We start from the raw sequence: 72,089 nt of genomic DNA, 5'->3' as shown, positions 1-72,089 counted from the left end.
TAATCGTTCGGAAGTAATGGATGTTGTTATTATTTAATGCAATTATTGGTTTCTGCTATTTATCTTTCCGGTCATTAGGTAAAGAGTATGTAATTGAAAAAAAAAACAATATATGTATAAAAAAAAATTATATGAAAGCGAAATGAAATTGTCTATTAGTTATGCTATGTTGACCACAAATAATTATATTTTTTTTTTGGGGGGGTAAAAATGCATTTTATAGATATATAGTTAGATATATTGCAATTATAGGTGTTGAACTATGAAGAGTAAAAATAGTGTGTAAAAGTTATTACAAGTGACCAAAAGTTTAACAAATACACACTTGTTATTTATAAACACTTGACTGAAAAAGGGTTAATGTTATTATTGGGTGTATGACATAAAAATGCGGGAGGTGGTTTGTTCGATCATATAAAACAAAAACAAATTTTTAAATTTTGTTTTTGCTTTCCACATAAATATCACTTTGGTGACGTGATTTACAAAATTAGTGCCTAAGAATTCTTTTTATGATAGATTATCAATTTTCGCTTAGAGACTTATTTTTGTATGACCTAAGGTAGTAAATGATTATGGACTGCATTACATCTTTGAAAGTACTATCGAGTTCAACAGATGGCTCGACGCATTTTTGTGAGACCGCAACCCTTTTCTACCACCATCCCAAATGTACCAGGGTATCGCTGCTAAAGTGAGAGATAGAACACTTACGGGATTATTTTCGGATGTGATGGTCTTATACGATCTGGGAAATACCATCAATACGATCTGGGAAATACTGCGATGAGTTTGTAAGTTAAAGTATATTCCTTGTGATTGCCCCCTATTGGATTCATATAAATAGAATGATATTTCTTGGTAGGACCACATTGACTCCAAGGTATTTTTTTAACCTCTCACCATATATGATTCTCAGTTTCATTCCTGAACTCAAAATTGTTGATATAATCAAAAACATTGGCCTCTTTTATATCTATTTTGGAAATCCATTATTAATAGTTATATTTATTCATTAATTGAATCTATATATATAAAAACAAGTAAGAAAGTATGGTCGGTCAAGCCCGACCATGTAATACCCTACACTAAGTAAAAGAGCAAAAACATTTTTCTTTTAAAATTTCAATAATTTATATTTTTGAGTGATTTTCGGAAGTGGACCTTATATGGGGGCTATGACCAATTATGGACCGATGAAATTAGGTCGTGAGATTTGTGTCTATATGAAAGTTTATTATGTTGAATTTTGTGAGTATACCAATATTTTTAAGCGATTTATGCACGTTAAAGTGATTTTCGGAAGCGGGTCTATATGGGAGCTATGACTAATTATGGACCGATCGTAACAAAATTTGGTGACATGAATTTTGTATATATAAAACTTATTTGAAGCGCAATTTGTGGAGATACATTTATAAATTAAACATTTATGACCGATAAAGTCCAATTTAGGAAGGACATTTGTATGGGGGCTGAAATAATGGTCCGATTTCAGCCAGTTTCAATAGGCTTGGTCTTTGTAAAAGTAATATGTACCAAATTGCGACCTGTACTCTGCGCCCAAGGTTTACATGGACAACCAGCCAGCCAGCCGACCAGACGGACGGACATCGTTTAATCGACTCAGCAAGTGATTCGAAGTCGATGGGTGTTAGACTAATATTTTTGGGCGTTATAAACATCTGCACAAACGCATAATACCCTCCCCACTATGGTGGTGTAGGGTATAATGAATTGGTCCATGTATGTAATGGCATCACGTGAGAACGGCTGAAGCGATTTGGTTGATTTTTTTTATTCGATTCAAAATTTTCTAGAGATGGTTTGTAAAATTCAAGAATTCCGGGTAAAAATCGGATTTTTTTATTTTGAGTCCAGTCAACTGTTATAAAAAAGCCTCCTAAAGTATGCAGTACAAATTTAGATATTTTATTTGCAAATAAATAAGAACAGGCAGGTGTATGTGGGTTGGAGAAACTTGAAGAACTAACATTAGTAAATGTTACCGGGCGAAGCCGGGGCGGTCAACTAGTTAAAAATAAATACTATTTCCACCTTTTTGCCAATTTTCCATTAGTAGAAAAACTAAGTATGCAATTAAGATAACGTTAATCATGACACTTCTGACAGTAATGACATATACACAACGGTATCTATTTAGCTTGCATATAATCTCAAACAGTTTTTTCGTTTAGCAGTAGTTCTTCTAAATTCGAACTTGAACACCACGAACGAAAATAATTAGTTTTTCCAGACAAATTGCGAGTCGTGTTTTTAATTTATTTTTATTACGATATATGTATGTATATTATTTACTAACTTTTATACTTTAAAGAAAATTAGTTAACACGCAATTAGTTTGATAATATTTTTAGTGCCCATTTACATAGCTCATTTAAATATAATTTTGAAATAAATCTGACATTTCTAATTGCCTGTTCTGATTGAGATGAAATTTCAACCATTTTCCAGATGCCATGTCACTACCTTTGGTCACATATTTACAGCATTTGATAAATGGGCGTATTATTGGCCGGAAAAAACTTTTGTGTACTATTGCGAACATTTAATAAAAAATATCCAAATCGGTCCAGGCGTTCTGCGATTTTAGATACATCGAAAAAAAGTGGACGTGGTAAATTTTTCTTACGAATTTTACTACGAACATTTAAAAACAAATTAGCCAAATAGCCATTTTCCGATTTTAGATAAATCGAAAATAGTGGACGTAAAGGTGGGGCTAGTCAATTTTTCCTTCAGTAAAAACTTAAATTGGATAACTACGAACATTTAATCAACAAATTAGCCAAATCGGTGTAGCCGTTTTCCGATTTTAGATAAATCGAAAAAAGTGGGCGTAAAAGTGGGTGTGATCAATTTTTCATTCCGTAAAAACCTAAATTGGACTATGACCAACATTTTAAAAAAAAAAATTGTCTAAGTCGGTCAGGCCGTTCTCAACTGATGCAATTACCAACGAACGACAATTGATTTTTATTTATATAGATGAAATGTATGTATCTCTACAGATATATGAATTAATTTAAAATCATTCATATTCTTACGAAATTGTATTACCATTTTGAATTTAACGGTCTGTAATGGCTGCTTGCAACATTCATCATGTTTATAAGCATGTCCATCAGAAGTTTCTATAGAAACTTCTACTTACCAACAATATTGATAACACGCTGTTTATACTCGTAAGTATAATATGAAGAAGCTTTAAAAGCTCCATGTGATTATTATGGAAATAGAACATACGAGTTCTTTCCGTTAGATTATTCATGAGGCTTCTAGAAGATGCCGCTATGTATATAAGAAGTAACAGCAAGTTATGAGTGAGTTAGTGTATCAAACATGCTGTTATAGTTAACATCAATCAGTGTGTTTTTAAAGTGTGTGTATTAAATGAGAGTGACTATTTAAACTGTTGTGTAGATTTTAATAAATCAAAAGTTGTTAAAAATTTCTAAACTACTGGTCGCTTTTATTGTCAATTAAAAGAATCCGGTTTATTTGAAGGAAATAAACCCCAGTTTTTTAAAAAGGTAAAAACGCCAATATCTGAAATTTATTGGAAAAAATGTATCTTAAAAGTCCCAATTTCGAAATTTGTATAGCTTTTTGGGCCACTCGAGGTTTTCTTTTCTATCTTTGAATAATTTTTTAAATATTTAAGACAATAATTTTGCATTGATTTCCATAAAATAATTTTTTTTAACAAAACATTTTTTTATTGTAATTTTGAATTTCAGCTTTTTTAGTATTCAAACGAGGTTATACTTATAAAGGTTAAAAATTTGACTTTTCAACCTTTTCGCTTTTTATACCCTTCACCATGAATGGCTAGGGTCTATATAAGTTTGTCATTCCCTTTGTAATTTCTACATTTTTCATTTACGACCCCACAAAGTATATATATTCTGGATCGTTATAGATAGCGGAGTCGATATAGCCATGTCCGCCTGTCCGTCAGTGTGTTGAAATCAATTTTCCGAAGCCCCCAAATAACTTACATACACATACATAAATCAATATCTCCGAAATTCTTCCGGCTCAGTTGCTATCGAGTCCACAAATGGCTGAGATATAAGGAAAAAACAAGGACATCCTCGATTTTAGACTTATTTTGACCCATATCTGAATTACTAAATCATTAATATAGACAATATAAATATCTAATGATAGATATTTCAAAGACCTCTGCAACGACGTATATAAGATCATAGTAAGTTGGACCTACAATGGATCAAAATCGGAAAAAATATTTTTTAACACGATTTTTTTTTTACGAAATTCTTTTTCACTAAATATTAAGAAAACTAAATTTTTTTTTTAAATTAAAAAAAATTTAAATTTTCTTTTCCTAAAAATATATAAAATTTTTATTTTAACCTTTGCTTTACCAATACCATAAAAACATTTTAAACTTTTTATAAGGTTTTTTAGATTTTTTAAAATTGTAAATATGCATAGAAGGGCAGGGTGGGTATTGGTAAACCATGTACATAAAATAATCTTTGGTAAAGCGAAGATTAAAATATAATTTGGTGAAGGGTATATAAGATTCGACACAGCCGAATATAGTTCTCTTACTTGTTTTATTTTATGAATAGTAGATTTTTCGATTTTTTTTTAAGTTGACTTTTTGAGCTCTTAACTTTTAAGCTGTAAATAAATCGAAACTTTTGACAATTAATCTCTTCGTAATTGAAATTGATAAAACTAGAGCGATAATAAATCAGAAATTTTTGAAGAATGCTCAATAGATAAGTCTTTTGGTGAATATAGCCAAGGTGAGTCTGCCCCATTGTGAGCTGTATTTAAAAATAATAATCACATTGTTTTGAATTAAGTCTTACTTAAAATAATTGTAAATAAATAAAAATATTTTTTAATTTTATTCTGTTTATCTATTATGTAACTTTTGTTTTGTATCATGTATCATCAATGCAGTAATTATTTGCCAATTATTGGTTTTACATTGAATATAATTAAATAATACCGCTTAAAAGCAACTAACATACATATAAATATATATCGTCGATGCGAAAATAAAAAGATCTAAGTATGTATATGGTTTTTATACAAAATTTCAAAAGAGAAAAAAAAATTATTTTTTATATGAAAGAAATGTAAAAATATATTACTAAATAGCTTTGAAAGCAATACAAATATTTGAAAAAAGTTTGAAAATTATTTGATTAATAGATGATCAATTAATAAGGTTTTCAGTTAAGACCTAAGACTTTTGGTGGGCGCAACGATGATATGTGATATGCTTGTATACTAATTTAAATTGCAATTTAAATTAACTGTCTACTTAAATTTCAAGTTCTGAAATAAATAAGTTTTATTCTGTATGGCTTCAAAAGTAATTATACATTTATCTATATTTTTGTAATCTTCATTCATTAACTCGCCCACAAAAGTCACGCACTCGTGCGAATTTTAAAACATAAAAGTGAATGCAAAAAGACACCCTGACTTGCTAAAAATACAAAAGTAATAATGTTTAAACAGTAGAAAAAAAAGTAAAATTTACAAGTATTTCGCACACTTCAATATTTAACCTACTAAAAAGCCTAAAGACTGGCGACTGTCTCTTTACAAATACATAACAAAAAGTCAGTCTGCCTGGCAGTCAGCAGTTAGTAGTTTAGTACCAGAGCTTCAAATTAATTAATTCAACTTAAGCTTAATTCACGAAAATCTTAAGTCGGAATAAAAAAAATATTAACAATTCATTCCATAAATCCAATCCCAACATCTAATTCAAACACTTTTATTTAAATAGAATTTATTCATCGTTGAATTAATTCATAACAGAATTCACTCGATCTTTGTTAATTCAAATCTTATACAAATTGAATTAAAATATTTGTTCTTTATTCAGTTTTGTTTTGAAGGGTAAAAAATTGACTTAAGCTATTTTGTAATAGATTTGAATTGAAGATTAATTTAAACATTCAACACATTTCTAAAGCTATTTTGTTTGTAATGGATTTGAATTCAAGAAAAGTGAATGATTCAATAAGGAATTAATTCCATAAAGATTGAATTCTCAAAGGAATGAATTCAATATGTTTGAAGTACAAAAGGAATTAAGCCTATGAAATAATTTATAATGAATTCATTAAAGGATTGGAAGAGAACAATTTATTTTGATTTCGTATATTGAATTAAGAACTAATTCTTTCGAACCTCTATTTAGTACTTAGCAATCGTACTCTTAGTATTTGGCATAGAAAGTGTAAAAGTGTCATAATTTCTAAAGGTGTTTACGCCATAAGTAAAAAAACAAAAAAATTGAAAAGAAGGAAAGGTCGGTCATTGGTGTCATTGTGATTAACTAGCAAAACAAAGTCGTTGTCGTTATTGTACTTGGCCTAAAATAAAATGCTAATTTTTTCTGTTCGCTTCTTTTCACTACTATTTTATTTATTTCTTTCTTTCATTCTTTCTTTCATTTACTCAGCCAGTCAGCAGTCCGTCAGTTAGTCATTCATTCATTCAATTTGTTTGTGTTCTCGCTTCAGTGCTTTATGATTTATTAGGTTTCAGGCTGTAACTACAGAATTGTAAAGGAATGAGTTTAATTATGCTTTAATATCTTTGGGCACAAATTTCTGAAATATTGTAGAAAATCAAACTGAAATATGGAGCAAAGAAAGTAATTATTTTTATAAAACTGTATTTAATATATAACTGTTTATAAGTCAAAAGAGTGGACGTTTTACATGTATTTTGTTTTTGTTACAATAACAAAACAAATGTTAAATTTTCACTGAATGTACTCGTTCGCTATAGAAAAACAGCACATTAATTATTAATTGGTAGCTTACATTCAAATAGTAATTAACTTTATGAAAATTTGAGCAAAATCATATAATCTAAACGTTAAAAAACAAAAAAAATCATGTCTGAATTCCAAATTTTACATTTTCAAAAAATTTCAAAAAATTATTGTAAGAAAAATGTTTTCGAAACGAAATGGGGACCGATTTCAAATTTGCGAACTTCGAGGAAATTCAAATTTTGGCCAAATTTCTAGAACAATTTTCAACCTTAATATTTGGGTCAAATCTGTTCAATACAATGTTAGAAAAATTGTTAAACATTTAAACACTGTGACTATTATTGGGTGTATGAGTTAAAAATTCGGGATTTTATTAAAATTTGTACAAAGTATTGGTCATCGTTAGCTATGACATTCTCTTATTTCTGACGACATAAGGTGGATGAGGCAAAACCACTTCTTTCTAAATTGTTTTTAACAGGTATTTCAACATGTGGCCTAGCGTTTTCATGATGGAATATTACGGTTTCATGTCTGGCCGCATATTCTTTGCGTTTTTTGGCCGATGCTCACTTCAAACGAATCAGTTATGTTCGGTACAGGTTCCATGTGATGGTCTGCCCAGATTTCAGCAGCTCATAATAGATACTATCTTTCAAAGTCTCTCGGCTTCAATTCACAAGTAATGATTTGGATCAAAAATGATTTTCTTTTATAGCCTTCAAACATTATTTCGGACATGCAAAACCGTCTTTCAAGGTCTCTCGGTCTCGGTAATTCATATGATACCCAATATCCCAGTTTTTTGGAAGAATAGAGCTTCCCACAAACGTTTTGAAATTGCATCTTGATTAACTAATGATCGATTGTTTGATAAACTGTGTTAAACCAGCGCTCACCGTTGACCGAAATGACTTAATCGATTAAGTTGCAAACTTTCGGTCACAACAGACACATTCTAGTCGGTATGCACCGTACTACGACGGGGGCCATGAGTGTTATGCTCTACCTAGCCAGTCTTATGAACTAGTTGCACAAACTTACGTACCTCCATTTCGGCAAAACTTCATTTCAACAAACGCAAATTTTGGCAATATTTACTAACGTTGTTGAAGCGTAAAACGACTCGCTTTTGTCCGCGGAGATATGACTGATAGTCAATATTTCGAATAGAAAAAATCTATCAGTGTCAGAATAGCGTATGATTTAAAAATACCACACTAGAATACCGAAAGGGAATACAGAAATTGTTATTAACAAACAAATTGTATTTTTTTTAATATTTTTATAATTTTTAGTGTAAAGGGTTTGTAGCCTTGGACAATTTTGACGCCTGATAGAAAAGGGTTAATAATGTCATAGAAAAGAAACAATCTGAAATTAAATATTTGAAAATAGACTACGAAATGTTTAAAAAATCCCAGCGAATGTTAAAATGACGCTTCACTGTACTGAACATTATATTGATTACACTACTCGTCAGCCCCAACGCTCATCTTAAAGTATACCAATCTACTCAGGATGTTCGTCCGTCAATGTAACAGTAGTATGTAAAAGTACATGTCGTAAATTCAAAGATAATTAGATAATTTTGCACACAATACTGCCCCAAGAAGGAAGCCTATTGAATATGGTTAGAATCGGTCCATAATTTTTACTAGCCACCATACAACTGCTCTCATAAATATCTTAGTTACATAGATATCCAAACAAAATTGAGCACAAACAAGTTTTATATAACCTGAACTCGCACTTCCAAATTTAGTACCGATTTATATTTACAAAACTAAGAAATTTTCTTAAAAATATAATATTTTATATTAAGGTCCTTTTCGAGTTAAAGTCATAAAATTTCCAAAAACAGTTCATTCTTTTATAACTCTGTTAATGAGTAAAAGTTACGAATAAACAAAAAAACATGCACATTTTACCAATAATGAATGTTGTTTACTTCTACTAAGTATTACAACAATCATTACAAAGTCGGCCGAATACAATTGTACGAGTATCTCATGTACTACTATATACTAGATATATAAATTAGAGTGACAATCAGTTGTATGGAAAAAATTTTTTGTTAAAATTTTAAAGAGTGCCGGGTGGAATATTGTGACACTAGGCCTAAATGTTAAGTGCTGAAAATTTGAGCCAAATCGGGCATCGATTTCTGGACGCGCATCGAGGTCAAAGTTCAGATATATGCAAAATTTTACTGTTAATATGGAATAAATAGGTGAAACTCGTTAACTTTCTGCATTGTTTTCTAGAAATGTGTAGATTTATTTATATTAATGAATATTACATTAAAAAAAAATTTTTGTAAATTAACCCTGTATCTCCTTTGGTTCAAAATGACCCAAAAACTATATTATCGCCAAAATTAGAGAAAAATGCAAATTTTTCAGTTTTTGAAAAAATTTTGCTACTAAATAAATACTTTTGCAATTGAATGCAAAAGAATCGAAATATGTACGTAATTATCGTTGTAATGAGATATAAATCACAAAATTTGATTAAAAAATTTTAAAGTTATTACAAATTCGCCAGACCATTAACGTGTTTCAGGCCACTTGAACAAAAAATTTAGGAAAAAAATTAAGATATTTCGAGGAAAATTAAAATAAAAGCTCATTTTTACTTAAAATATGTCCATATTTACTTGTATATGAGTTTTTGTCTTCGTAGGGTACCGTTAACCTATTCGGAGGGATGGCCAAAAAAAAATAATTTTTTTTAACGGCTGTTTCAAAACTCCATTTTCAAATTTTTAAAAATTTTGTTAAACAAATTTCAGATTTTTTCGATCATCACATTGGGGTTTATTGAGATCAAAATAGGGAATAAAAATATGAAAAAATTATGTCAATACCTCTTACAGTTTTTCCGTACCTGCGTTTTTCAAGAAAAACTAATTTTTTGTCCATATTTAGGCGAATGAGTCCAATTTCCTTACTGTTATAAATTTTAAGTAAAACCTATTCATAATATTATAGTCCTAGTAATTCTAAATATGTTCTGAAAGTTTTACTAAAATCGGAAAACGATAACCTTTGAATCGTGAAGGTCAAAGGTCAAATTTTTCAATATTTGGAATTTCTAATGAAAATATAGCGAAATGTTATATATTTTTGGGCCGATTTTCATGAAACTTGAGGAAAATATAATATAAAGTCCAGAATTTAAAATCACAGCACAAAAATGGAAATTAACCCTTAGCAGCACTTGGGGTCCAAATTACCCTCAACTTTTAAAATCACGAAAAACACAACAAATTTGACCCCAAGTACTCTTAAAGGTTAAAATCCATTTTTGTACTGTTGTTGTAAATGCTAGACACCATATTTTCCTCAAGTTTCATGAAAATCGGCCCATTTTATATTTTCATTAGAAATTTCAAATATTGAAAAATTTAACCTTTGACCTTCACGATTCAAAGGTTATCGTTTTCCGATTTTAGTAAAACTTTCAGAACATATTTAGAATTACAAGGACTATAATATTATGAATTGGTTTTACTTAAAATTTATAACAGTAAGGAAATTGGACTCATTCGCCTAAATATGGACAAAAAATTAGTTTTTCTTGAAAAACGCAAAATTTAAATCGCAGGTACGGAAAAACTGTAAGAGGTATTGACATAATTTTTTCATATTTTTATTCCCTATTTTGATCTCAATAAACCCCAATGTGATGATCGAAAAAATCTGAAATTTGTTTAACAAAATTTTTAAAAATTTGAAAATGGAGTTTTGAAACAGCCGTTAAAAAAACTATTTTTTTTGGCTATCCCTCCAAATAGGTTAACGGTACCCTACGAAGACAAAAACTCATATACAAGTAAATGTGGACATATTTTAAGTAAAAATGAGCTTTTGTTTTAATTTTTCTCGAAATATCTTAATTTTTTTCCTAAATTTTTTGTTCAAGTGGCCTGAAACACGTTAATGGTCTGGCGAATTTGTAATAACTTTAAAATTTTTTAATAAAATTTTGTGATTTATATCTCATTACAACGATAATTACGTACATATTTCGATTCTTTTGCATTCAATTGCAAAAGTATTTATTTAGTAGCAAAATTTTTTCAAAAACTGAAAAATTTGCATTTTTCTCTAATTTTGGCGATAATACAGTTTTTGGGTCATTTTGAACCAAAGGAGATACAGGGTTAATTTACAAAAATTTTTTTTTAATGTAATATTCATTAATATAAATAAATCTACACATTTCTAGAAAACAATGCAGAAAGTTAACGAGTTTCACCTATTTATTCCATATTAACAGTAAAATTTTGCATATATCTGAACTTTGACCTCGATGCGCGTCCAGAAATCGTTGCCCGATTTGGCTCAAATTTTCAGCACTTAACATTTAGGCCTAGTGTCACAATATTCCACCCGGCACTCTTTGAAATCTAAAAAAAAAAATCGGCTGTCACTCTAATATACATATCTTTCTGACCACTTTTGGTTTGAATATATTTTTTTATTTTTTTGAAAAAGTATTTACTGGTTTTGTTTTTATTTTCATCCATGTTCATTGACCATTTTACGTTTTAGCCAACAACAATTTATGCATATTTAATGTACATTACCCTCGTACAACACAACAACATTATTAACGGTATAATGTTGCAAACTGAGGAAATTTTATTTACGAGTATTTATTTTTATTATTTATGGTCAAGTTTATCTCTCTGTTCCTCTGTGTCATGAATAAATGAGTGGTGCTTTTTATCTGCATTGTTTACACTTGAATGTTCTTTTAAGGTTTGAACTTAATTTTGTCATTACAAGTGTTAGACGTGTAAATACTACTTGTATGTTAGAATAAATTAGAAATGTTCCTCAAATATTTTACTCAAGTATTGAAAATTAACAAACTCGGTCCAGTTATTGGCGTAAATGTGAGGCAACTTGATATTTGATATTTTAATAAATTTGTTTCTCTATCCAAAAAAAAAAATCAGAAGACCATCTATTTCGAGGATCGAGGATCTATTTATAAAGATTGTCTCATAACAGTTCATTGTCTCATAACAATTTCGAACCAAAATTTTATACAAATCAGATTAGCTTAGAAAATCAAACTATTTGATGAATTGGACCAATAACTTGCCCTGAGAAACAGTCCCACACTATAATTAGTGCCACTTGACCATCTTATTTTTGTACATTTGGATTCATCTGAAAAGAGAACATTATTCCATTTAAAACTGTATACGAGTAGTACGGTTAAGAAATAAGAGGTTTTTCCGAGGGGCTAATCGAGAGCTAATTTCTAATTTTTGATTATTGATTTACTTCCGACGAGTCAGTTTTAGGAATTTCTTAAACTCTCTTGCCTTGGAGTAGTATTACGAGGACTTCCTCCAAAGTGTTGAGTTTTTTAAAGTACCTGTCTTGTGAAATATTTTTATAATTTTTGAAACTGCACTCAAACCAAGGCTAAGCTTGATAAATACAACGGCAACTCTTCATCATAATTTTCAATGGTAAAGAAATGGTTTACTGAATTTCGTTGTGGCCGTAAAAGCGCGGAAGATGCTGAACGTTGTGGACGCCCAGTTGAGTGAGGTCTCTGGACCTGAATAATTGAAAATTCACGATATGGTGTTGGACAATCGGATATTGAAAGTGCGAGAGAAGCTATTTGAATGATCAGAAAGTAAGGTATGAGAAAGCTTTCCGCAAGATGGGTACCGCGTTTGCTCACAATCCACCACAAACACAATCGTGTGACAACTTCTCAGGAGTGTTTGGCGTTGTCCAACTTCAATATGGACGAGTTTCTGTACCGTTTCATAACCGTGGATCCAGAGAACACACCAGAGACCAAACAGTAGTCAAAACCGTGGTTGTGCGAGAGAAGCTATTTGAATGATCAGAAAGGAAGGTATGAGAAAGCTTTCCGCAAGATGGGTGCCACGTTTGCTCACAATCGACCACAAACGCAATCGTGTGACAACTTCTCAGGAGTGTTTGGCGTTGTTCAACTTCAATATGGACGAGTTTCTGTACCGTTTCATAACCGTGGATCCAGAGAACACACCAGAGACCAAACAGTAGTCAAAACCGTGGTTTCCTCGGGGTGAATCGGCTACAAATAAGGCCAAGGTGGGTTTCTCAGCCAATACAGTCATGGCGACCTTTAAAAAGGTAAAACAATCAATGGCGAATATTAGCCAACTTATTGGAGTGAACTCATTCCACGACCTATGGGGAGCCTTTGAAGTGCTAGCTACAGTAGTGTGGAGATAATTAGTGGCTCCGAGTGGAGGGTTTCAGGGCGCTTCCACAGGTTGCGGATAGTGGAAAGTTCCGCAGATATGCGAAGCAGCTGTCATGGCAGTCGCGGACAATTAACGGTTCCGAGTGGAGTCTCAGAGGGTTTCCGGATGGCGAAGGACTCCTAACAAGTTCTGAGTGCTTACGAGACTTGAAAAGTCTAAGCGAGTGATTGGCGCCTTCAAATAACCAATAGCCAACAACTACCAACGGCTGTCCCTCATGTTAGAGGCGACTGGAAGCGGGCGTCGGAACTTGTAACAAGCGGCTCGCTATATAACTGTGATATGAGGCTTCTGGGGGTCATGCTGGCAGCCCCAGTTCCAGGATCGGATTTAGAAGCCCAATCAGCTACTCATCTTAAACCAACTGATGGCCGAAATCTCAAGTTTGGAGCCCTATGCTCCTTATAGAAAGCCCTATGGATCGATTTAATAATGATTTGAAAAAACGAATGCTTTTGGTCAAACCTGAAGGGAAAGGCTCGGCGGATAGAGACTTGACTCCACCGATGAAATCATCTCACAAACAAATGCCTATTTTGATGTCCTCGACAAATCTAATTATTTGGAAAGCATACAAAAGTTGTTGAAACGTTGGACAAAGTGTATAGAGCTTAAAGGAGACTATGTTGAACAATAAAATTATTTTTTTAGACAAAAACCTGTGTTTCAATCAAAAAGTCGCGCGCTTAATGACCCGCCCTAGTATCATATCTTTCGCATATCTAAAAGAAGAAAAAGAATCAGCTCTGTGTTGAAAGTGGTCAACACAGAGCTGATTTACCAACTACCTTAGTAGTTAAAAAGACATTAAAGTTAAACACGCCAATCTAGCACGTTTTTCCAAAAATGCGCTGACTGAAAAATGTTAAATATAGCGCGTAAAGCGCTAAATTGAAAATTAACACACTGATCTATAAAATTGACATTATACTTTAAATTATTTGCCAAACTATCATTAAACCCTTACAAATTCAACCACAAAAAGGCCTAAAGTCCTTTGTTTTGTATTAATAAAGAAATGCATCTTAATTTATAATTCAAAATACAAATAATTTCTGCAAAATCATTTCAAATTAACTTTAATTGTTTGTTTGTTATTTTCTTCTTTCAGATTTCCCAAAGCCAATAATAACAACCACAACGACAACAGCAGCAAAAAAGGTTCTAAAGATGCGACGGTAGCTGATATCTGACATGAAAAAAAACATACAAGTTTAAAAAAAAAGCAAACCGCAAAATACAATTAACAAGAAAAGAAACATACCAAAATAAAATAAAAGACAAACAGTCGGTATAAGAAAAAAAAATAAATAAAGAGAAATCAGAAAAAAACCAACTGCTAAGATTCTCTGGACATGGCTGACATGCAGTTAAATTAGTTTTTAAGATTGACATAAAGCCCTTGTTGTATTTGTAGAACAACAAATACAAACTCCAAATTTACAGGGCTTTGAGCAAAAAAAAAATAAATAAAAATCTCACACATAAACACAGTCAATATATAACAAATAAAATAACGATATCGAATACTCTTTATTATTTTTTTTTTGTTTGGTGTTCAACGAATTCTTCTCAAATAACCCCCACGGTAAAAAAAGAAGAAGAATTTAATCCTTTTTGAAAATTGAATCCAAAAATTAAAGTTGAGAGAGAGTACAACCAAAACCAACCAAACACGAGCAAAGTGAACGAACAGCGGTCAACCAACCAGCCAGCCAGCCAACCATTGAAACCAACAAATAAACAGCATGACATTTAAAATTTTTCGACGTGGTTCTGCACGTTGTATTGGTTTACTATCGGCTTTTATAACAATTCTGCTATGCCTCTACTATATCTCTATGGGTCAACCATCTATACAGCCCAAAGATCCCCTACAGGCCAGTTTATTAACAGGACAGCAACAGCAGCAGGCCACTTTAATAGCATCAGCGAATGGTGGCAGTGGCTCAGTGCAGCTGCAGCAACAACAACAACATTATAATAAAAATTATGCATCAGCTCATAAAATGAAATACAACGACAATGAAGATAATACAGCTTCAGCCTCATACAGACAACAACAGCAGCCACATAAATTGATAGCCAAAGCTGCATTATATAGCAATGACCCAGCTTTACAGACTGGCACCATAACAGCTGGCAATGGAGGGGGACTAGCAGGTGATGGTGTTGGCAGTGGTAGCACAAGTGGCAGTGGCAGCAGTACTACTTATGCCTCTGGCATGTATGTCAATAATCCTCAATGGGGCGATAAATGTTACATTCTAGATGAGAGTGATACGAATATTACAGCCCAAGAGGAATATGCTAAATTTGATTTTCAGGTAAATACTCACTACACCATTTCCAATTGTTTTTCAGAAGTTTCAAATTGTTTTTCAGAAATTTCGAATTGAATTCAGAATTTAATAAGACTTTGCAAATTCTATTTCAAAATATTCCAATTGAATTTCAGAAATTTTCAACAATTTCTAATTGAAAATCAGAATTTTTTAATTATATTTCAGAATTTTCTAATTACATTTCAGAATCGGGTGTATAACTTAAAAATACGGGATTTACAATAGATGGCGTATCTTTTGAACTCGGGTTTTGTTTTTAATTACTTATATGTCATTTTGAAGGGTACATATCTGTTATTGTTTGTGTGTGGGTAGTTTGACACGAAAGACAAAGATCGCTTAGGCCAGCCAACAAAGTTTGAAGACCAAGAATTGGAAGATATGGTGGTACCAGAAGGGTCCTATCTATTATGAGTTGCTGAAATCTGGCGTAACCATCACTGGGAACCCGTACCGAATACAACTGATTTGTTTGAAGCGATCATTGGCCGAAAAACACCCAGAATATGCGGCCAGACATGAATCTGTAATACGTATTCCATCATGACAACACTCGTCCACATTTTGCTATACCTAGACAAATTAATATATGTTTATTTATTTGTTTGTTTGTCTGTGTCTTATAGGAGCCTAAACTACTGGAGCGATTATATTGAAATTTTTACTGTATTTTACTGTATATCAAGTGGGCGTGGCACCTCCCATACAAATCGAATAGAATATATGGTTAACTATAAATGTGACAGACGCAAAACTTCGAAGAATTCACTTTTTTACCATTTGGCGCATCTTGGCGGAATTGGATAAATGGGCGTACAAAGTAAATAGTTATTTTCGAATATCTGCAGACCTATAGTTGTGACAGTCTTCAAACTTTATACGAGCCAATTTCTTATCAGTGCATGTAGTCTAACCAAAAATGAGACGGATCAGATCAGGGGGTGTGGCATCTCCCATACAAAGTAAATAGTTATTTTGAATATTTGGAGAACTATATTCGTAAAAGTATCTAAACTTTGTATGAATCGATTACTTATCACTATAGGGAGTTTGAATGAAAATGGGCGGTATTGAATTAGTGGGCGTGGCACCTATATATATTCCCGTCGTTCCTACAAGGAGCATAGGGTATTAACAAAGTTTTTCCATCTGGATCTGTTCATAGCGATGTTTATAATTTCATTCCAGCTAGTATGCATGTTTGTAGCATCGATCTCAATTTGTCTGCGCCACGTATGAGCTGGAAGTCCTCTTCTGCGGCTGCCTTGCGGGTTCCACTCAATAGCAGTTCTAGCAATATCTGAGCTTGGCTTACGTATGGTGTGACCTACCCAGTTCCATTTTCGCCTTTGTATTTCAACCGTTATAGGTAACTGGTTCGTTAGATGCCATAATCTGTTGTTTGACATAGTATGTGGCCAAAATACTCGAAGAATTCTTCTAAGGCATTTGTTTGTAAAAACTTGCAGGGCATTCATATCACGAGGGGCAGCATTCCACGTTTCGCAGCCATAAAGTAATGTAGATCGAACATTTGAATTAAATAGATTAATTTTGACACGGCGAGAGAGAATTGGAGAATTCCATATCTTATTGAGTTGGCCATAGGCTTGCGTCGCCTTTTTTATACGATGGGCAATATCTGCACCTGAGCCACCGGATGTTGTGAGAATAGCGCCAAGGTAACAGAATGAGTCAACCTCCTCCATGGTCTCTCTAAAGTTATTTGCGACATCTGTGTTAATTCGCATCACTTTAGTTTTGCCAATGTTTATCCTGAGACCAGCGTTCTTAGCAAACTCTGTGAGACGTTGTAATTTGATGGTCATGTCAGAGTACCGATGAGAGAGAAGGCAGATATCATCAGCATATTCCAGATCATCTAATCGGTCTCGAAGTCCCCATACGATCCCTATATTATCCGACATAGCCTGGGTCATAACAATATCTAACACAATATTAAATAACAGTGGTGACACCCACAACCCTGTACCAACGGTAATCTTTCTGCTAAGCTTTCCTTCGTGCTGAATGCGACAGCTTGCATTGATGTACATACTCTTGGCGAGCTGAATAATTTTCTGTGGGACTCCTTTACATTCAAGGGCTTTCCAAATCACATTGTGATTGAGAGTATCGAATGATTTCTCGAAGTCAATGAATATTAGATATAGAGGCGATCGCCATTCGACCGACTGTTCCACTATGAACAGTCGGTTGCTTACCCAAGTAAGCAACATAGCACCTATCATACAAAGTAAATAGTTATTTTCGAATATCTGAAGTACTATAATTTAGATGAATCAATTTAATATTACGACATGAAGTTTAATAAAAAATATGAAGGATTATTATATTAAACAGTTTGCCTGAAAATGTTGTGGATTGGATTAGTGGGCGTGGCACCACCCATACGAAGTTAATAGTTATTTTTGAATATCTAGAGAACTATAATTATGAAAGTCTTCAAACTTTACACGATTCTAACAAAAATTGGAGGAGTCAGAACAGGGGGTGAGTCACCCTACTATACAAAGAAAATTTTTATTTCTAAATATCTTGAGAACTTTAATTGCAAGATTCTTCAAACTTTGTTCTCTTGAAAAGCGCAACGGATTAAGCTAGCATACATATATTGTACAAAAATTTCAAAATAAAAGTTAAAAATTAGAAAAAATCATTTTTATGTCACCTTACCTAATAATCTGAAACATCTGAAATACAATTGGAAATGGTGTAGTACGAAAAAGAAACAAATTGTGAAAAAAAATTACATTTAACGATAACAATTTTTATGTTGAGCATATTTTTGAATTATTATGTTTATTTTCTTTTGTTTTTTTAATTCTTTGTTCTGTTTTTTTTTTCGTTATAATTTCCACCAAAACAGCCGGAATGGATACGTACCAAGGAGTATTGGGATAGAGGTTTCGAAGAACGTTTTGAAGCGCAGAAAAAAGATAAGCAACGACCACCATTAAAGGTAATTATGCATAAAGATTTAAAGCTTTTTTTTTGGTGTGTGAATTTAAATTTAATTACAAAATTATAAGCATTTCTAAAAGGTGATTAAGTTGATAAATGTTATATCAAAGAACAAAATTAACAACGATATTTTGACTTGGTTATTATTTGGTGAATCAGGCTGTCAGGCTATTTAAAACATTTTCTATTTTGTTCCTACTTCCTTCCAGGTCATTGTAGTGCCACATTCCCACAACGATCCCGGTTGGTTGAAAACTTTCGTCAATTATTTCCAAAGCGATTCGAGGCAAATTTTAAATTTAATGGTCACCAAAATGCAAGAATATACCGATATGACCTTTATATGGTCTGAAATAAGTTTCTTACAATTGTGGTGGGATCAAGCCCACCCCACCAAACAACGGGCCTTGAAAAGACTTATCGATTCGGGTAGATTAGAAATCACCACAGGTGGCTGGGTAATGACAGATGAGGCTAATGTTCATCTTTACGCCATGTTGGATCAACTAATCGAGGGACATCAATGGCTAAAGAATAATTTAAATGTAACTCCAACCGTAGGCTGGTCCATAGATCCATTTGGTCATGGTAGCACAGTGCCGTACTTGCTGTCGGGTAGTAATTTCGAGGGAGCCATAATACAACGTATACATTATGCCTGGAAACAATGGTTTGCTAGGCAGCAGAAGGGTGATTTCATGTGGACACCATATTGGAAATTACAAGAAGAGGAAAGCAACAAAAGAGGTAGATTGTTGACACATAATATGCCTTTCGACATCTATTCGATTAAGGGTTCTTGTGGTCCACATCCTTTTATATGTTTAAATTTTGATTTTCGTAAAATCCCCGGAGAATACACCGAATACTCTATTAAAGCCCAATTTATAACAGATGAAAATATCGAGGAGAAAGCTCAATTATTATTGGAACAATATTCGCGTACAGCTTCCTTGTTTCCTCACAATGTGGCTCTTATACCAGTGGGTGATGATTTCCGGTATAACAAAGAGCGGGAAGTTGATCAACAATATACGAATTATAAAAAACTAATCGATCATATAATGGCCAACAAACGTTTATACAATGTGGACATTGCATTTGGTACGCCCAAGGACTATTTTTCTGAAATTAAAAAGCGAACCAAAGAATTTCCCACTTTCAAAGGAGACTTTTTCGTGTATTCTGATATTTTCTCTGAAGGTAGGCCTGCCTATTGGTCTGGTTATTTCACAACTAGGCCTTCGTATAAAATTCTTAGTGCTGATTTGGAACAAAATCTTAGGATAGCAGAAATACTGTTTACCTTGGCTTATAACACAGCACGCCAGCAACATAACGAGAATGCCATTAAAATCTTTGAAAAAAACTATGAGAAAATGATACATGCACGACGTAATTTAGGGCTATTTCAACATCATGACGCCATAACGGGCACCTCAAAGGCAGCTGTAATGCGAGACTATGGCATGCGTTTGTTCGAAAGTTTACAGGATGTGGTGAGAATGCAAGAATCCACCATTGAATTGCTCATACAAAATGGTAGCCAACGGCATAATTTCCTTTTGAGTGAATTGGAAAGAGACAATTTCAGTAAATTACCACGCAAAACACCCATACCGCTGACGGCCTCTTTCGGACAAACCAGTGATTTCTCCATTGAGTTTACTTCTTCCTCGGCCGATGGTAAATCGGCTTCATTTGTTGTCTTCAATCCTTTAACCCACAAACGTATAGAGGCTTTAACCATACGCACTACTACACCCTACATAAAAATCGTCAATGAATTGGGTGTGGAGTTGAGAAATGTACAAATTAATCCGGTATGGAATATTACCGATCCCTATGAAATGGGCATGGGTATGATGGGTTCCAGCAGTTCGTCACGCATTCGTATATCTAAGCGGCAGTATGAGGTTATGTTTGTGGCAGAATTGGATGCATTGTCGTTGACTTCGTATAAAGTGGTAGTGGATGAGGTGAATTATAAACGTTTCATGTCTTCAATATACTGTGATGAATGTTCGGATAATGTGGAGGGTACAACGGAAGCACCACTGACGAAGGAGGAATTTGTTGTCAAATCGAAACCACCAGGTGAGTGGACGTTTTTTGTTTTTTTATGTATAAAAATTTGGTATATGAAAACAAATGCTACATCGATGCTGATAGTCCGACATCTTTTTAGAGTGAGCAATTTCGCTATCATAACTTTTTGCAAATATTTAAATAAAATGGATTAAAACAAGAACTATATTCGGCTGTTCCGATTCTTATATAACCATCACCAAATTATATTTTAAAATACAAATTTTAAATATTTTTAGCTAAACAAAATTTAAAAAAAATCCAATTTTTTTGGTAATTGTTGTTTCTTAAATTTTGTTTCCAATTTTTTTGAATTTATTAATTTATGACAAAAAAATTTTAAATATATTTAATATAACAAAATTAAAATTTTTGTTTTTACAAAATTCCAATTTTTTTAAATTTATTATTTATGACAAAAAAAAATTTTTTGTTAAAAAAATTCGTGTTAAAAAATATTTTTCCCGATTTTGACCCATTGTAGGTCCAGATAAAAATTTGGAATTTTTTTAAAAAAAAATTCCATTTTTTTTCCAATTTTTTTTAAATTTATTAATTTATGACAAACAAATTTTAAATATTTTTAGTTAAACAAAATTTAAAATTTTTTTTTTCAAAATTTAAACAAAAATTCCATTTTTTTTAAATTTATTATTTATGACAAAAAAAAATAAAAATTTTGTTAAAAAAAAAAATCAGTTTAAAAAATATTTTTCCCGATTTTGATCCATTGTATACAATGCTATGGACTTTGAAAGATCTATCATTAGATATCCATATTGTCTATATTAATGACTAATCCAAATATAGATCAAAAATAGGCCAAAAATCTCGGCCATTTGTGGGCCGATTTTCTCGATTTTAAATATCAATGAGCGGCGGAAAATTTTTAATTTTCTGCTAAAATTAGTTCTAAGCTAAATCCAAAATTTTTAATATTAATTAGGATTTGGTTACCTTAATATAGAAAGGCCCTAACTCGTGTTAGGGATCGAGATTTTTTTGCTAAATATGATATATGATTGGACCATTTATCGAAATAATCAAAAATCTGGGCTTATAAAAAACACGAATTAGGGGCTTTCTATATTAAAGTAACGATTTATTTATTTTGTTTACTATTAAATAGGTTTCATATATACAGAAGTTATGCCACCTAATTTTAAGGCGATTGATGTAGGGTATCATATGGTCGGGCTTCACAGACTATACTTTCTTACTTGTTTTTTTGTTTTGCCTAAATTAGTACCCAAAATTGCAAAAGTATTTATTTTTATCAGTCCCCGCACATTTTCCGATAGATTGGGTATAAACAAGTAAGAGAGCTATATTCTCTTCACCAAATTATACTTCAAAATACAAATTTTAAAATTTTTAAGGTAAACAAATTTTTTTTCCAAAGTTGTTTTTTTCATTTTTTGGAAAAAAATATTTTTCGAATTGTTATTTTAATTTTTTTTTTAAATTTTAAAAAAAAATATTTTTTATATAAGAAATATTATTGAAATATTTGCGTGTTTATAGGATATTTTAGCATTTTGAGTAATAATAAATAAGAATTGTAAAATTAATATGACAATATATATGTACAAGAACTTGTAAAGCTACGTATACACGGTTCGTAATCTTACAATATTGTCATAAAATGTTCAATAAATGGTTAACACCCATGTGTTTCAACATAAGTTCTCATGGTTGTGTTAACCATTTTCTGAGCATGTTCCTGGCAATCTGACAACAGTGTGTACGTAGCTTAATTGTAGTTTACAAGTGCAAAAAGCTACAAGTGTTGTGAAAATTTTATTGAAACACAATTCATCAGCACTTGTAAGAATTAGACTTGTGATTGTAACTTGTAAACTTGTAGAATTGTAGTTTAGTGAAATAGGCCCCTGATATTCTGCCATAATTTTGCTATTGTAAATTATTGCAAACATTGCAATGAAATGGAAATATTTTTTTTTAGTAATATCTGGAATTTCTTGTTTACGTTCATTACCCCTTGTACTTGATAAATTTTTATCATGATAAACGTCAAAATGGTTGTTAAGATAAAAAATTATCAATTATAGTCTCAATTTATTAGTATTAATGCTTCGTTATGACAAAATTGTCATTTATTGTTATGATAAATATTTGTCAAGTATAGACGGGGGGTTATGGAATATAGATCTTTGTATTCAAAATATCAGCCTTAAACTTATATTTATCTTCTCTCCTCTCATCCAGGCGATGTACAGCTCGAGAATAATTTCATGCGTTTGCTATTCGACGAAAAGAACGGCTTCATGAAGACAATAACACGTAAAGGACCCAATCAACAGCTCCTCAATCCCATGCAGTGTGCGATTAAATTTGCTGCCTATCGTAGTGCTCAGTTCCATTCGGGCGCCTATCTGTTCAAAACTGATCCCGAACAAAGTGAAGCGGAAAAAGATGTACTCGAACAGTATGAAGATAAACGTATTATTATAACATCTGGTCCCATAGCCAGTGATGTTACGGTTATCTATGGTCCATTCCTGGCCCATACTGTAAGAATTTTCAATACAAAGACCCATCTAGATGCGGCCATTTATATAGAAAATGATATAGATTTTGAACCACCGCCCAAGAATAGAGAAACCGAATTGTTTATGCGTTTTGTAACCGATGTGGATAATATAGCTCCGGTAAATAAGGATACTCTGAAGGAAGGTGATACTATACCGGAATTGCCGGAATTTTATACAGATCAAAATGGTTTCCAATATCACAGGTAAAGGGAGTTATGAGTATTGTTTAAGATATACAAATTAAAATATGTTTCTTTGTTTTTTTTTTAGACGTACTAAGGTTCCTTCAATTGGCATTGAAGGTAATTATTTCCCCATTACTACGGCCGCCTTTATGCAAGATGACAAAGTAAGATTTACTTTATTGACCACACATGCCCAAGGAGCAGCCAGCTATGAACCCGGCCAACTAGAGGTAATGTTAGATAGACGTACTTTATATGATGACTATCGCGGCATGGGTGAGGGTATTGTAGACAGTCGTCTAACACGTCACAAATTCTGGGTACTTATAGAGGATATGCCTACCGCCACTGCAAAACACAATACATATCAAGTACCCAGTTTGCTAACCAACTATCTGGCGAATGGTTTACGTTATCCTCCCACCACTTATTTTGTGGAAAACTTCGATAATCCACCACAATTAAAATCCCGAGCATTGCTCTTGGACCATGGCTCCTGGCCCTGTGATGTGCATCTGTTAAATTTCCGCACCCTCTCCGAAGAGCAATTACAATTGTTCCCCTCTTCATCGGCTCTCATGGTATTACAGCGCCAGGGTTACGATTGTGCGGTACACAGTAAAATGGTAGATTTATCGAATGTATGTCCACTTAATAAAAAGGGTCTGGGTAAAGTAAGTTTTAATAAATTGCATTTGCATAGTTTAGAAACGACCAGTTTAACTGGCATGTTAACATCACAACAACGTAAACTTTTGAAATCCTTTAATGACATCACTCTTAAGCCCATGGAAATTTTAACGTTTAATGTTACTTTTAAAACTTAGATTTTTAAAAGCAAACAAAAAAAAACGAAACAAAACCTAATTTATTATATGTAATCATTTATTTAAAAGTTTAAAGGGCATTTTGTTTAGTTTATTTTTTAATTATAAATTTAATTTATTATTTGTATATTTTCTAAGAATCTCATATTATTTATTTTATTTACCTTGTTGTATAATTTCTATAATTTTGACTGATTTATAATTTTTATGTTTTTTAAACAGCTTTAATTAATTCAGACTGAGTTTTTTTATGACTATTGTTCCCTTTATTTTTTTTCCATAGACATAAACATACATTTACTACAAATAGGTACAAATTTTATTTTAAATTGTATTTATAACTACTACTACTATTACTTTTTTCTTTCCAAATACAATACAATACCAACAATTACTAATCTTACAAACATATTTCTTTTTAATCATTCCAACTTTTTAACTACAGTCTTTTTTTTAAATACAACAATAGCTTTCTTTTTTAAATATAATTTTAAATTTTACTACAGTATTTTATTATAATTTTATGATTTAGATTTGGTTTTTGTTTTCCGTTTGCTGTTTTTTATTATTTTATAATAAGAAAATAGTAATCATTTTTAATGATTTGCTGTAAATTAGAAAACAAAAACAAATGTTTAGCTTGAGTTGAAAAAATGCAATTAAATTTGGCAAAATGTGATGATGGTTTGTAAGATGTTTGGAATGGGTTTGATTTTTTTTATAATTGGTTGATTTGATTTATATGTATTATTAGTTTGATGTTTATTTAAAATTCAAATAATGTATTTATAATATTGATACATTCTTAATGTTTACATACTTATATATTTCAAAAGAAACAATATACATTCTACTTTCGATATCACCCCTTTCTCACAAATCAATCAGGGGGCAAATTCTCGTAATCGAAATTAATTTCGAACTACATTTTATTCGATATTGAATAAGAGAATCTCAAAAATAAAAAAAACAAGTAAGAGAGTTATATTCGGCTGTGCCGAATCTTATATACCTTTACCAAATTATACTCCAAAATAAAACTTTTAAATATTTTTAGGTAAACAAAATTAATTTTTTTTCCAAAGTTGTTTTTTCCTTTTTTGAAAAAAAAAAATTTTTCGAATTGTTTTTTTTTAAATTTTTTATATTTAAAAATTTTTTGTTTTGTTTTTCAATATTTAGCGAAAAAAAAACTTTTTGTGAAAAAAACAAAAAAAATTCGGGTTAACACATTTGGCGCCGTGGTACTCAATTGAGTACACATAAATATTAGGCGATATTTTTAAAATTTTAAAAGTTTTTGTGATTTTTTTCTCGTATTTATCTTAAAAAGAGCCTGTTTCCGCTAAACTAATACAAAAAATCTTACTTTATACGTATCAGCTGTCAAAAAATAGACTTTTAAACTTAAAGAAAATTGGTGTGGCGAGATAAGCACAGATTTTCCGTTTTTACTGTGTTGCTAATTTATTTTTTATTTTATTTTCTAAAAGAAAACATTTATATTTATAAAATATGTAAAAATAAATTGTCTGCCATTTACTTTTACAAAGTTATCCTATTTTAAATATAACAGTACTCAATTGAGTACAGTGGCGGAATCCATATACAAATTTTGCCAACACTGTTATGTTTACAGAAATATAAAAGCAATATTGGAAGATAGTGACAGTGATTCTTTCTATGATTTCGCAATCAATTAACAGATGAAGAAGAAGGTGGTGATGAGAACATGACAGCTGACAACTTACCCAGAGATGTGACAGGCAACATTGAGGTTTTTAGACTTGACTTAAAAATATGTATGGGTGTACTGATATTGATTTGATATAACAAATAACCCAGAGAGGATTTATAGTGGTCTTATGATAAAGATATTGGCAAGGAAATTTCGTTAAATTCAATGTCAAAAACGGATATTGCTACACTTACGATTTATATTTTTTAATTTTATTAATCCCCTAGGGTTAAAAGTAGTAAAAAAATACCTGAGAAAAAGGAGAGGTATTTTATTGATAACTTTTTTACTAGTTGTATTATTATCTTGGTTGATCTCAAGGAAAAAAGAATTTGTGCGATTGGCAAAATTTGAGAGAACGGAACAAAAAAGTTTCCATTAAGATTTGGGAAAGAAATGAATGAAGAAGAGTGGGATTCATATGACTATAGGTGGAAAGACAATAGCGTCTGTACAATGGCAACAAATTATGACACAATTGAGCTATTAGGAGCTGTAATTTATGTCAACATACGAAAGGTGTTTCAGTTTTATAATTAATATATGGGAGGTATAGATAAACTGTACCAGTACATTTCACTTTACAAAATTGCCATTCGTGGTATGAAAGGTGGAGGCATTGTTTACCTATGTAAAGGATATGGCCACTACATACGCTTGGCGGTTATATGTTTACTCTATGCAGCGATAGCATGGATCAAATTTTATTCCGACGATTCATTACAAGGTCCTATTTACGCCAAAACGCGAAAATAAAGCTCGACTTTCATCTTCATTGTTCCTAGGGTATAGGTTACTTACCCAAAAAGTTGGAAAATCTATTAAGAAGTTTTTTATGTCATGCAAGAGTTCGCTTGCAATGCAAGAAATGTTTAAAAACATTATGCATTGAACAAAAATATTTTGAAATTTCCCACCTGTATTACGCCGCTGTACTCAGTTGAGTACAAATTACTTTTTTTTAATTTTTTCATACTTTTACAATGAATAAAAAAATTAACTTTTTTGTTAATTATCGCTGCTGGATTTATTTTGGCAGTTAATGAGTTAAAAACTATTTTTTCCGATTTTGACCCATTGTAGGTCCAACTTACTATACAAAGGTCTTTGAAATATCTATCATTAGGTATCCATATTCTATATTAATGACTTAGTAATCCAGATATAGGTAAAAAATCGAGGTTGTCCTTGTTTTTTCATTATATCTCAGCCATTTATGGATCAATTTTAAATAGCAAGGATCCAGAATATATATACTTAATTGGGTCGGAAAATTATATTGTGGTAATTACAAACGGAATGACAAACTTATACAGTGACGGACATTACAATAGAATCACTACCAATATTTCATTTAAAACCAGGAGCAATCATAAGGATTGGTGTGGGCCAGAATGTGTAGTGGACGGACGAAACGATCATTAATTTAATTGGCAGTGATGATAAGACATGGGTTAGACGTCCAAAAAATGGCAAAAACCAAAAACGTTTAAACATGGTTGGGGAAATATTATTATTATAGGGGGATGCTTTTCTTGGTATTGCGTTGGTCCAATTTATTGGATTAAAGAAAATATGGATAAGCAATTGTAGTAAATATTTTGGAGAATGTTATAAAGCCACATGCAGAATGGAATATGCCCTTAAAATGGCTCTTCCAGCAAGATAATGACCCAAAGCACACGTCAGGTCTTGCCAGAAAATGGTTTTTATATAACAAAATTCATGTTATGGAATGGCCGTCTCAATAACCAGACTTAAATCCTATGGAAAATAGTAAAAGACAAACTCGGACCTGAAAAATTGAAAAACAAGGAAGAACTTTGGCAGAAAATTCAGGAAATATGGTATGCAATTTCCCGATCTACATGCGAAAGTTTGTTAAATTCAATCCCCAAAAGATTTGATGCTGTTATTAGAAATAATTGATAAGCAACAAAATATTAAGAAAACAAAGAATTCTTGTGATTAAGTACATATTATAAATTTGTCTGATGCTCAAAACAGATTAATTCAATTTTAAAATCACTAAACCATTCCATTAAAGCATTTAATTAATAGGCTTAATTCCTTATACATAGCTTCAATCTGTATTTATTTCTTAATATAATTAATTCCCCAATAAGCCCTACAGATTCAAGATTTAAGTTTTGTGGGAATTTGAGTAGAATGCTAACAAAATTATGTATGTTTTAAACCTGAAAAATATTTTAAAAAATTCAATATTTTTCAAACAAAAACAAAAGGTGTAATACAGCTATAATTCAATTGCTTGACACTGGATTAAAGGCTTGAATTACACTTGTTTTCAACTTTAATTCCTGTAAAAATGCTTATTGGTTCTTTATCGAATAATTTCATTATTTTTTCTTTAATTCAAATCCATTACAATTTAGATATAGAAAATATATAGATTAACTCATTCAAGTCTATTACAAATTAGAAAATAGTTTCAATTCATTTGAAAAAGGATTGTTTCATTCAATATGGCTTAGATTTGAATTAACAGAAATTGAGTCATTCAAGGATTGACGAATTTCTATTATGAATTAATTCCATTAAGAATAAAAGGCTTTGAATAAAGCTAAATAATTATTTCTTTGGGAGTGGTTGTATGAAATGAATTGTGGACATTTTTAAATCATGAGATTTTAGTTAAGTTGAATTAATTAATTTAAAGATCTGACGCAGACATAGTAAACGTAACTTTTGTGAATTAGTTTTATTCTCAAAGATTCCTATGTCACTACATCTAATAAGCCTCACCTCTTTCGGCTAGAATAGGCTAAACTTGTTTTTATTTATATACTAGCTGTCCCGGCAAACGTTGTTCTGCCATAGCTCACACAAAGTTTGAAGACTCTCACTATAATAGTACTCCAGATATGCAATAATAAACGTTTACTTCATATGGGAGGTGCCACGCCCATTGTACCTATATAGGTCAATTGTGAATCTAAACCATCCAGGGACCCACTCAAACACACACAACAAATTTCATCGAAATCGGCCCAGCCGTTAATGAGGAGTTCAGTTACTAACACACGTACAGAAGAATTATATATGTATATAAAGATATTTTTTATTTCTAATTCTTACATATTCCTATTGGTCTCAATGCCTCTTTACTTTGGAAAATTATTCCTCACTCGAATCATTTTATCCAAGCCCTTCGAGTCAACTACAAAACATTAATTTTTAACGTAGCAACCAACCGCTTCTTCAGAAGTTAATGCTCCCCATTTGTTTTAAGTGTGGAAGATCGATTAAACCGAAAAATCAGGAGGTTTACTCCGTAATTCGAATATTTAGATGTATAACCCCAGAATTATTAAAACTTCGGAAATGACAAAAATTAAACGGAATATGAAGGAGTTAAAACAAAGTCGTTGGAAATAGAAATATTAACTAGGTAATCGAACCTAATTTAATTAAAGCTTATTTGAGGAGCTGCAGAACAAAAGGTACTTTTTCAAATTTTTTTTACAAATTAAGTTTTTGTCATTTTTACAATATTTGGGTTGAAAAATCTTCTAGAAAAAATCAATTTACCAAAATTTTTAAATTTTCAAAAAAGTGCCTTTTGTTCTGCGGCTCCTCATTTCCTTTGAAAAAAACCATCATCACATTGCCAAAGTCCAAACAAAAAAAAAAACAAAAAACTATTATTAGTGCAATATATGCCAACCACACGTCCTCTCTATTACAAAAACAAAGATGCAAGTAAAAAAAAATCAAATAATTTTTATATATTTAAACAAAACAACATATATTTATGTATATTAAATTAAGTATTTAACATTTATAAGTAAAGTACCTTTGTCTCGAAACATAACAACATTTTAAAAGAAACACACATATTTTATTTTTAGTTTATATTTAATTATTACAGCAAGCTTCAGTTATTTTAATATTATATAAAAGGTTTATTTCTCAGGCATTATATAAAGTATAATTATAAAACAAAATACATATAAAAAATATAAAATAAAAGAAATATAGGAAAAACATCACAACAAGGCACTTAGATTAGAAATTAAACTCACGAAATTTAGATTATAAACAAAATTTTTAGAGAAACAACTAAAGAATACGGATTTTAATATTAAATATGGGACTAAAGTTTATAGAACTTTTAATTTTTATTTGCCAAAATTTTGCTATAATTTTTATTAGAAAGAAAATGGTTTTATTTAGGGCCATATCCACTACTAATGGGATTCTTTGGTTTTACACAGATTCAATTTTGTAATTGATATAATATTGAAATTTTGAGTACTTTTTTCAGCAATAATTCTGTTGTTGCTTGAAAAATGCGCTAGATGTGAAAATTTGGCCCACATAATATTCCATTATTAATTACCATATTTCTACTTTAAATTTGTATCAATAAAACTGAATTTTTCCAAAAAATATTTAAGTTTTCATTCTAAAAATTATAAACATACTTATTTATTAGTCATGTGCAAAGTTCTATACATCACAAGTGATTATCAATATAACGAATTCATTTTTACCAAAATCAAAATATTTTAATTATAATAAAGAAAATTTTTTAGATATATTTTCCATAATTTTGTTTAGCGACTGATTAACTTATATTTATAAAAATATTTATTTGCATTATAGAAAACATAATAAGTAATAATAAACAATTTAAACAATGTTAAAATAAAACAATTACTTGCCTTTTTAGTGAAAATTTATTTAAGATAAATAAACATTCAAACTTAAAAGAATTTTTTTTAGCTCTAGTTTTATATTATAATTTCTACTACACTTTAGAAACGAACCACAAAATTTAGAAAATATATACAAACAAACATTTAAAATTAAAAATATTTTTTAAAATTTAGAATAATTTTGACAAACTGGAATAAAAGCCAAATAAAATATTAAAAAAAAATTACCAAACAAAATGTTAAAAAAACCAAGAAAATTTTATTAAAAAACCAATTCTACATGTATTTGCACGAATTTTGAAAGTAAACAATTTATAAAGTTAAAATAAAACACAACAAAAAGAAATTGTAAATAATATATTACAACAATTTTAATTTTTATATGTTAAACCATTTTTATAGCCTCATCTTTTCTAAGTACATAATTAAATACCATAGTTACTATTAGAACAAAACAAAAATAAATAAAAACAAATGAAAACATCTTAATTCACATCTAAATATTTAATAAAACCAAATTAAATAAAATAATATTAACAGTTTAAAAAAAGACATTGTAATGGTAGTTCATAAATATTATTAAATAAATTTAAATAAAACTAAAATCTATATATTAATACATATTTAATACATAAGTTTTAGGAAAAACTTCAAGTAAACGAATACTTGAAATACATGGATACTTACAAGAAAATTAAAAAAAAAGTAACAAAAAAAAAATTCAATAAAGTAATAAAAACCAAAAAAACTATATGTGTTCTTATTCTTATTAATCCATCATTACTTCATACATATTTGGACCCTTTTTCAATAATATACCCTGTAAATTGACTATATCTATTAAATTTGTTACACCACACTGTATACCCACCCGGCGGGCCATATCTTTTAGTTCATCAAACTCAAATATGCGACGCGCCAAAGCACTGGAGCGCATTTGCAACATTTGTATGAATTTTCGCAAATTTGCTTGACTACCCGCAACTCCTCTGCCCGTTGAGATGCCAGTGGCTGCATTTGTATCGACATAATCTCCCAAAGCCATATCGGCATTACTTTGTCTTACCAGAGATATCACGTCGCGTACATGGAGTGTGGTGACCTCACTGGAGAAATCTATGCGGGCACGGGCTTGACATAAACGCATAAGGCCAGCTAAATGACTGAAAAAGATAAAAAAACCAAAATAAAATTGTTTAAACATTAAATTTACCAACATCAAACAAATTTCAAAAAAATTCCAAACAAAAACTTCTAAATTATATTAAAATTGCTATAAATTTTAATTTAAAATTTTCATTATAAATTTCGTAAACCGATTTAAAATGCTAAAAAAACACGTTTTTATTTGAACACATGTGATTGTTTTTGTCCATCACTGTTGTCGCGTTGTCGCCATTTTTGTCGGTTGAAAAATTTAGCTGAAACACCAGGAGCCCAGAATTTAATAGTAGGTGTGATTTTTAATTTATTTATTTTAAAACCTCCTTAAAGTATGCATTAATAAATTTACACAACCACAACAGGGTGCAAAATAGGAATAAATACAAGCGCCCTAAAGTATGCTGTGATTTTTTCAAACGTAATGTAAAGCTTTACATTGCAGTAGCTTTGTTTAATGGTAAGTTTACATATGAAAATAAAGCAAACACACAAATAAATAAACGTTTTCTTGTGTTAAACAAGACATAACTAAAAAATTTTAAAAATTTGTTTTTGTTTTATATACAAAATTTTCAAATTATGAAAATTTCTTAACTAATTCATCATTATCTATCAAACATTCGATTTTGGCATTTTTGTTTTTACGTTATTTTGTATTTTAGGTGACGATATATGTATAAGTTTGTCATTCCATTTGTAATATCCACATTTTTCATTTGCAACCCCAAAAAGTAAAAACTGTTTTTTTAACCCCGATAGAACTTACGAAAGGTTTAACTGCCAAACGAACTGTCATATTGCGCTAATTTTTTTACATTTATGATCAGTATACCCTGGCAAATCATCGTTAATAGATTGACGCTTGAACAATGCTACTAAATTATCCAAATTTACTTTGAAAATCAGTCATCGAATCCCGCAACTTATAGAGGACTGTTTTATTGCAAAATTTTGTTCAGTCATGAGGCTCATTTTTGGCTTAACGGGTTTGTTAATAAATAAAATTGACAATCCACAACAGACCCTCCATTACATTCAAGAAAAATGCACCGTATGGTGCGGTTTACATGCTAGTGGCATCATCGGACCTTATTTCTTTAAAAATGAAGCCGTTATGATCAATTTAAATTGTTACCACAAAAAACGATTTTTTGTTTGAAAATATGGATGGCATTGATCCGGGCGAGATATGGTTTCAAAAGGATGGTGCTACGTGCCATACGGCGACCGATAACTTTATTTCGAGAAATGTACCTTTCAATTGGCCACAAGTTCGTGCTATTTGACACCTCTCGATTATTTCCTGTGTGACCACATGAATTCACTGGTTTACAACATTGTATTTCATATGTTATTCGTGACATATGGCCAGCTTTGATGATTAAGAATGTAGACTTCATTAAATATCTAAAAAATTTATTTGGTTTTAAAATGTAATTGGATACAAATAAAAAAATCGGATAAAAATTTAATACAAAGGGATAAACTGACTCGATTTCTAATTTTTCTAATTTGTATCAGAATGGTTTCAATTTCCATGTAGAACGAATAAATTCCAATTAATTCTGTTAATCCCCAAAAAATAATTATTTTATTTTTTTTAATTTTGAATTGGCAATGTTTTGCTTATTAAATCAAAAATTAAGTAAAGATGTTAATTAAAACTTGAAGAAATCCCAATAATATTAAACAAAATTCAATTGCATTTCAAAAATTTTAGTTTTACTCTTTGTAAAAAAGCAAAATACTAATATAATTCCACTTTCGATCAGAATAGAATTCTGTGACAGCCCAGAACATTCACGATTTTTTGGAATAATTTGAATAATGTGCTTGTTATTGATTATTGATGTGGTGACTTAGCAAAACAAATTGAATAAATGAGAGCGAATTCGACAGATGTAGCTTCAACAATATGGCCACAATCAACTGTCAAAGATCGAAAGACCCTTTACATTTTTATACCTTACATCACCATAGTGGGGAGGGTATAATGCGTTTATGCAGATGTATGTAACGCCCAAAAATATTAATCGAACACCCACCTTAAAGTATACCGATCGACTTAGAATAACTTTCTGAGTCAATTAAACTGAGCCATGTAAACCTTGTGCGCAGAGTACAGGTCGCAATTTTGAAGTTATTTCGATAAAATTTGGTACATATTATTTTTTCGGCCCAAGGACCAAGCCTACTGAAACTGGCTGAAATCGGTCCATTATTTCACCTAGCCCCCATACAAAGGTCCTTCCGAATTTGGACTTTATCGGTCATAAATGTATAATTTATAAATGTATCTCCACAAATTGCGCTCCAAATAAGTTGTATATATACAAAATACATGTCACCAAATTTTGTTACGATCGGTCCATAATTAGTCATAGCTCCCATATAGACCCGCTTCCGAAAATCACTTTAACGTGCATAAATCGCTTAAAAATGTTAGTATACTCACAAAATTCAACATAGCAAACTTTCATATAGACACAAATCACACGACCTAATTTCATGGTGATCGGTCCATAATTGGTCATAGCCCCCATATAAGGCCCACTTCCGAAAATCACTCAAAAATATATATTATTGAAATTTTAAAAGAAAAATGTTTTTGCTATTTTACTTAGTCTTAGGTATTATATGGTCGAGCTTGACCGGCCATACTTGCTTACTTACTTACTTGTTTATTGGTAAATTTGTTGTTTTTCAATGTGAATATATGAAAATCAAGTTTTATAAAAAAAAATACAGCTGCGGCAAATGAATGACGAAACGTATGCTCTGGCATATTTTTCGCAGCTTCCGGGTCAATATTTTTTATGTTGCTGATGCTCAAATGAATGTTGTAGAAAAGTTTAGGACCCAAAAGCAGAAAATTTTACCAAAAGGTTCTTGGTATGGCAAGCAATATGCAGTTGGGGTAAAAGAAGCCAAATATTTGTTACAAAGAGCTCTATACATACCGAAATTTACAATAAAGGATGCTTCAATTCATAACAAGGTCTTTAGAGTTACAAGAACAATAATGTGGTATTTGTATCAAGAGAGGCAAATCCTCCAAATTGTCTGGAGCTAAGGCCAGTCAAGAGATATTGGGCTCTTGTTAAAAGAGAATTGAAGATCACATAAAATGTGTCCTAAAGTGAGGTAGATTTTAAACGGATATGGCAAAAAGTGAGATTCGAACAAAGTGACAGAAAGCTCTACAAAAACCTTAATGTAAGGGTTTCCGGAAAAGGTGATTAGAACTATAAAAATGTTTATTTTTTTTTTGTAAATTGTAATAATAATTTCAATCAAATAAAAAAAATAAAATCTGCTTTCATTGTTATTAACATTTATATATGTTAAGATTTTTTCGATCTCAGTCCTTAGTACCAATGAACACTATTTTACTGGTTTTGTTCGATATAATTTTAAAATCACAACTGTCCATTGCTGCTGTATGATGTTCATGTTGTCTCACAACATGTATGATACACTATAATGGTTCGAACTTATCTGGAGGAAATAATCTTATGTATGATGCGTAAAAGTTTACAAAAAAACGTTTAAATTGTATAAATTAAATTACATGTAAGTTTTTGTTAATAAACAAACCAGTAAACACAATAATGGTTTATTAACCAAATATAGGGATACAAGAAATAATGATGAGTAGGTGCTTAACAAATGATCGCATACGCAAAATCTTACAATAGTTCTTATTAATAACATAAGATTTTCGTTAATAAATTAATGAATTTGAAGGTTAGAATAGTTCTTAAGATTGAAGCCCTTAAGCATAATCAAAACCCAAAAACAAAGCAATTTAACTAAAAAGATTTTGAATATAATTTGGTAAATTTCTTTTAATTAATGCAAATTATTTTCTAAGATTGTTTGCTGTTTTTGTTTACTTGCCCAAGAAATCTAAACTTACATTTGTTTTAGGGTTGACTCACAAAAGGCCTAAAATAAATTAATAAAGTTTTGAAGATGATAATGATGTTAATACTGCTAATGATGATAATAATGACTATGATGCTGTGTGTTGTGTGTTGTGTTTAGTTTAGCTCTCTTGACCAGTTTCTAAATGTAGGCTTATTCATAGTGTTTACGGTTTTTGTTTTATATCTGCTAATATCTCGATATCTGTGTTTGTCTGTAAGTAAGTGTAAGTTTAGGGAACATAATCATTTTTAGGGTTTTATTATTGCTACAGGTGTCATTTAAAATCATTCAACTTGTGGCTACGAGCGCGTACGGTTTAAATTCAAAATTATACGTATGTTAACAAAGGTTTAACGGTTTGAAACGTATTCAACTATTTCTACAATTTTGTTACATTTTGGTTTAAAAATTTTGATTTTTTTTTGTAAAATAAATTTGCATATGTTTTAAGCAAAAAGTGTAAAAAGAATTGTGGCTTTTTTGTAAAGAAAATAATTAAAAGGAAACATAAAAAATTTTAATATAAAAAATATATTTTGTTAAAATATAAATTAATAAAAGAGATTATAATGCAGATAAAATTCATGTTATGGCTTATAGCCATATTATCTATGTTTGGAATATACGCAAAAGGATTTGAAATGAATAGTAAGTGTTAAAGTATTAATAATGAACATTTTTTAAAAATATCAAGTGAATTCATTGCCATATTAAACAGTGAAAAATTAGAAACAATTATGGAATTATATTTATTCAAACAACCGTATGTGAGTTTAAATCGACAAAGGTTTTTTATCGTCACTTCCGAATTTAAGAAAATTTTAATCATTCCTCGTATATGAAAATGGTATTAAAAACGTTTTCTTATCCATTAGTAAAGATGGTGTAACGTCTGAAGTTTCTGTCAAGGAAAATGACAAATTGAATCAAAAAGATGATAATTATTCTGAACTTTATGACAATGACAAAATTACAACCTAGAGATCACTCACTTCGGCTGGTGGAGCAACAAATCGACCTTTGCGAATGTTAGGTCTGCTAAGCTTCGAACAATGAAAAATAAATAGATTTTTAAGCAATAAGACATGATCTTGGCCTACTACCATTTCCTTTTGCATAGAGGCCGGGAACATATTCACTTCTGAGTCTGAGCACCAGGTACCTCATCAGCTATGATCACCCTTAAATTATCTATGGCACATTTCGAGTGCTGCAGATCTACCTGGACGATTTTAAGGATCGAATAGCTTCATACCTGTGAGCAGATATAGTTGGCCGATTCAACATCATTCGCTTTATCTCTCCCTAAGCCTGTAGCCCGGCGCTCCTTAAGCCGAACAGCTTAAACTCTGTATAATTGAGCTCAACTGAATCCGATTCCTTGATGGGCTAGTATTAGACGTGTTTAGTTGTCGCCTTGTTCGGTGCTGATAATCGACCATTCATCCTTGGGAATGTTGGGGTTCTGGAGTTGCAGGCACTCCAACATCTTCTGGGTATCGATAACCATTTGCTGTAAACAGATTCTTGTACGAGGTCTCATCGGAATTTCCTAAACCGGGATAAGTTAACCCTCTAACCGACAAGGCTGCCTTTAGGCGTATATGATAAATGTATGTAATGCTGCTTTATTTGGTTAATTTTCCCATTATAACGGTAAATATGTGTAAAGAGACAAACAATTTACTTATTGTGATAAACAAGAACGTGCACTTGTCTTTCGTTTGTTTTTATTCCAACGTATTTCTTTTTTTTCAAACAATAACCTGGAATATTATTTTACCTCGAAATAAAATTGGCCGGTTAGAGGGTTAAAGACATAAGCCATCACTGATTTTAGAGAAACAACTGCTAAGCAAGTCCTTTGAGAAATCCTCCAAGAATTTTATCGGCATAGCGCGGCGGTATCTCACCCGAATCAAAATGAGATGCCGAGGTTTGTTCCATAACAAACTCAGCAAGATTCAATGACAATCCATTATGTTACCACAGAATTAATTGATTCATCTTTGTTTGTAACCAGAGCCACTGTAAGGAGATCTTTCACCACTTTATTAAATGCACGCCTAGCAGATTCTGTAGTGGATGTTGTAGGACCTTTCTTCTTTTGGACGATTTATGTACCTCTAAATGAGAGCATTTTCGGATGCTTCCTTGGAAGTGCTAGGTAAGGAATCCATTCAGTAATGGTACTCATCTACTACAGCTTGATACTTAACGCAATCTTTCTCGTCACGTTCATGGGGGGACCGTTGTCAGCATTATAGGTTATCTTGTCTAGAATGAACATTGCCTTAGTATGTATATCTGGATTTGAGGATGTCTTTCTCCTTCTCCGTTTCATTTTCAACTGATCGCCAAAATTGAGGGTTGAGAGTTTTCATCAGTCGTGATTTGGGAGGGCAGTAGGGTACTGTGTCTTATATCCACACTGCCTGAAAAATCGACCGAAATCTCCTAACTGCAGATTCTGATAAGAATCCTACCCCATCGTGAATGGTCACAGATTGCCTAAAAGGTGTAGCAAATAGGCGACCTGTCCTTACTTCTAGTGAACATACAAAGCTGAGTCTTTTAAACATTAAAATCGATTCTATACCAACGACTCCATTCCACTTTAGCATATTATTCATGGTTATCTTAATAAACCCAATCTTCAATAATTATGTGTGAATGACTACGAATGACAAATGTGACAAAAGCTTAGATAGGATTGGAAAATAAGATATTTGGAATGTGAAAGAACTATTAAACTGAATTCATTTCGAACACGTTTGATGAAATAAAATCGTCAACCAATGGTATATTGCGATCTCTGAGAAAGCTCTATATAGACCGAGATAATTTGCTACCGACACCAAGTTCACCTAGTTCACTCTACGAAGGCCATATTTAAAAGATTGTAGTAAACCATACTCTCCATAACTTTGACGTCAAATTAGTAACCTATTGAGTTATTTTATAAAAAAAAATGTATGATTTCGAGGAGTATTATGCATTTAAAAAAAAAACAAGTAAGAAAGTATGGTCGGTCAAGCCCGACCATATAACACCTTACACTATGTAAAAGAGCAAAAACATTTTTCTTTTAAAATTTCAATAATATATATTTTTGAGTGATTTTCGGAGCTATGACCAATTATGGACCGATCACCTTGAAATTAGGTCGTGTGATTTACGTCTATATTAAAGTTAACTATGTTGAATTTTGTGTGTATACCAACATTTTTAAGCGATTTATGCACGTTAAAGTGATTTTCGGAAGCGGGTCCCTATGGAAATTATGACTAATTATGGACCGATCGTAACAAAATTTGGTGACATGAATTTTGTATATATAAAACTTATTTGGAGCGGAATTTGTGGAGATACATATATAAATTAAACATTTATGACCGATAAAGTCCAATTTCGGAAGGACATTTGTATGGGGGCTAGGTGAAATAATGGACCGATTTCAGCCAGTTTCAATAGGCTTGGTCCTTGGGACGAAAAAATAATATGTACCAAATTTGATCGAAATATCTTCAAAATTGTACTCTGTGAACAAGGTTTACATGGACAGCCAGCCAGCCAGCCAGCCAACCAGACGGACGGACATCGTTTAATCGACTCAGAAAGTGATTCTAAGTCGATCGGTATACTTTAAGGGGTGTTAGACTAATATTTTTGGGCGTTACAAACATCTGCACAAACGCATAATACTCTCCACACTATGGTGGTGTAGGGTATAAACAGGGGCACGATCGTCTCTGACGTTTGGATATGAATTTACAAAAGAAATATTTATTGTTTCTTTCAGTTTTAAAAACATTAGCGGTATTCACAATGTAGAGTACTTAGCCTGACAATGTAGTAAAAGAGCACAATATCAAAAAACTAAAAACAAAATACATTAGAAATTTAAATGTTTGTCAATAAATAGCTTTTATGCTTTTTTACTAGGCCAAGTACTCTACATTGAGTATAACTCTATTCTACAAATTTAATAATACCAAAGTATATTTATAAATATACTTTGAATAATACAAATTCAATTATTCATAAATCTCACAAAATATTGACATGTTTTCAAAAATACTATTTAATATTTTTTTAATACATTTTATTTGGTATAATAATGATTAACGCAGTTCAAAAATTATCTGGAATATACTCAATATACAATGGAAAAATTATAAAAATTATGATTCGAACAAACCCTAACACCCAGAAACCTGTCACGATACTAGTTTCCTGTCAGTTCTTATATTTTTATAAATATGAAGGAATAATATTGGCCCTACAAATTTAATTCTATTATTGGTTTGATTTAAAGAGGTATGTGCTTTGCATAAATTTTGTTTAAAATTAATTTAAATATTTACTAGGTGAATAAAAGATAAACCCACAACTACTTAACTATAAATTTCTTTTATAAATTTTTTGCATAAATTAAGCTTTCAATTTTATATGCAAAATAAAAGTCAATCAACTTTTAGTTTTTTTTGACTGATTTTAAAAACAAACAAAATATAAAATAAAAAAAAACGTCACGGTTTTTGCTTTGAAGCAGCATACACGAGTTTTTAAGTGGATTTGAAATTTTAGAACAAACTCAAAGACAAAAATGTTTTTTTTTTTTTTTTTAAAAATAGGTGAAATTCTAAAGGAAGATACGATTTAGTTATTTCGATTATATTAGGCATAGACGATTTTCTTATAACAGCTTATTTTTGTTTGATAGTAAAGAGGCCTCTATTTGACTAAATTTGGGGATTCATAAGAGGTAAGTGAAGACAGATAGGGACATAGCACCTATTATATTTATGTTGCCCCTAACCTTCTCTAAATATCACTTTTAGTCATATTTGATATAACTTTTTCTGGACAATTAGAAGAACAAAACTCCAAGCATTCATAGGGTTAATTCTATTAAATTCTATCACGAATAACACAAACACTTTCGATCTCCAAGGCGTTAATTGTTGCTGGTTTATCAGCATAAATCAGTGAATTCACGTAGATCCACAAAAAATAATCGAGAGGTGTCAAATCTCACGATCTTGAAGACCAATTGACAGGTCGATTTCTCGAAATCAAGTTATCACCACGCCTTCCTGTTAACTGCACCAAACGGTACATTTTGCTGGATTTAATGGAGTCTGTAGGGTCTGTCTCACTCCATATGCTGCAATTTAGTTTAATAAGCCTAGTACTCTGTACTCTGTTTATATTTGCGAAAAATTATGGTTTTTTCATGCTAAAAATTTTGTATGCAACAAATGATCAGCTGTTGGTTTTAATTTCGTGCGAAAGAACTGCTGCTTATGTTATTTCGTAGTTTTCACAAAAAGAACAAAAACTAGTAGCATTTGCGAATTTATTTCGCAAATATTTCATTCCAAATATTTAATATCGATGGCTTAATATAAAAAAGGCGTAACTATTTTTTTTTTCAAAAATATCCATGAAAAAAGGGTTATATAAATAACTTCATTATAAAAAAAAAACTGTGAAACATTTGCTGCAAAACATTTGAGTTTGTTGATGAAAGGGGAAAGAGGTATGGGAAAGGGTACTCTGTTTCATGTACATGAAGTTTTTGTTGAGTATGTCATCCACATTTATGCGTTCATATTCGTTCTGTACAGAAATGTCAAAAACTGAAAAGCAAAAACTTCACCGTGTGGACACGAATGCAGTTTCAAAAGAGAATTTAAAAATGTTTTGCTGCAAATGTTTCACAGTGTGGACCGGGACTAAGGAAGATACGATTTAGTTATTTCGATTAGATTAGGCATAGAGGATTTTCTTATAACAGCTTATTTTTGTTTGATAGTAAAGAGGCTTCTATTTGACAAAATTTGGGGATTCATAAGAGGTAAGTGAAGACAGATAGGGACATAGCACCTATTACATTTATGTTGCCCCTAACCTTCTCTAAATATCACTTTTAGTCAGATTTGATATAACTTTTTCTGGACAATTAGAAGAAGAAAACTCCAAGCATTCATAGGGTTAATAAGTAAATAGTGTTTTTTAAGACAGATACAACTTTAAATTCTATAACGAATAACACGAACACTTTCGATCTCCAAGGCGTTAATTGTTGCATAAATCAATGAATTCACGTAGATACACAAAAAATAATCGAGAGGTGTCAAATCGCACGATCTTGAAGACCAAATCGATTTCTCGAAATCAAGTTATCACCACGCTTTCCTGTTAACTGAACGGTACATTTTGCTGGATTTAATGGAGTCTGTCTCACTCCATATGCTGCAATTTAGTTTAATAAGCCTAGTATTCTGTTTATATTTGCGAAAAATTATGGTTTTTTCATGCAAAAAATTGTGTAAGCAACAAATGATCAGCTGTTGGTTTTAATTTCGTGCGAAAGAACTGCTGCTTATGTTATTTCGTAGTTTTCACAAAAAGAAAAAAAACCACTAGCTTTTCATTCCAAATATTTTATATGTAGTTTTGAACTGAGTACTTAGCTTTAAGCCAAAAATGAGACTCATCGCTGAACACAAATTTGCGATAAAACAGTCTTCTATAATTTGCGCGATTCTATGACTGATTTTCAAAGTAAATTTTGATTTGGAACCGTTGTTCAAGCGTGAGCACATTATGACAATTCGTTTGATAGTCAACCCTTTCATAAGTTCTATCGCTCTATAAAAAAAACACCTTTTATTCCGTGATAAAAGCGTACAGTTGCATTTCACCAGTATTTTAAAATGGAAATTTGTCCAATTCCACATGATTGTGCAAATCGAGCTTGTATAAAAATTTGTTGCAGCAAAATAAGAAATTCCTTGTAATTTCTTTTGTTTGTTAAATTTGTTCATTCATTAATTTTACTGATTTAAGTTAAACAAAAATTCAATCACTCTTTGTTTACACACATTTTTAATGATTGATTTGCTAAAATAAACAAAATAAAAATAAATTTATTCAAAATATTAATTTTTGGGTATCTTACTTGTACTTGAGCGTAAAGTATTTTGGGGATTTTTAATTTATCATTCTTAAAAATTAAAAACAATTTGAAATGCATTTTTTTGTTTGATTCATTACTTAGCATAATACAAAATTTATATATTTCTTCACATATTCAATTATATCAGTAATAATTAATTGTAAACTTAACATTAAATATTTGTTCATATTTCTTTGTTTATTATTAGAAATATTGAAAAATGTGAAGCAATTAAAAGCACCAGCAACAATTATTTTAAAGTTCAAAAACTTCTACATCCGACTTTGACTTCCAAAAAGTTAACGGGTAAGCGGTTTACTTTAGAACGACTGATTTTGAATGAAACCAATACAATTTAAAATTTATCTTCCTAATAAAAGTTTATTTAAATATTGAGCAAATCCAATAGTAACGAAAGGTGTATGTATACAGAGAAATATTTTCGCTAAAATTGTGGAGATGTCAACAATATTTAATGTAATACGAATTTAACAATTAACAATTTAAATAATCATGCCATAACTAAATGTTAATTAATTTGAAAATTATTTAAAGCGATCCAATAGTATAATAAATCTTACATTTCATTCTAAAACTGTACAATTGAATATTTACGTAGGCAGAATTATTTCATAATAAATTGTTATTACTAAATATCTATTATAATAGCTATATTAATTATAATAAATTATCTGGTTATATAGTGAAATGCCTGAGTAGACAAGTAATTGTTTCTGTAAACGAAGAGTTTTGTATGAGCCATAAAAAGGCTCATATGAATATAATCATTGAATGAAATTAAGAAAACATAATACGCATTTTATTAACTCAATAACAAATTCAAGTGATTTTGAATATTTAATATTGTCAAAACTTATTTATCATTTATTATTGTTTATTCCAAATATATGTATTTGTTTAAGATGGGTACTTGACTCAGGTATGACAACTCATAATTTTTTTAAATGTTAAACAACTAATTATCACACCTCTTAAATAAACATGACATTAATTATTTTAAATTATCAAATAATTTGATTTTTTTTTTGACAAATAATACGTTTTTGATTAATTCATTTAAAATTATATTTGCTTATTTCAATTGGGGTATTCACATGGTCTGCTATTAGTCATATTGTCATAATGTCCTAATATATTATAATAGTTGTTGTTGTGTTTTAAACAAAAAAAAAAAGTATTATTTTATGACAAAACAATAAACATAGTTCAAATATTGTTATTAGTTTAGAACTTTTTTGTTTGAAACACAACAAAAATTTGATTAAACTATCAAAATATATTAGGACATTATGACAATATGGCCAAGTAGTAGACCGTGTGAATACCCCAAATATGTGATTAATGAAGGCATATAAAATAATGATGATTTCAGTTTGATTTATGCTTAAATAAACTGATACTTCATTTGTGTTACCACAAATCTCAAAAAGAAAAAAAAATAATTAATTTCAATTTGACAGCTGACAGTTTAGGGTTATTAAAAATGCAATATCATTTTAAGCGATGAAGCACATTTCCACATTTGGGGTTCACACAACCCACTTGTGATTACTGAAAAATAAATGCATTTTGGATTTTTAATGTTTCTAAGGTCATCAAATACTGAAAATCAACTAACGTTTAGAGGTTGCACATTTTATTTTTAAAATTGTTTTTAATTTTTTTCAAACTGTTTTTTAATTTTTTTTAAAAAAGTTTTTTCATATTTTTTTTAAATTTAAGAATTAATTTATGACAAAAAAAAAGATTTTTGGTGAATAAAAATTTGAGTTAAGAAATATTTTTCCCTTATATACATTGTTGCAATGGGCTTTGAAATATCTATCATTACTAGGGGGCGGATTTATATGCAAATGCATGCTTTTTCTCGGACGTCCAAATACAATGTTGACCAATTATCTATACGAATCGCACATTCTGCTGTAAAATGGCATCGATTTGTTAGTGCATATTTTTGCATATTTTATTGATAATGCGTATTTTGTTATATTTTACTTCAAAATGCATATTTACAGTGACGGACAATACAATAGAATCACTACTTATGAATTCGATTAAAGCGGTAAAACTACAAAATTTGATTTCAAAATTTAAAATTTGTTCATTATATTTAACGCTCATAACGTAAACAATAAATAAAAAAATAACACATTCTTATGTTAAAAACGATGTCGAATCTAAAAGACTAAATAAAATATGCGACATTCAAATAGAATCAATCAGTCTTAAAATGATTAAAAATAAAAAAAATCATCATAAGAATTCGTTGTTTTCTTAATATTTTGTTGCATATCAATTATTTCTAATAACAGCATCAAATCTTTTGGGGATTGAATTTAACAAACTTTCGCATGTAGATCGGGAAATTGCATTCCATATTTTCCGAATTTTCTAGCCATTTTAAGGGCATATTCCATTCTGAATGTGGCTTTATAACATTCTCAAAAATATTTACATACAAGTGCTTATCCATATTTTCTTTAATCCAATAAATTGGACCAACGCAATACCAAGAACAGCATCCCCATATAATAATATTTCCCCAACCATGTTTAAACGTTTTTGGTTTTTGCCATTTTTTGGACGTCTAACCCATGTCTTATCATCATTACCAATTAAATTAATGGTAGTTTCGTCCGTCCACTACACATTTTGCCACTTTTTTATATTTTCTGGCCCACACCAATCCTTATAATTGCTCCTGGTTTTAAATGAAATATTGGTAGTGATTCTATTGTAATGTCCGTCACTGTATATGCATATTATCCAAGTTTTTAATAAAAATATAATTTTTTGTCGACAATGGGCAATATATTGTCTGGACAAAAAGTTTTTTGTCGACTTTGTTATAGAAATAGCATTGCATGTTATAGACTTACTTCTTTCGACATCGAGAAACTGGCATTAAGTTCTTCATTTCTCTATCAGCAGTTGACAATTATCATTTCAAACATTTTGCTTCAAAAAAGTTTAGATTTTTTTTTCATAATTGTTTTCATTGCAATTCCGATTAATAAGAGATTTCGTTATCGAAATATTTTTTAACTCCACATACACAGTTACCGATCCTTACAATCATTTGCCAGCTGATCTAGGATACTGTCCTGAACTAGTGATTTTCCTATCATTTAAGGTGACAACCGGTTACATAACTAGCTACGTGACTAGCATATCGTAAGCTGGGGATTAATTGACCCTTTTGGATAACTTAGAGACAAATGCAGTACACAATTTAAAGTGACTACACTATAGATTACTTAGAGACACTTAAGTGACAATTGTTTTTACGCTAGATAACATGGGATGTATAATGTAATAGCACATACAAAATTACTCAAAATATATGAATTGGAGTCAGCCAAGTGATCAGACATTAGTGACAATTACTGTCTAGGAAACATTTGCTACTTGCTTAATTGAGATCAAAATTAAGATTGGATGCTACTTTACATCACGATCAATATTCTGACATTCATTCATACCAAGATTAATATATTTATCGTTTTCTCAGAAGAACAATTATAATTTTAGAAGTTTAGCCATATTAATTCCTAGTATAATTTAAAGAGTCCTAACTGTTGGGAACACTGTTGTGTATTTTATGGACATTGCGCTAATCATAGTTAATTACTTTATGTTTATGTACTAAAATATAAGCGCATTTATTTTAAGTTTTTAGGTCATATTTTGATTTTTTTGAAGCATATTTTAGGCGCATATTTTACAATAATAAATGCATGAAAATCCGCCCCCTAATCATTAGATATCCATATTGTATATCGACGGCATTTATCCAAAATGGTTTATCTGCAAAACCCTGATTGTTCAGCAGAAGTAAAAAACTGTTTAATTCCCTAACTAGTTAGTATTTCTACAATATGATTAATATGCTTCTACTAATTCCCTAAAATATAAATTATAAAAACCATTTTGTCTTAGAAAATTTTCGATGTAAATATTAAAATGAGTAGATAAACTATTTTGTTTGAAAACATTTTAAGTAGAATTTTAAGTTTTTCACTTTTAAATAATTTTAGGATTAAGAAAAATAGTAGAAGATTTTTATTTTAGGTCCAAATCATTATCAGTATGGATAATGTTAGGATTTTTATTATTATTTATTGAATAAATTCGCTTCCCAACTCATATTCCAAAACCTCTCAAATATACCCTATCAAAATGTTGACAATATCCCAATAAGCACCCAAAAAAGTTAAATTCAAGTATTTGACATTTTATTGGAATTCAACTTGAATTTCAGCCCCTTTTCAAGTATTTTTAAAGTTATAAAATGTTCAAACATATTTTTAAATTTTTCTTTTCTTGTCAAACAAATACATAATAAAATATGTAAAAACAGAACAACTAATAAGACAATTTTCAGAGTTATTAGCAAAATTAAAGTACATAAGCAAGTCCGTTAGCAAAACATAAGTAAGTAAAATCAAAATATGTTATTAAATGAAAAATATCCACATGATATTGTTTAATTTTTCCGACTTCCCACAGAATTTTACATCATACATGAAACGCACCTACATATATTTGGCTTCCTAGAAGATATCGATAATGGTGAAAAATAAATAATGCTGCCTACAAGAATCATACTTTTAAATGAAAATATATTCAGATTTCAGTATAAATACCTTTAATGTAAATATAGTTTTGCAAAATAAAAATAATCTACATAAATCAAATTTGTTAAAAAATGCTTGAATTCTACTATTTTTCGACTTGTATTGAACTATAATTAAAGGGTTGAATTAAACTATATTTCAAAGCTTAAATTCAAGTTTTTTTTCGATTTGCATTTCATTGTAATTCAAGGCTGGAATTCAACTGTATTAACACTGTAATGTTCGACTTGAATTCAAGTATCCTTTTCACTGGAGAATGCTATTGAAATCAAGTTTGAATGTATGACTGGAATTCAACTTGTTTTACACTTGAATTCCAGCAAAAATGCTTATTGGGATGTATCTATTTTGTACTTTGAGACATGTTTTCGATGTACAACTTTGGCTTATGCGTTTTTTTTTTCTTGGAGTAGATTGTTTTCCATCGTTTCGTGATATTTCTAAATATGACTCACCTTTCATTCGCTTTAATTTGTTATCTTTGCGTTTCATTGATGTGGTAATATAAGTTTTTTTTTGCGAATGATATCGTTGGATTTTAATTGCTCCCCATCTGAATCTACGGTAAATAACTAATTCCTATTATTAGGAAATAAAATAAACCTAAAATGAGAACTCGATCAGAATCATTTGACGATGAATCTTCTTCATTTTCTTTAAAATCTCCATTTTAATTAATAAAAGCGATAAGATTTTTAGCACAACCGATTTGTATTTAAAATAGCCACAAATGAAAGTTGGGGGCAAAAATGTTACCATATGTATTTACATACTATATGAACAATATGTTAACTTATAATAAGGGTCCTCATGTAAACGCTTAAAAGCCTCGCAAACTGTGCAATCTGTGCATTTTTACACTCTCGCAAATGAAATGTCAAAAAATGTATGGAAATTCGTTTGCACAACTCCGATAAGTTTGCGCGACAATTTAGACTCGCAAACTTGAATTTATTGTGCATTTGATGAATCAGCTGCTTTTGTTTACTTTTATTTATAAGAAATAAAAATCAAATAAAATATAAAAATGTTGTGCATGTGAAAATTGTGTAACTTTGGAACAGAATGATTGTATTAAATGACATGGTGTATGAAAACATTAACCAACAGCTAGAACATAAACAAAGTCCTCCAAACTATGTATACCACCGTTTGTTCCAAAGATTTAACTTTCATTCAACATTTTAAAATTAAAATTTATACAATTTGAAAAAAAATTATTAAAGCTTTTGTTGAATTTATGTATTTTTATTTGACAAATATAAATTTTCTGTATAAACTTGCACAAAATTGAAAAGGTGGGTTCATGAAACATGTCGCGCAAATTTGCCCATTTGCACAAATGGGAAACTTAAGCGTTTAAATGAGTACCCTTAATATGTTTGGCTAAAGTAATAAACTCCCATCCCAATTATAGAACTTATTTTCCATTAAACTGAGTGAAGATAGAAACATTTTGAAAACATATTTCAAATCATCGTATTAATGTTCATCAGAAAAGTTGAATTCATTTTAAAATAATTACGTTCTTACAAATTTTTAATATAAGACTGCTATAAAAATCTCTCAAATACATTGTAGATAAACCATTTTGCCTTCAAAAAAAGTATTTGTGTAGATAAACCAAACAAAAATGTGAATAAATCGCAGACAAATCAACATTTTGATCAGAAATTCATACCATAGTTTGGCATCAAAAACTATTTTTTACAAAATCTGCAGATAAACTATTTTGGATAAACGCCGTCGATATGTAAATAACTTATTAATCCAGATATAGACCAAAAATAGGGCAAAAATCGAGGTTGTCTCGGTTTTTTCCTTATATCTCTGCCATTTGTGGGCCGATTTTGTCGATTTTAAATAGCAACCGAGCTGGAAGAATTCCCGATATATGGCTATATCGACTTCGTTATTTATAACGATTCGTAATATCTACTTTGTGGGGTCGTAAATGGAAAATGTAGAACACATCTAGATATTCGCGGTTTTTCTTATATATCAGTCATTTGTGGGCCGATTTTCTCGACTTTAAAAGGTACAACTATTTAAATTTGCATTTGTAATCTTCATATAGCGTTTATTAAAGTCGACAACTATTTATTTATTTTTTTAAAATTTCGTTTAAAAAAATTTTGAAAATGAAATCAAAAAAATGTAATTGGATTTAATTGGAACACGCGTGCGTTTTTAGTTTATGTTTGACAGCCATTGATAGCAGACTACCGCGTGAATTGAGGAGAATCATAAAAAAAAATCACTCAAACCAAGGCTAAACTTGATAAATACTATGGGGACTCTGCACCATCAATTTCAATGGTAAAAAAGTGGTTTACTGAATTTCTTTGTGGACGTACAAGCATGGAAGATGCGGAACGTTCTGGACTCCCAGTTAAGATCTCTACAACAGAAACAATTGAAAAAATTCACGATATGGTGTTGGCCTAGCGGAGATTTAAATTTAAAACGGGTGAACCAGGTTTTATACAAAATGTACAAAAATCGCTGCCCGTATTATAGGCGGAGGGTATACAATATTCGGCACGACCGAATATAACACATTTACTTGTTATTTATTAAAAAAATCAAACAAATCATGTTGAGTTCTCGATTAAAATAAAAACGTTTAACACTTAAAACATATAATTATTAAAAATTATTGAACTGTAAAGATGCTTAAGATAAAATACAGACTATCAACAGCTTGTAGCTAATTTCGTTCTTACTTTTACTTTAAGTTAATAGGTATCAAAATACAAAACAAAACTAGTTCTACTCATGCCAAAAAAAAAAACAAAACACAAAAGTTTCCATTTGTACTGCTACTTATATGTAATTCTAGGAATCATCCTAAAAAAGGAAGTTCTAGAAGTCAAACAATCAAAAGAATCAGACAACGAAACAAGTTCCCTTTCACTTTTCGAAAAAATTATAATAAAAAAACAAACAAATAAAAAACTGCTTAAGAACCATATAAGAAACAGAAAAACCGCAAACAGAAAAATGTACATTAACTTACAAGGATTTCTAGTTAATTAAGGGTATAAAATAAACTTCACTGCCAGTTAAATCATTTATATTTTTTATTATTTCTTAATGGGCTTTTTTTCATTAAAATTTTATAATTTTTCGTTTTTATTTTTATTTTTTTAATCTTAGTGACCCAATATTATAAAATGCCTTCCTTGTACAATTTGGATGACTATGATCGTTGCCTGCAAGAGTTCAATGACTTCTCAATGTATTGTTTTGTACGCGCCGATGTTATACCCCAACGAGACAACAACAATGAAGCTTGGCAGGCTATTGAAGAGATTTCCATGTACTATAAACATCATTTCCAGCATCGACATTTGTATTATGGCATTTGTGTGCAGTGGTGTCAATTGGAAATCAATCAATTACCGGAAGATGAGGCAAATGATTTGTTTAAAGGAATATTAGTGAATAATACAAAGGTTAGTAGTTTAAATTTAAGTATTTGCCCGCTAACACGTGTGGTGTCTGTGTACGAACTTTATGTGTTGTAGAAATAAACAAAAGAGTTAAGAGTGCTACTTGAAACTGTAAGTGATCGATATACATATTTATTTATTTAAGCAGAGAAAATGACGCAAATAAGAGCAAGTACTAAGTGGGAGAAAAAAAGTACTAGTGCAAATACAGGGGGAAAAAGAAAATATCTATAAAACGTTTTAATTATTTAATAGAAACATTTTCGAACATAATATTCCATTTTCATCAGGTTCATGCAAGATCTAGCGATTATTTTAACAGCTTTAAAATGTTTTCAAAACTTTATCACCAATTTGATTAACCATTAATTCATTTGATTTAAATCAGTTTCTATTTGGCTACTTTGTGGTACTATAGTACATTTTCAGAAATCGCCAAGCAATTAGCTACATTCAATTTTGTATACTTTATTCGTATCTCCGCTGCTGCTAATCCGTTTAAGACAATTGTTTGTTTTCTTTTGTTTAACATTCACATAAATGCCAATAAAAATGTAAATACTTCAGAGAGTGCAACAACTTCCAAAGGCAAATAAAAATCAGATTTGTTTTATTTGAAATCATAATAAACTATAAATATATTAAAATCTGTAATAAAGTTTATAACATTATCAAAACTTGTAGTAATTAAATATTCGATTAGACAATATAAAAATCTATCAGCATTACGATACGATACGATTTTCCATGATTAAGCTTTAAATTCACAAAGAAATATACAGTCATAACCATAAAGGGAAACATGAAAAGGGTGTCCAAAAATGTATGCAAGATTTTAATTAAATAGACAACACAGTGTTTTAGTTGGATTGATATAAAGCATTGTTCACATAAAATCCGGTTGCACTGTAGAAGCTTTTTACAAACAAATAGTGGCAACATTTTAGTTTTCTTTTGCCATGACTTTCTAAACAAACCAACCGTTATTCTGTAAAGATTTCAAATTAGTATATTAATTTTTAAACACGTAGCGAGCAATGGAAAATCAAATTAGAATAAAAAATTGTGCACAATTTTTAAAAAATCCAACATGGTCAGGTGCAATACAGATCGTAAGAAAAAATTAACCAAAAAAGGTAACAGACGATTACAACGACCTTACAACGATAATAGTGCGTTGTATTAAACAAAGTCCTGGTTTATCTGATAATGATCGCGCCAAAAAATATAGACCAGTCCTAGTACAGCACGAAGAATACGCCTGGATGCTGGCTTACGGTCATATCGTAACATTAAATATCCAAATCGTACAGAAAAGCAAAATATTACAGCTGTAAAACGGTCTCGTTTACTTTACGAACAAGACAAAATTTTGACAAAATTTAATAACTGCCTTATCATGGATGATGAAAAGTACATATGTGAAAGTAAGAAGGTAATGGTGTGGCAAGCTATTTGCAGTTGCGGTCATAAGAGTGCTCCGTTTGTAACCTCTACAACTATGACTTCCGATATTTACATCAAAGAATGTCTTCAAAAACGTTTGCTACCCTTTATTAGACAACACCATTCTTCAGTAAAGTTTTGGTACGATTTGGCTTCCTGTCACTATTCCAAAGCTGCCATGGATTGGTATAGAAGCAACAAAGTCGATGTTATACCAAAACATATGAACCCACCCAATTGTCCCCAACTTCGGCCAGTCAAAGCTATATTAAAGAAAAATGGAAGCGCTATTATCGACAATAAAAAAATTTTATCTGCTTGGAATAAACATGCAGCACACGTGGACCGAAAAGTTGTACAAAAGTTAATGGGTACCATCAAGTCAAAAATGTTTAATAAAAATAAAGATATTTAACTAGTTTTTTTGCATATTCATAACTGTTAATAAATTATATTAAATTTATGGTTGAACATTATAAAATCGCATTTTTCTTTATGAAGATATTAAAACTTAAGTGCGACCGGATTTTAAGTGAACAATGCTTTATTTTTTATTGAATCTTAATAAGGAAGCAGGATCATAGCTTAGTGGACAAACGTAATAAACCCAAATTTTACAGGTGACAAACACTTTTCTTCTTTAAATATTTTTGAAATCCGCAGTTTTTTTTACTTATTTGATATAATTTATAATGATAAATGAACAGAGTTTAGAATAAGTGCGTTAATCGCTTCTAAATCCTTTTTTAGGACTTAGCACATTTTCTTTTACTTATTTTTATTATTTAGTGGACTTAACATAATTTGAATAGAATTTCAATATCGAATTACTTGAAATTGCAAATATTGAAATTATTTCAACACATTATGATGTTTTCATATTTAAAAGCATGTGAAAACAAAAAAAAACTAAAACCCATAACAGAAATTCCCAAAATTTACTTTTTCCATTTAAAACATTATCCAATAAAATTCCCAAAAATTAAAGATTCTTCATGCTGTATTACGAGATGAACAAATACAATTTAATATTTTTCTAGTTAACATTACCTTGCATACATTAAAATGCATTAAACACTAATATCAAACAGTCACGGTTTCAATGGCCTATTGCAAAATATCATCAGTCGATAATTAATTCATAATTTTTTTTATTCCCATTGATAATGATTTGAACTTGATTTTTTTTGTTTAATCTTTGTTTTTTGTTTACATTTAATTATGTTGGTATATCAAGTCTGGTATATGGTTTATAAATGGAATGTAAATGTAAACTTACAACGAAAAGACAAAACAACATTTGAACATTAAAAAAATATATAAATAAATAAATACACATGATATTTTCTAAAGAAGTGAAATAAAACACCGGCCTCTGGTTTACAACGCCTTGGAACTGTAAGAAACAATTTGGCTGCCATAAACCAATTAAAAACTTTACACTCACACTCACACACACACAGTACATCTGATCAATAAACATAATGATGATCTTAATGAGTTTGAAGCAGTCTAAAGTCTCTTCTCAATGAAATGCTTCCAGCTCTATTACTCTTTATTTGTTTATTTTGTTTTTAGTATTTTTTTTAATGTCATTATGCATTTTTAAGTTTGTTTGAGATTTGAATTTCAATTCATGTTTGTTGTTATTATGTTAATTGTGCGTATCACCACTGATTTGTTGTAGTAGACTTCTTGTATGCGTTTTTAATAATTTCAAGGTCATTACACTTCAGTTTTCAATCATCTGTTAAAGTAGCCGCTTTCGAATAAACAAAATAAAAATCTATAAAATGATTAATTTTATGTGTTTATACACGTTTTTTTATATTTCTTTTGTTGTGTTGTGTTTGAACATCTATGTAGTTTTTTATTCTTTTATGTTTATGATGGATTTAATTATTTAACATTTTGTTTGCATTTTTTACAGGTCAATATATATTTAAATTTATTTAAATCGGAAGATGTCCATCGTCAACGTTATAATCGCCTGCTGAATCAATGCATTAACATGAGATTGAAGAATTATAATTTATCAGCTGAGAGTATGATTGAATATTGTGAAAGTAGTAATAGAACCATAGAACAAGGTGAGTAATATTAGCTGTTTAAGGAGTGAGATCAAAAAAACCTTAATACACGTTTTTCTTTAAAACTTTTAACCCAAGTTTTATTTGATTTTTGTTTGATAAAATTACCTTTGAAAAGTATGTCAGTTATTATGTTTAATGTCATTATGTTCATTTGTTGTTAATCTGATTAAAATGAGAGACTAGAAAAAAGTGCGTACTAAAATTATTAAATATCGCACTGGTTCCTCTAAAGCGCGTCAACTTAAAATTTTAAAATGAAGCAAAAAAACTACCTTTTTTCAATACATTACAATGAAATAACTGTACGGATACAACTGTATTTTTTGGCGAAATAGTACAGAAAATGATAGCAGATTTTTAAAGTAGGTAGATATGACCACTGCACATCGATTTCTTGCAAAAAGTGAAAATTGAAAAATTTTGAGTTGACGCTCTTTAGAAGAACCGGTGCGATATTTGCAACAAAACCCAACAAAGTTGGCCAAACAATCAAAGGTCTGCCGTCAAACTGATTCCAATGTTATTAAACAGTATTGGGAGAACTTGTCTGTTGGTAGAAAATCTGGTTCAGGTAGAAGGAATGGTGCACATGAAGCCAATAAATAGAAAGAATTTTCAAAGGTGCTCCCAATACATTCGGTAGGAAAGCATTCCGGTTAGCTCAGTACTAGGTCTATTTTGTACGAAAAGTTAAAGCCAATGCAGGTTTAAAAACATACAAGACTCAAAAAGTTCTTGACAGGAACTCTGCTAAAAATTTAGAGACCAAAGACACAGTACGGAAATTAAAGTCAAATTTAATAAAAAAAATATACCTGCTGCATAATAGATGACGAAACGTATGTTCTGGAGAATTTTTCATCCGGGTGAATATTTTTATGTTGCTGATGCTCAAGGGAATGTTTTAAAAAAGTTTAGGGTTCAAAAGCTGAAAATTTTCCCAAAAAATTCTTGGTATGGCAAGAAATATGCTGTTGCGGCAAAAGAAACCAAAAATTTGTTAGAAAGGGCTCTATAAATACCGAAATTTACATGTTTAAAAAATAGGATGCGTCCATAAATAAGACTTCCTAATGTATCCACTTATTTTTGGCCTGATTTGGCATCTCGTTACTATGGTAAGCAATAATGTGGTATTTGCACCAACAGAGGCAAATCCTCCAACCTGCCCGGATCTAAGGACAGTGGAGAGATATTGGGCTCTTGTTAAAAGAGAATTGAAGAGCACAAAAAAGGTGTCCAAAAGTGTGGTAGACTTTAAACGGAGATGGACTACCTGTTCGAACAAAAAACCTTAATGGAAGGGTTTCCGGTTCATAAATTCATCACTATTGATTAGAACTATAAAAATAATATTTTTTGTAAGTTGTAATAATAATTTTAATCAAATAAAAAAAATTAAAACTGTAGGTTCTATTTTATTAACATTTATGTATGTTAAATTTTTTATATTCATAAGATTCTATGAAGATCTAGCTATGTCCGTCCATCCGTCTGTCTGTCTGAAAACACGATAGGACCCAAACGAAAGGAGCTAGCTGGTTGAAATTTTCAACAAATATTCTCTGTTGTTTGGTATTGAAAATGGGTAATATCGGTCCATAATTTCATCTAGCCCCCATACAAATGTCACCCCGGAATACTGTTTGAGCAGTCATAAATATGTTGATTATAGGGCAATCCTCACTAATTATACTGTAAATATGAAATCAAGCTAAATTTGCAACTAGTCCCCATACAAGGTCCTCCTGAGGAAATGATTGGAACATTCATAATTGTGTTATATTAACACTGTGCAACCTCCTCCATTTTCGAAAAAACGGTATATCTTGAAAACAAGAGCTAACTTAAAAAAAGGATTCAGCGTACTCAAATGAATTTAAACCGCATTGTCATGATAGAATATTACGGTTTCATGTCTGGCCGCATATTCTGAGCGTTTTTCTGCAAATGTTTGCTTCAACCGAATCAGTTGCGTTCGGTACAGGTTTCATGTGATGGCCAGATTTCAGCAGCTCATAATAGATAGGACCCTTTTGTCTCACCAAATACAGAGCATTATCATAGCGCCATTGATATTTGGCTTTGATGTCGATTCGGCTGGTTGGCCGGGCTTCAAGTACGATGTATTTCTTCTCGTTATCGTAATGATTCCAATGCCAGACAAATTTTTGGTCTTCAAAAACTTTTGACTGGCCTGGGCGATATTTGTCTTCCATGTCAAAATCACCACTTCTGAACCGAACAACCATCTCTCGCACGTTGAAATCGATGAAACACATTCACCATAATCTTTGGTGAGCAATCGGTATGATTCAGTGGCAATTTTTTAAAACTTCCCGCAAATGACGCTTTGTTGGCACAAAATTCGATATTTTCGAAGCAAAAAAAAAACTTTGTTGTTTGCACTATAATGTTCAATAACAAAGTGAGAATAAATCCCAATAAGCATTTTTACTAGAATTCAAGTTGAAATCAAGTGTAATTTAAGCCTTGAATTATAGTCAAGCAATTGAATTACAGTTGAATTACACTTTATTTCAATAGCATTCTCCAGTAAAAAGGAAACATAAATTCAAGCCATATGTTTTTTGTTTAAAAATATTTAATTTTTTAAATATTTTTCAAGTTTAAAACATAATTACATTTGCATTCAAGTCAAATTCCAACAAAATGTTCAAGTGCTTGAATTTTTTGGGGTTTGGTGCTTACTGGCATTACAGATATGTACCCTTCAAAATAACATATAAGTTATTAAAAACAAAAACCGCGTTCAAAAGATACGCTACAATTCGTAATTCAGCTCTGGGTGGAGGAAGAACTCGAGCGATATTGCCATTATCGTTTAAGGGCAATCAGGCCATAATTTTTTCGCTGCCTTCGAGGGATTGCGTTTCACTCGCATGGGTTGATGGTTGGCGTCGTCTAACTATACTACGATACGTTTTCACGAAGTTTTTTATATTATAAGTTGTCGTGGTGGAGTACCAAACAAACCTCAATTTGGAACACTGGTGGAGTACAAAACAAAACTCAAGTTGGATTTTGGTGGATATCATAAAACTCAGGAGTTGAGTTCGAGAATTACGGTTTCATATACGAATGTATAGGTCGACATTGCAGTTCCTGGACGAGACTCTTATTAGGCGTAAGCCTTAATTGGTGATGGCGTTATTTTAGGCCAAGAATTTAATTAATCAAATCAAAAGATACGGCATCTATTGTAAATAGTAATTTTAAAATGCAAATCTTTCGTAAACTATTAGAGATAACGAGATTCCACGAGAATCGCTACCACGACTGAAAAATCAAAAACCCTTGAAACTTTTTTGAGATGATTTGAATAGAAGAAAATAATAAAATGTTACTATGTGAAAGTATTTAGATCATATTACAACATTTTAAAGACAAAAATAATAGTTTAAACTGATTATATTTAATTTTTTAATGTTTTAGGCTAAAACTGCGGCGAAAAATAGGCTCCCAATTAGCTTGTAGTATGAAATGAATTTGACTCTGATTGTTTTTTTGCTATTGTCAAATTGTTTATTGAAACCGAATGCATATATTCTATTAATTTTTTTAGTTTTTGTATACATATGTATGTATATTTACAAAATATACATATGTATGTATATAGTTTTATTATAAGAGAAAAATCTGTCACGTACGGTATGTCACGTAGGATATTAAATTTTATTTATTATTAAATCATCCAAAGATTGTTTTTATTTAAATATGACGGATTGTAAAGGAAAAATATTTCATTTAGTGTAAAAAATTAAAAGAAAACATAAGGCCTCTCACGATTCGAATATTTTCGCATATTTCTACATGTACCTCAAAATGAGTTCCGTTTTATGTCACATACGATATACCCTTATTTCGCTCAATATTTGGGACAACAATATTTCGAAAGAACTTTTTATTATTTTAAAATATGGTACCCTCTGAATGGAACATAAAGACCAAATTATTTTTCAGATACTCTTATTTTTGCAAAATCTATTGCACTCTATAGGCGTACAAATGTCACGTACGATGATATAGAATTGCCCATATGTTAACTATTAGATTCCAGATACATATAGTACAACAATCAATTGCATCAAAAATAGAAAATTGGGATCGTTTTCAATTTTGCTTTAGGACTTCTGAAATACATTAGAGGAACTTCTTATTACAAATTTAAGAAAATTAATGTCTGATTCTAAACAACTCTTATATAATTTTTTTTCAGATTCTTGGAATTTAACATTTTATGCAGCAGTGGGTCTGCTTATACTATTCGCCACAGCCAGCAGTTTGTTTGATTTATATTTGAAGCATAAACGTAAAGATAAACTGTTAACAGATCGTGATCATTACAAGGCATCACCAGGAAATTTAGGTAAATATTTTTTTTTTGATTTACTGGAAACAAACACTAATGTTGTAATTAAATTTCAGCTTGCAAAATGTGCGTGAGTTTTTCTATAGCTCGCAATTGGTATCGTTTAAATCAAGAGCCCAATGGCAAAGTTGGCAGAGAATTAAGATTTCTGGATTGTTTTAAGTTCTTCTCCATGTTTTTGGTAATATTTGCTCACACTAATTGGGTGCTGTATGAGGGAGCCATCAGTAATCCTCAAGATCCAGAGAGATTATTACATACATTGGCGGGTACTTTATTGGTAGCGGGATCATTGATTACCGTAACATTTTTTGTTATAAGTGGCCTATTGTTGACCATTAATTGGTTGGTGGTGGCCAAGCAAAATGAGGAATTGTCCACGCTGCAATATATTGTTTTATTTATTAAATTCAATGCATTCCGTTATTTAAGGTAAGCTAAAGTATTTGAGTTAAGTTTCTAATTAAGAAACACAACCAAATGGTATTTAAAATTTAGAAGATTTTCATACAAACATTTTTAATTTGACATTTATTTCCAGATTGACCATACCTTACGGCTTTGTTATACTTTGGAGTGGTATTTATTTTGACAATGCCGGCGGTCCTTTGTGGCGTCACATATTGGAGCGTGAACAATTGTCGTGCCGCAAAAATTGGTGGGCCAATTTATTGTATTTAAACAATTATATCAATACAAATGAACGGGTATGTTTATGTAAAATTTTATTAATTTATAATATCTAATTTATCTCTCTCTATCTATCGTTTTCCAAAGTGCATGCTGCAAGGTTGGTATTTGGCCTCAGATACTCAATCGTTTGTTTTGAGTTTGGTGTTTCTAATGATGGCCCATAAGTAAATTTAAAATTCTTTTTTTTTTAAATAAATGCAACTTTTAACACATTTTTGCTTTATTCACAGATGGCGCAAAGCTCGCAATTGGATTTTAGGCATTGTATTTGCCATATTCATGGCTTTACCGGGAATAGTAACTTATGTTCAAGAATTTCATGCTATATTTATGCCCACACCGCAGTAAGTTATATGTGAAACTTAAAGTTTGACATCTTAAATGAATAATGGCTTTTATTATTTCAGAATTCAACGTGATTCCTTTGTGGAAAGTCGCCAATTTAATGAATTCTATGTTCCATTCCACATGAATTTCGCCTGTTATTTCTGTGGTGTTTTGGCTGCTCTTATCTATGATTATGTGTCTACGAATCAAATAAAGTTACGACAAAATAAGTTATTCCATGCATTTTTCTACAGTCTTATACCCATTGCCATATTGTGGATGTTTTCCGGTCACACTTTCCTGCAACAGTATCATGATGAAGATATGCGCTTGTGGAATAGTTTATATGCAGCCATACAGCGTAATGTTTGGGGAATTGGTTTGGGTATATTCATTATAGGAATGTCATCGAAATGTGGATGTAAGTAAAGAAATTGGATTTAATTTTAAATGTCATAGATTCATATGATCATATTTTACAAAACCCCGACTATAACATGGATTACAGCTGCACTAGAACTAAACTAGATATTATAAACCATGCTATATTTTCCTTTAGTTTTGCTTAATATTTTACATTAACAGTCGCGAGGGATGGGAGGATTATTTGGCTGATCCCGATGGGTATATCACCACACAAAAAAAGAACTTGGTCTAGGAATTATCACTCGACCTATACCTTCGTATAGGAACCCTGCCTTACTGAGCACCACTCCTGAGTTCTTTGGTCTCCACCAATATCCTATTTGAGTTTTGTTTGGTACTCCACCACAAAATATATGTTTATTTATATTAACTAGGATCGTCTGGTGGTTGAAATTCGACCAATTTTAAAACGTTTTTACCACTTTTATGGAAAGAATATTTAAATATTTTTTTTTATATTGTTCACTTCTAGAGAAAAAAACCTTTTAAACAATATATCGAGCCCTTAGCGCCAAATTATCGTAAGCAACAAAACACAAATTTTACAGGAGAAGGTTTTTTTGTTTATTTTGAAATTTATACATAGAATTAAAAATATTATGATGCGATATAATATAATTTCGTTCAAGTTAATTGTCTATTTTTCAAAAATATTTATAACTTTTGACAATTAAAAATTCATGGAATACTAATGTTTTTTATTGAATTTTTGCATATATACAAAAATTGAAATTAAATTTTTATTTATAAATAGTTTTTAATGAAATTTCACAGTTATGTAGATTTTTCTATGTATTTAAAATGGAAAAATAAAAACGAATTTTGAAATTTATAATCAGCAATCCCGCAATTCCCAAAAATGCTAATTTTTAGTTTTTTGGCTATAATATCGGGGTTATCGGGACCCTTTACAAAATAATTAGAAACATATTGAGCCACCTATAATCGGTTACAATATTTTAATATCGGATACGCGATTTGAGAATTTTTGCCCTAAAGTTTTATTTTACATAAAAAATAGGTGTTTTTTGAAAGGACCTGGTCCCCTCGGTAACAACAATTTTGAAATTTGGTTTCCTTTAAAATATTTTATCAAAACTTAGCTTTCAGAAAGTAGAAATTCCTTATACATTATCTTAGAAATTTTTTGCGATAACTTAAAAAGAAAAAAAGTTATTTTTTCACAAAAAAATAGCCAAAAATCGTTTTTTAAGAATTTTATAAATTCAAATGCATATAACTTTTGACTTAGTCATTTTTTTAAACAGTTCTTTTTCCATTTGACACATACATGTGTTGTTGGTCCAATAAAGGAAAACTGGAGAAAATCGGGAAATATTTGGATACGCTGTTATCAAAAAACTGGAGTAGGGTGGGTAAAAATGTTGAAAATTTAATTTTCAAATGCGAATATCTCCTAAGCTATAATATACATATAATTGATAGCTACGGTTTTTTAGGTTTTTTGTAGTGCTCGATGAGAAGATTCTACATGTATAATGTTGTTGAAATCGGAACTCAAACCAAGAAATAATATCGTTTTAAAAATGTAACATAACCGAGGTGTCCTACTTTGAGGGCCCTTGGTCGCGCCCCTGATGGGCCCATGAGGTCCACGTTCAAAACTTAAACTCGACAACACTTCTTCTTTGCGCATGTGAAATTTCATTCAAACCAATCTAACCATTTAGAAGTTACATATTTATTTCCCTCTTTTTTTTCTATACCACTGTGTGTCGCTTACGATAAAATTTGTTTACTGTAAAATATAAACATTGACTTACGATAAAATCTTACCCCCTATATTTTTGATGTTATTAACAATTTTGATATTCTGAGAACGCTAAAACATCAGTCGGTCCATAAAATTTTAATTTCTGCAATAAAACAAAAATTTTAAAAATGTCGCTTACGATAATTTGGCGCTAAGGGCTCGATATGTTTCATCAATATTGGTGGACAATAACATACTTAAGAGTGTACGACAAAAAAACATGTGGCCTATTTATATATAAGACTGTAACAAAAAAAAATGTAGAAATTACAAACGGAATGACAAACTTATACATACCATTGTCACTCATGGTGAAGGTTATATACTAATGCTTGTGGTCAATGCAAAAACCTTAAGCAATGCTAGAGAGAGCCGCCTTATTACCCTTAAGCGATAATGGCAATTACGCGCGAGCTTTCTCCACCCAGAGCTGAATTATTACTCGATATTTACCTATAGACATTGATACGAAAAATAGATAGCTGCTGTTAGGTGACGTGACAATATTGATATATTTTTCAATCAGAGTAATTTTGTACTTTAGACGTTTTAATATCAACCTTATTTTAAGCATTCCTTAGGAGAGGGGTCAGTAAAATCGTAAATCGCAAATAATTGATTAACAATTGGTCTGTTCAATAACAAAAAACTATTACGAATTATAACAAATTGTTTATAAATTTTCCAGTTTTTCAATACAAATTTAAAATTTTTATGTGGAAATTTGTAATAATTCGTAATAGGTTTTTGTTATTGAACAGACCAAATCTCAAATCCAAATCTAATCATAAATTGAGTAATTTAAAAAAATTGGTATTTTGGAAATCGCATGATTTTGTAAATTGAAACAGGTTTGTAAAACGAATAAATCATGTGGATTCGATTTACAGAACACCAATATGTGAATTCGTTTCCAAACGAAAACGTTACTTCGATTCAATTTACAGCACAGGGAGAATAATTGAATTTGCCAGTACATGTTGAAAAATTATAGTTCGAATTTTTCCTAACCTTTACTTTTTATTTCTCAGGGATTTTCCGTAAATTCTGCTGCCTGCCCATCTTCCGTATATTGGGTCGTTTAACCTATGGTGCCTTTATGGTGCATCTGATAATTTCTCGTGTGGTTATAGCAACATTACGGCAACCAATTTACTTTGGTACCGGAATGATGGTAAGTTTTTTATTGAAAAAACACGTTAATTAAACTAATCAATATTTTTTTAATATGTTTACAGTTTGCCTTTATTGTGTTCACAATGTCCGCCTCATATGTAGTGTCATTTGTATTGGCCATATTACTCGAACTGCCAGTATCATCGTTTTTAAAATTATTACGATGATTTATTTTAAGCTCCATTTTTAATGTAAGATTATTTATAGAATTTTGTTTAATGTATTTTTTTTTACATAATTTATTTAGATTTAGGAATGAAATACTCAAATTTTTAATAAATTCCCAAGTATTTATTAAAAAGATAACTGAAATCTTTAAATAAAAACTTACCCGGAAGATATGGGTGTGGGAGAATTGGCCGATTGTTGTCTTAGTTCTAGATAAAACTTTTTTAATTCCTCAGCCGATTCGGCTACAAATAAAGGTTGAACTTGTTGGCGGGAGTAGGCTGGAATTGAAAAATATATAAATATTAAATGATACAAGTATTTTGCAGTTTAAAACATACCTATAAACTTTTTCAGCAATATGGTAGGCAATAAATCCATTTCCAATTCTTCTATAGGATTTAATTTAAGTCTTAAACCTACATTGTAATCCTCATCTAAATCCATTTTGTCCAAGTCATAATCAACAGTCATACTCGTGGAATTATTGAGTTTAGGTTTTTGCTCGAATTTATTGCTTATGACCGAATTCCTTTTAATGCCAGCATGTAAAGCTCTTACATGTTCAGTTAGAGAGGTATCCATGTCTTTGTTGGGTTTGTCCAACATTACAAATACCAAGTGAAATTCACTTAATAGTGAGGGATTTATGTGTATATTTTCTGTTAATAATTTCGATTGATCGTAATGGCCACTCACGGTATTGGCTGTAGCTATTACCGAAGTGGGTGTATGCAATGTAGTGCAAAGCGAGGATAAAGACAAGCAGGACAGTTTTGATTGTAAAACATTAATTAAAGATTCCTGTTGGCTAGCCAGGCGATCTATGTCATCTATACAGCAATGGCCATATGTCGAGTTAAATAATTCCCCTGATTCTAGAGTAATTTTATTACGACCTCTTATAGCATGAGTAAGTTTTGTTGCAGTAGTTGTATTGTATCGTTTGGTCTGCACTAGGCTACCTTTAAATTAAAATATAAATATTTTAAAAGTATGTACATTATTTTTATCATTAGTATTAGTTACCTTTTTGAGAAATTTTACTACATTGTTGGACAATATTACTTTTGCCAACTCCAGGATCTCCCACCAACAAAATATTAATCTCCTCCTCATCATGAATTTGTGAACCAGATCCTCCTATCAATGCTAACAAAGCGCCAGCTTTAACTATTTCATGACCGTGAACCTCGGGTGCCAAAGAGTGTACCAACAATTTAAAACTATCCGCTTCTCCATTGATCATGGTTATTGCTTCCAGATCCTTTTCCGTGTATTTATATTTACAGTACTTGGCGTCTACTATGGAAACGGCTCTAAGAAAAATCTCCATGGCAGCCTTTGATGTAGATGGTTGATCAAACATTCGCTCATCTTGCAAGGGTCGCATTTTTAAAGCTCCCGTCACCACAATTTCCTGTCCTAAATGTATTGAGTTTACCAAATCGTATTTTAGTTCCACATCAATATAATTGTTGTTATCTTGATCGATATCATAGACAACGTCCAAACGTGCCTCGGTTAAACGTATCATTTGTTTGGGTGTTATGCGTGTAAACGGTGAGGAACGTAATTCTGTAAAGTTTAGTTTGGCTAAACAGCCTTGACGTTTGCAAGCAGTAGGGCGAGCAGGATGATATCCTGAAAGAATGAATTTGTTTTATACATATATAATCGGGGTTGTCATAGAATCCAATCATTGCACTATAGTTCAAAGTATCACTTTTTCCGTGCGAAATTCAAATTTCGAAGTTGTTATTATTCATTATTTTTTGTTGTCAATCTGTTACAAAAACTCCAATGCAATCAAATTCGCAATTGGTTTTTGTAAAATACAAAATACTGCTTGACAGCACTCCTTCAAAGTCAAAGTTTCGATACATTTTTAAAAATCTGTGAATAGTATCAATATTATATTGTAAATTTTAACCGTTAATTGTGGAAATTGGGAAAATAATTTAAATAATGTTTAAAATGGAGAACAACGAGACGTGTAAGTACTTAATTTTTCTTACCTAAATATTTGGAAACTATTTCCCTTTATATTAAAAATTACAATTTTTAAACATAACCTTAAAGTAATTTCTTTTGATTACAAAACTTTAACTTTATAGAAGCTTTTAAAAAAATGTTAACGTTTGTTAAACTTGAAATATAATGAAATAAATATATTGAAATGTCGTGAATTCATTTCACTTTATTTCATACTGCGCATTTTTGCGCTTTCTGAGTAATTAAATTTTTTCTAGGTTACAGTGCTATACAAAATGAACTTTTTGGCTAAAAGAACGCCCAAAAGACACAAAATATTATGCAATTATTAAATACATATATTGTGAAGAAAATTAGTGCTCCTGTTATTCCTAAGGGCTGTAAAAAATTATTTGATGAAAAATCCGCCATTTTGTCTACAATTACTTAAAAGAAAAATGTCAAAAATGCAGAAGAAAGGAAGATAATTTTCGAAATGAAAACAATATATGGCTTAATAGTGATATATGCTTTCAGATTTGTATCTTTGGTTACCAATGACATCCACAGTACACAAGGTATTAATACATTCGATGCAGATCATAGAAAACACAGACGAAGAAATAGGATCGTTTTAAAAATTGAACATACCCGAGGTGTCCTACAATGGGGACCTCTGGCCGCACCCCTGGTGGGCCAATGCGGTCAAAATTCAAAATTTAAACTTTTCAACACTTCTTCTTTGCGCATGTAAAATTTTCTTCAAATATAACTAAGGACTAAGGATTTAGAAATTACAGATTTATTTCCCTCTTTTTTTCTATACCACTGTGCGAAGTTTTATCTGATACTTCAATCAATATTTTGAATCAAATGTGTTTACAAAATGAATTCACTGATTCAACTAATTTGACTGAAAACTAATATGAAATAATTTTTTTCTAATCAAAAACAATGAATTAACTTTATTTTTCTCCTGATGGGTTAATGGTCGACAAAGGATTAATTTTTTCTTAAATTTGTTGATAATGTAAGTATTTTCACCTATGGTCCAATTTTGGTATGAAACAGTAGAATACTTTAATAGTTATTAATTTCGCACGGAAAAAATGATACTTTGAACTATAGTGCATTGTCGGAATCGATTTTGAAAACGACAAAACCGATAACTTTAGATTTCACGAGACCTATGTCTTTCAAAACTGAATCCGACAATGACTGATTTCTATGACAACGCCTTATATATGCATTTACATACACTGATGGACAAAATTCACCGCCATTTCCTCTTTAGGATGTGTAAAGGATCGCCACGGTACGTATTTGTAAATTAGGTTAAGTTAAAAAGACTTGTTTTAACTTAAGTATAATTAAATTGAATTATTGTTTTTCTTTAAAAAATAAAATTTTGTGTTTCAATTATATTTATAACGTGGTAGTCCTTTAAACATTCTGAAGGGAAATGGCGGTGACTTTCGTCCATCAGTGTACAGTGGTGGCCACCAATTTAAGACAAATACTCGAATTTTTTTCATCAACTGAATTTTAAGTGCGATAGAGCCAAAATAAAAGGACCTCTAAGGGTATGAAATTTATTATTAATGTTTCTAGTTTCTGAAAAATGTTTGGAAAAATCGGTAAAACATATATGGACAAAGATATGTAGAAATACGTTGACCCACCTCAGCGAACATCCGCTATTAATAACATGATATGACCGAAACTAATGGAACTAAAAATACGAAATTTGGTCCGAATATTTTATAATAATAAAATTATAATGATATAAATGTGAGAAAATATGTTTATTTAAAAAAAAAAATTTTGGTCAAGTTGTAGAACATTTTTATGTGTCCATGGTGAATATGTATGAATTGACACAGTCGAATAAAACACACTTGTGTGTTAAAACAGTCCTCATGCATACATATTTGTGGAAATATTTAAAAAAATAATTGACAATTACATGGAATTTAGCAAACAATTTTTGTCTTAAATTCCTGGCCACCACTGTATATAATAGGGTGGCTCTTAGTTTTAACTTTTTGGATTTTCGATACGTTACAGGTTTTATTTGAAGTTTAAAGTTTTGGGCATAGACAATTATACATAGAGACGAGACATTCCGAATTGTCAAACAAAAATACAACAAATCATATGTCTGATACAACAACAAAATACATTGACTAGCATGTATTTTGTTGTTGCCAGAGATAGGTTTTTGACAACAGACTTAGGTTTTTGACAATTACGTATCGTCTCTATGTTACCCTATGGTTTTGGGTCTAGGTAGCAATATTTTCAAAAAAATAAATATTGAAAAAAAAAAATTAATTGAACAAAAATTTAGTTTAATTCATGATACAATGATATAAGGTAGTACCCCCAGTAACTACTTTCTCATTTATACATTCCCTTAAATGTCAGCCACATATAAAAAAAGTAATATCAAAGCAAAACATCAAAAAATAAATAAAATATAAAACATTGTTTTGTAAACAAATTTAAATTAAATTTCCAATATGCGTGCTATGTGTTGTGTGTCTAAATGTTCATTCGAACAAAAGGACGTGCAGTTCATAGTGTCCAGAAAATAAAATAAAAAAGGATGGAGTGCTGCTTGTGGAGTTCAACTAAAGAAACATACATTGAACTACATCAAGAATCAAAACATGCACGTCTGATGCCAAATGCATTGTATTCTCTTGAACCAATTAAAGGAATGACTGATTTTCTTGCTTATGCAGATGGAATATCCACCAAAGAAGAAAAAGTTATTAAAACTTGTAATGTGTTTTTTTGTAGTTTCTCATTAAATTTTTTTCAATTTTGTTTTTCATAATTCAGTTGTTTGACAACTCTTCCTAATGATTCTACCTTCTAAAATTATTGTATCATGGTTTAATTGAAAAAAGTTTTTGAATTTGATACTAAAAAAGGCATAAAATTGAAAAAAAAACAAATTTTACATTTTTTTCCATTTTAACGGTTAGCATGGAGACCGATTTGAAATTAGCAGATTTTGATATTTAATTTTTAGGCACAAATTTATTAAAATTAATGAAAATAGTTTGTTAAGAACATTTATTGTATTTTTCGCAATTACTTTTTATAATTTCCACTTACCCGTCTGCTTAATAGCTTGCTCTTGTCTGCACCGTGTACATTTATAGGCCACCCAAGAAGCAGCCGCATCTACTGGTCCAATTTCCTTTACTCTACCTCGAACGCAATATAACTGATCTAATTCCAGTGAACTTATACAAGCAACAGCTCCCTCAGCTATAAAACCAGTTGGTCGCACATAAATCTTACGGGGCCTTACGACTTTTGGTATATATTTCATTTCACTACAAGCAGGTTGACTCAACGACTGATCGATTGCCGCAGCAAAAGCTAATGTTTGCATAGCTATGCCAATAATGGCTAAAGTTTTCAAAGGACTTCGCGACAATTCTTGCATTAATGAAGGCCAATTTTCTTTTAAATTCTCATCTTGGCTCACTACATTGGCTTTCAATTCGAAATAACCCTTCCTCTGTATGTCCAAAAAATCGTAATGCGCAACATGATCCTTAAAATGGTTTTCCATGTGCCTAATACATTGCACCAAAGCATTAGTGTCGCTATAGGGTTCCTTGTAGAAATACAAACGCCAACCGGGATGAGGTGGGGGCACTTCAATTTCTAGAGATTGTGTATTCTGTTGCACATCTTCGGGTGCCACATACACTTGTGGTCTTAGGAAACTTGAAGCTAAAGCTGAGGGTGTTGGCACATTGTTCAAGCGATTGGGTAGGGTGCTAGTAGTAGCAGTTTTTGCAGCAGCTGCTCTGCCTCGTCCTCTAGCACGAGAATTACCTACACCACGGCCATGTGCCGGTATTGTTCGGCCATTACGTTTAAAGAAGAAATAGGGTCGATAAGCACCACCACCTCTAGCATGACCACGCACAAATCTTGAAGGAGCTGGAGCTCTGGGAGGATTCATTGGGATGTTATTCAAGAAAAATTTCACCACAAACTAGTCTCGTTCAAATTGTTTTGAAATGAGCGCTCGATCAGCTGTTTTGTATTTACCAATAAGCTGATGCTAAGATGTTGCTACCAGCCGTTAGGTGGCACACACGTATGACAGCTTATAAAAAGTTAACAATATAATTATCATCAGCCCTAAGGTATGCTTTAAATGTGTATATATTTACTAGTAACAGTTTCTTTTGAATCAGTTAATATGGATACTTGAAAAATCTAGGAATATGAATAAATTATTGTATTTTCTTAGCATTTTACAGGACACAATTAAAAATCCACTGATGTACAAATATGCTATATTCGTTTCGTAAGCCTTTAAATATTAGTAGTAATTTATAACAATTTGTGCTCAAAATTTCCTTGTGCCATAAATAGTTGTATGATTCTCAGTAAAATGGCTATGAAATTCAAGACCACTTTACTTGTCCTTGCCTCAACAATTTGTTACATTTAAATAAAATAAAAAAACAAAAGTCATTTAAAACACAGATGTCTGAATTGGCCTCCTAAAAAATATTTTTCTTTTTTGACACACATTAAATCCATCAGATACTTTTTAACATTCACCTTTTGGAATTGTCCTTCAAAGGATACTAAAAACAACCATCCACAAAAACATATGTGTACACACATACATACATATTTATGTATGGCTGTGTGCCTGTTCTTGTATGAATGAGTGTGAGGCTTAAAGCAATTTTTTTCAATTATGACACTTCATATACTGACATGAAAATGTGTAATAAAAAACCGTTAGAAAACAGATAAAACAACAAAAACTAGGCTGGGCAAATGAAAAACAGAAACAACAACAAAAGCAACAACAATAAAAGGATATGTGCAAACAAACATTAAAGATTCCTTTGTACATTAAGGACATTCACAGGCTCGGACTAAAATTAGTTAAACATTTAATAATAAACATTAGTATGTTTAAATTTTGTATTAAATACTTTAACTATTTTCATATGTTTTTGTTCGTGCAGAATATAATTTTAGGTATCGTGAGTTCTTGGTATGAGTACCCTTAATTAAAATATTTTATACTGAAACTTGTCTGTATGATACAACCACATTTATACAAGTTGAGTACAAACAGCTAAATACAAATTCATCTGGGTTAAAAAGTACTTAAAAACTGTAGAGAAGTGCAAAAACTAAAAAAAAGGAAAATAGCACGCTTTAACTTACACAAAGAGAAAATATTAAATTAGTTGCTATTATTACACCTTTCAGAACGAGTGATAAATATTTGATATTCCGTAACCTATTAACCCCATGTTTTTATAAATTTTTTAGCTCATTGAATTTGTTTCAGTAAGGAAAGAAATGTTGTTTTCGTCTTTATTAAAAGAATTTTACAATTTTCAAACGAAATTCTTTAAACATTCTTTTGAGAAAATCATTACCCATTTTGAAAGATTGAAGAAATAGCTATCTAATTTATTTGAGACAAATTTTGCTAAGAACAATATGTAATAAGTTACATGGATGAGAAAAAACACCTGTTTGGTCCAAATGTCAAATTTTTACCCCCTCTTGTTGATCTTGTTGAAATTGAATTGAAGTTGAATTGTGTACAAATTACTATCCTTTGTACAAATTGTATCCCGATCGGAAGACATCGATTTCTAAAGTTGGTTCACTTGACATGAAATCTCCCATATACATACATACATATATTCTGAATCCTTATATGTTGGGAAGTGGATGTCCGTCTGATCATTTGTCCGTTGCAATAAGTTCTTTCAAAATTTCAAAATATTCTACTGACTTACATGAGGTATCAATATATACTAAATGAGAATTTTGAAATTGAAAATCACCAAAATTCATAGTTTTTCAAAGGAGTTTACACAAAAATAGTACATTTCAAATGTGTGAAATATATGTCACTAACGAAGGTTAAAAAGAATCAGTTTTAATTCAAATTAAAAATATTTTTTTAACCATGCCATTAAAATATTCACAAATTCGTTGTCTCAATTCCTTAGTACTTCAAATGTATTGAATTAATTCATTACGAATTAATTATTTAGAGAATTAACTCCTTATTGAATTATTCAAGTTTTCTGTAATACAAATCCACTATAAAATAGCTTAATATAAGTATTGAATAATTAAATTTTTCTTCAAATCTTAAGTAATTTTCTTTAAATCATTACGAGCCCTTAGCGCCAAATTATCGTAAGCGACAAAACACAAATTTTACAGAAGTTTTTTTTTGATTATTTTGAAATTTATATATAGAATTAAAAATGTTATGACGCGATATAATATAATTTTGTTCAAGCTATTTGTCTATTTTTCAAAAATATTTATAACTTTTGACAATTAAAAATTCATGGAATACTTTTAGAAAAATATGACAAAAAATGTTTTTTATTGAATTTTTGCATAGATAAAAATTTTTCGAATTGAAATTATATTTTTATTTATGGATAGTTTTTAATGAAATTTCACAGTTATGTAAAATTTTCTATTCAAAATGGAAAAATAAAAACGAATTTTGAAATTTATTATCAGCAATCCCGCAATTCCCAAAAAAGTGTTAAAAAATTCCAAAAATGGTAATTTTTAGTTTTTTCGCTATAATATCTATAACAGGGTCGAGGTTATCGGGAGCATTTCCAAAATAATTAGAAACATATCGAGCCACCTATAATCGGTTACTATATTTTTATATCGGATACGCGATTTGAGAATTTTTGCCCTAAAGTTTTATTTTACATAAAAAATAGGTGTTTTTTGAAAGGATCTGGTCCCCTCGGTAACAACAATTTTGAAATTTGTTTTCCTTTAAAATATTTTATAAAAACTTAGCTTTCAGAAAGTAGAAAGTTCTTATACGTCCTCTTAGAATCTTTTTGCGATAACTTAAAAAGAAAAAAAGTTTTTTTTTTCCCAA

At 30.7% G+C, this 72,089-nt stretch overlaps 3 protein-coding genes across 3 annotated transcripts; 2 read left to right on the top strand and 1 right to left on the bottom strand.

The window, feature by feature from the left end:
* The first annotated feature begins 14,210 nt into the window (after positions 1–14,210).
* On the top strand, positions 14,211–24,101 carry alpha-Man-IIb (alpha-Mannosidase class II b). Its single transcript, XM_065499256.1, has 5 exons — positions 14,211–15,424; positions 18,333–18,425; positions 18,637–20,524; positions 22,745–23,273; positions 23,341–24,101. Exons 1-5 carry the CDS (start codon positions 14,846–14,848, stop codon positions 24,080–24,082), a joined length of 3,831 nt encoding a protein of 1,276 aa, XP_065355328.1. The 5' UTR covers positions 14,211–14,845; the 3' UTR covers positions 24,083–24,101.
* A 6,967-nt stretch (positions 24,102–31,068) lies between these two features.
* On the bottom strand, positions 31,069–69,137 carry rec (recombination-defective). Its single transcript, XM_065499184.1, has 5 exons — positions 68,273–69,137; positions 64,202–64,816; positions 63,514–64,137; positions 63,336–63,453; positions 31,069–31,665 (listed from the first exon to the last, which is right to left on the bottom strand). The coding sequence occupies exons 1-5, from the start codon at positions 69,135–69,137 to the stop codon at positions 31,272–31,274; spliced, it is 2,616 nt and encodes an 871-aa protein (XP_065355256.1). The 3' UTR covers positions 31,069–31,271.
* Positions 36,145–63,310, top strand: LOC135949595 (nose resistant to fluoxetine protein 6). The gene is made up of 11 exons (XM_065499196.1): positions 36,145–36,244; positions 50,381–50,679; positions 54,053–54,212; positions 58,456–58,605; positions 58,665–59,040; positions 59,150–59,315; positions 59,386–59,465; positions 59,532–59,645; positions 59,709–60,049; positions 62,860–63,002; positions 63,067–63,310. Exons 1-11 carry the CDS (start codon positions 36,166–36,168, stop codon positions 63,169–63,171), a joined length of 2,013 nt encoding a protein of 670 aa, XP_065355268.1. The 5' UTR covers positions 36,145–36,165; the 3' UTR covers positions 63,172–63,310.
* Positions 69,138–72,089: the final 2,952 nt, after the last annotated feature.

Source organism: Calliphora vicina, chromosome 1, assembly GCF_958450345.1.
Source record: "Calliphora vicina chromosome 1, idCalVici1.1, whole genome shotgun sequence".
NCBI classification, from domain to species: Eukaryota; Metazoa; Arthropoda; class Insecta; order Diptera; family Calliphoridae; genus Calliphora; species Calliphora vicina.
The sequence above is the reverse complement of the archived record's forward strand: the minus strand, read 5'-3'. Positions and strand labels throughout refer to the sequence as shown.

Bases quoted from the DNA above. Each gene is read 5' to 3' on its own strand.
- alpha-Man-IIb (XM_065499256.1), top strand. From the start codon at position 14,846: ATGACATTTAAAATTTTTCGACGTGGTTCTGCACGTTGTATTGGTTTA. The intron at 20,525-22,744 runs GTGAGTGGACGT...CCTCTCATCCAG, and splicing joins TGTCAAATCGAAACCACCAG to GCGATGTACAGCTCGAGAAT. The intron at 23,274-23,340 runs GTAAAGGGAGTT...TTTTTTTTTTAG, and splicing joins AATGGTTTCCAATATCACAG to ACGTACTAAGGTTCCTTCAA.
- LOC135949595 (XM_065499196.1), top strand. From the start codon at position 36,166: ATGCAGATAAAATTCATGTTATGGCTTATAGCCATATTATCTATGTTT. The intron at 59,466-59,531 runs GTAAATTTAAAA...CTTTATTCACAG, and splicing joins TTTCTAATGATGGCCCATAA to ATGGCGCAAAGCTCGCAATT. The intron at 60,050-62,859 runs GTAAGTAAAGAA...TTTATTTCTCAG, and splicing joins AATGTCATCGAAATGTGGAT to GGATTTTCCGTAAATTCTGC.
- rec (XM_065499184.1), bottom strand. From the start codon at position 69,137: ATGAATCCTCCCAGAGCTCCAGCTCCTTCAAGATTTGTGCGTGGTCAT. The intron at 64,817-68,272 runs GTAAGTGGAAAT...TCATTCTTTCAG, and splicing joins GCAAGCTATTAAGCAGACGG to GATATCATCCTGCTCGCCCT. The intron at 31,666-63,335 runs GTAAGTTTTTAT...TATCTTTTTCAG, and splicing joins CCCACACCCATATCTTCCGG to TCATTTAGCTGGCCTTATGC.